Genomic DNA, 72,089 nt, shown 5'->3' on the forward strand with positions numbered 1-72,089 from the left:
TCGTTTGAAAGAGGAGCAGGGGGAGGACCAGAGGAAGAGGGAGAAGCAGACTTCCCACTGAGCAGGGAGCCCAACATGGGTAGCCCTCTCCCCAGAATTTTTAACCTTGCTGGTCTCTGTGCCTTGGCTCCATTTTTTCACACACTCTTCATGATAAACCTCTCCAACTCATTTCCTGTGTACTCAACACTTTATACCCGTTTCCTATCCTCTCACCACTCTGAAGCTGCCATCTTCCTCATTTTCCATGCCGCACGAGTACTACTTCCTTTCTGAAACTTTATTCCTGGCTTCGTTGCTCCTTTGTCCTGCACCACGACTGACAGAAGACTGCTCGGGCATTTACCTCATGGGAGGTAGTGTCCTACTAGTTGGGTGTTTCACCTAGGCTACAACACTCTCCTAGTGATGGGTTCTTCCTGTGCAGAGCTTTTCCCCTCCCAAATTCTTAGAGCCATGGCTCGCCAAAAACACAGGTTGGTGTCCTATTGCCTGAAATCACAACTCTTAGCACAGCTTTTAAAGCCCTGTTAGGGGATCCCTGGGTGGCGCAGCGGTTTGGCGCCTGCCTTTGGCCCAGGGCGCGATCCTGGAGACCCAGGATCGAATCCCACATCGGGGTCCCGGTGCATGGAGCCTGCTTCTCCCTCTGCCTAGGTCTCTGCGCCTCTCTCTCTCTATCATAAATAAATAAAAATTAAAAAAAAAAATAAAGCCCTCAGTTAGGGGATCCCTGGGTGGCTCAGCAGTTTAGCGCTGCCTTTGGCCCAGGGTGTGATCCTAGAGTCCTGGGATCAAGTCCCAGGTCAGGCTCCCTGCATGGAGCCTGCTTCTCTCTCTGCCTGTGTCCCTCATGAATAAATAAAATCTTAAAAAAGAAAAAAAGCTCTCAGTTAAAAAAAATAAAACCCTCAGTTCATGTCACCATATACCTAAGCACCAACTAAAACCATGGGCAGTGGGCAGCCACGGTGGCCCAGCGGTTTAACGCCGCCTTCAGCACAGGGTGTGACCCTGGAGACCCAGGATCGAGTCCCACGTGGGGCTCCCTGCATGGAGCCTGCTTCTCCCTCTGCCTGTGTCTCTGCCTCTCTCTGTGTCTGTCATGAATAAATAAATAAAATCTTCAAAAAATAAAAATAAAACCATTGGGCAGTACTAAGGTCAGTGAGATGGCTTACAAGAAACATATAGTGAGCTTCGGAAGCAGAGGCACTCAGCTCAAAGAATACACAAAAGCATGTGACAGGCAACATGCTATTACTAGTAAATAAAGCAAGGGCTGAACTGTCTTCAGCTCCTCTGTAAAGTTTCCCCTAACTCTTCCAGAGTTAACGTCAGCAACTACTAACCTCACAGAATGTTGTATATAACTTTATTATACAATGTCATTTTACTTTATAATTCTCATTTATATCCCACTCTAAGAGCTTTGTGAAGGCCAAGATAAAATCTTTTTCATTAAAAAGAAAAGAAAAAAATCCACAACCAAAGATGGAGAGCTGTTAGGTTAACATTGACATTACTCTGAACTATAAAAATGGTTAAGTATTACCATAAATAACATGGCAGTTGCAACTGATGTTACTAGAACTGAAAGTAGGATTTTTGCATTGATTTTTTAATTTCTTATTAACTCTGACCAATGGGTGTGCTTTTTCTGGATCCTTACTATCCTAGCCAAATGAAAATTTTAGTACACACATTAACAATGCATAATAATAAAAACCAAAACCAAAACAGAATACAGCTTTTATATTATTGAACTTTATGTACAAAATCATTTGATTTCAAATAAACATTTAATGTAAAAACAAACGTTCTTTTAAACTGAATTTTTTTTTACATCTACTGTACCATTCAAATGCTTTATCATCTTACATGATTTCTTCAAAATCTCTTATCAAGGGTACATATAGAAAAGCATTTTTTTATAAATAGAAACAAAGGGATTTTTTCAGCTTTTATTATAAGATGACATAAAAAGTTTACTCAACAGAAGTAATTTCATTACTATTTGGGGGAGGGAATCACCAACTTTTTGTGCAAACAATGCTAGCCTTCTTTTAAGCATTAAGAGCATAACTGCTTAAGAAATGACATAAGCAATAATTCTACACCTACATCTCCCCTAAAATAATCTATTTTTTTTTTACATATGTGCACAGCTTTAGCAAATTAAAGCCCGAGAGAAATGCTCAAGATTCACTATCCAGAGGCATGATCAGAGTTTACTGTAACTCATCATTTAGAGAGCTTACCAATCAAGGAGTCTGTAATGAAAGCTGCAGTTTCCCTCTTTCCTATTTTTCTTAACACAAAAATCAATGACTAAGAACTTAATACTGGATGACAAATCACATCCACACTATTAGTTAAATAGCCTCACAGTTAAACACATCTTAAAAGACCAATCAAATCAGTATTTACATTTTATAAATTTCTGAAGACACCATTAGAAAGCTTATATATCCCTTCATTAAACAAAATAGGGAACTGCATCTGATGGTGGTGGAATGAAATTAAAAAATTAAAAATACCTGTATTTACAGCAGCATTGATCCTTTATAAATAAAGAATATGAAAATGCAATTATCTTTAAGGATAATAAAAAATTGAGGTGATGTTACTCAACCACAGTGCTTGGAGTTGGAATAAAAATCTATTGGTGCTTGTCAATGTGCCAGTAGTGAAACCACTTTCTGTTGGAGAAAATCCAACTGCAAATATGTGCATAAAACACATATATCACAGGGCAAAATTGCTCACAACAATTCAAGTCAGCTTATCTGTATTGGATATTCTAATCATGAAATACATTACAAAGACATCCTTGCAAGAAAAAAAAAGTTATTAACATTTTCTGGTTCATTTTTATAAAATATTTCCTTCCTCGAAAGTGGCATCTTAAAAATCCCAAACTCATTCTTCCCTTGGTTTATAATGAAAAGATGTGGACAGCTGAAATTTCAATGTGATTACCATACTGAAAAAGGAAAAAAAAAAACCCAAAAAACCAAACAAAACCACCCCAAAACAGCAAATGTTCAAGTTTAAAACAATATACTGGGTGAGCAATGCAGTAAAAGTATCCACTTAAAAACAAAATGGTCAGTAACCTTGTAAGCCAACATGACATTTCACTGTCAACAATATGAAAAACTGACATTTTCTCAAACAGGCATAAGATGAAGAAGTGCTATTTTAAAATTGTAAATGAACCTTTGTAAAGAATTTAATGTTGTAATTGCTCATTCCAAATTGATAAATGATTTCAAACTCAAGGATCAAGGTTTGATTGCAAATAATAATGCAACATAATTTCAAAATATCTTCAATTTCTAAAAAAGGAATCACACTCCAATTTTCCCTCCCCAAGAAAAGGTTCACACTTACAAAGTAGAAAAATGGCCAGTCACAAATGCAAAAAACATTATAATTTAAATATATGAAATAATTTCTAGTTCAATTCAATATATTTCATAAGACAATTGCTGAAGTTAAAAATACTTTCTTTGAAGTATTGCTTTTCATGCTCAGAGTGTGTTGTAATGACATCAATGAAATGGACATACATGTAATGCTGCATGACGAAGTGAAGTCGAGCCCTGACACAAATACCCTTGTTGAAATCATTTACTTCATCTAACAGTGCCTGTTTGAAACCTATGATTACAAACAAAAACAAAACTTTTCCTAGAGGCTGAATTCCCTAGAACGCAATTTCAGTGTTTGTCCATAACATGGGGTTGGGTTTTTTCTTTTCAGAGTTTTTGTTTTTTGCTCTGTTTTGAAACCCCTGAGACACCATCTGCTTCCAAAGCTTTCTCTTTTGAGTTAATTTCACTAAATCCATTTGCTGTCCCATTTTGTTCTTCAGTCACTTCTTCATTTGCAGGGGAAGCAGATTCTCCTTTTTCTAATTTTTGTTGCATTTCACGGAGCTTGGTAACAGCTTTATCTATTGACATTATGCTAATAAGATTAAAGTCATGCATGCTGACTAGATGAAGCATGAAGTTTCGACATAAATTCTTCTTAATTATTTTCTGTCCATAGTTTTCTACAAACAGCATACAGGCATGATTCATTTGATTGTCAGCAATAAACCTATTTAATAAAAATAACACAAACATCAATAGTGATATAAAGCATTATGTCAAATGCAACATGGTAACTATGATAGACCAGTAAGTGATGATTTAGCAATTAGTAAAACTAGTCAATCTGAAATTCCATGACTTGAATGGACTTACCATTTAAAAAACTTAAAGAGATTAACAAAAAAAAAGATTTTATTTATTTGAGAGAGAGCTTGAGACAGAGCACAAGCAGCGGGGAGGGGCAGAGGCAGAAGGAGAAGGAGAAGCAGACTCTATACTGAACAGGGAGCCCAATGTGGGATTTGATCCCAGGATGTTGGGATCATGACCTGAGCCGAAGGTAGACACTCAACTGATTAAGCCACCCAGGCACCTCTAAAGAGATTTAATCAGAACTTAAACAGATGTCATTTCTGTTTGTCCTAATGAAATGGCATATAGCCGTATTAAAAATACAGAGCATTTTCTCCTGCCAGCACCACTCTCATTAACTCTCTACACACACACTTTAGTCTGACATATTTTCCTATTTCAGAAGCAGTGTTCTTTGCATTTTCAGTTCACGGAAAGCCTTTAAAGAAACGAAGATGCCACGATTGTGACAATATGGATGGATCTTAAAAGCATTATACAAATAAATCTGACAGAAGGACACTAAGTCTCACTTATATGCAGAATCTGAAAAAACAGGTGACTTGGTTGAAGTGTGCCACTCTTGATCTCTGGGTCATGAGTTTGAGCCCCATGCTGGGTGTAGAGATTACTTTTTTTTTTTTTAAAGATTTTATTTATTTATTCATAGAGACAGAGAGAGAGTGAGAGAGAGGCAGAGACACAGGCAGAGGGAGAAGCAGGCTCCATGCAGAGAGCCCGACATGGGACTCAATCCGGGGTCTCCAGGATCATGCCCTGGGCTGCAGGCGGCACTAAACCTCTGTGCCACAGGGGCTACCCGGGTGTAGAGATTACTTAAAAAAAAATAAAAATAACAAAACTCATAGAAAAAGAGATTTGTGGGTACCAGAGGCAGAAAGTGGGGAAAGGGCAGATTGGAGGAAGGTGTTCTAAAGGTACAAACTTCCAGTTATAAGATAAATAAGTACTAGGGATATAATGGACAGAAAACATGAGGATAATAGCTAACACTGTTCTGTATGATATACAGGAAAGTTGTAAAGAAAGTAAATACTAAGAGTTCTCAATGAAAGGAGAAAATAAGTTTTTTCTTTATTTTTTTATTTTATCTGTATGAGAAAATGTTAGCTGAATCTATTGTAATCATTTCACACAATGGATGTAAATCAAACCATCATATGGCATGCCTTAAACTTACACAGTGATGTGTGATGTATGCCAATGATTTTCCAATGAAAAAAAAGCTACATTAAAAAAAAAATTGAACATATTACAACAAATGTGGTACAGTGTGGTTGTGTTGCTAGAAATCAAGTTAGTGTACCCACAATGAATAAAAGTTGAAAAAATCAAATTAAACCAAACAGAATGGCTGCTCAGTTACCTACTGAAACTGAGAGTCCAATAAAGTCTTTAAGGCCTGCCTACAGATATTTTCAAATTCAAAGTTTACCCAACTACCTGCCACTTTATAATGCTAATAGTATATCATGAACCCAAAATGATTGTTATGCTAACAGAGTTAGATCAAGGAATGAAAATGGAACTCAATAAATAATAGTAGGACTAAAATTCCATCTAAAGCTGAAATATCAGGACAAAAGAAAAAACAGACTTAACCTGAGCTTCCACATACATACATTACTCAGTTAACTGAGTTTTAATGACTACACCAGGGGTCAGGCAAACATTTTCTGTGAAAGGCTAGATAAGTAACCATTTTAGGCTTTGCAGACCATATACGATCTGTGGTCTTCCTTTTTTCCCTGCCAATCCCCTAAAAATGTGAAGACTATTCTTAGCTTGAGGCAGTATACAAAAAAAGGCGATGGCCCATGCACCTGAGATGGGCTGGAAATTATGCATCAAGAATTGGTGCATACTCCCTAAGAGTAAAGAAACAAAAGTGCTTCTTACCATTTATTTTATTATAAATGAAAAAAACCTTGGCTGCTTGCACTACAAAAGAAAGCCTTAAATGAATATCTAATAATAAGGTATAGAAGAAAAATCTGTGTATTGACAGGCAAATAGTTTACACAGGGAAGGAGGCCGATCTGTAGGAAAAACAATGTTTTGGAAGGTAGACAGCCACAATGGCACAAGAACTTGTTCTACCATGACCTCTATGCAACGGTAGTAACAAATCAGAAGGCACTTATTATATTTTATTCTCCAGAATTATACAATTTTCAAAAATTGTGGTAAAGTGCGATAAAAGTAATTTTCAGGATTTCCAGGCATGAAGCAAGGGACATATTTGTCTAATCTTTGGCAATAAAAGAAATGAAAATTAGGTGATTAAAAAAAGGGTTAGGTTATTTAAAAAATTTTCATTTTTCCTATTAAAAATGGAAACTATTGTTAGAGCTGACAGTTTTTTTTTTTTTTAACCTTTTTTCTTTATGCAGTTACAATACTGTGGATTAGGGTAATATTTAGAGCACACTGTATCTAAGCTAATGGAATTTTATTTTATTATTATTTTTTAGGGGTGGGAGAGGGAGAATCTTAAGCAAGCTTCACACTGAGTGCAGAGCCCCACAAATGGGCTCAGTATCATTATCCTGAGATGATGACCTAAGCTGAAATCAAGAGTTGGACACTTAACCGACTGAGCCACCCAGGCAGCCCTAAACCAATGAAATTTTAAATAAGATTCAAACATAGATTTATAGAATGTGAAGTGGCAACAAGAGCATAAAGGAAATGGAGTATTTAAATTTAGAAATACCCTACCCATGTTTCATGACATGGAGATTCCACAGTTTCATCACTTCTTTCTCCCCTTCATTAACATCAGAAAACTCCTCAATTTGCTTAAAAAAAAAAAACACAAAAAACTATTAGTATAAACAAAATTGGTATTTCTAAGAAAATTATCAGAATGTCAAAAACAAAATTTTTGTAAATAACATTACAACTTATTTATACAACAAAGTGGCAAAATCAAATGACTTTTATTATTTATTTTTTTTAAGATTTTATTTATTTATTTATGCATGAGAGACAGGCAGAGGGAGAAGCAGGCCCCAAGCAGGGAGCCTAACATGGGACTCAATCCCAGGTCTCCAGGATCACTCTCTGGGCTGAAGGTGGCACTAAACCACTGAGCCACCAGGGCTGCCCTCAAACGACTTTTAAACAGTAATTTTCTTTTTATTTTTTTAAGATTTTAATTATTTGGGCAGCCCGGGTGCCTCAGTGGTTTAGCGCCGCCTTCAGCCCAGGGCCTGATCCTGGAGACCCAGGATCGAGTCCCACATCGGGCTCCCTGCACAGAGCCTGCTTCCCTCTCTGCCTGTGTCTCTGCCTCTCTCTGTCTCTCATGAATACAAATAATAATAATAATAATAATAATAATAATAATAATAATAATAAAAGATTTTAATTATTTACTTGACACAGAGAGAGAGAGCACAAGCAAGAGGAGTGGGGGAGAGAAAAGCAAGCTCCCTGCCAAGGGAGCCAGCTCCAAGCTCCCTGCCAGGGAGCCTGATGAAAGGCCCAATCCCAGGACCCCAAGATTAGGACGCGAGACAAAGGCAGACGTTTAACCGACTGAGATACCCAGGTGCCCCTTAAGTAGTAATCTTTTTTTTTTTAAATTTTTTTTAAATTTATGATAGTCACAGAGAGAGAGAGAGAGGCAGAGACACAGGCAGAGGGAGAAGCAGGCTCCATGCACCGGGAGCCCGACGTGGGATTCGATCCTGGGTCTCCAGGATCGCGCCCTGGGCCAAAGGCAGGTGCCAAACTGGTGCGCCACCCAGGGATCCCTTAAGTAGTAATCTTAAAGGGAATCTCTAAGTTATGAAGTAGTTACCTACTTCCAAAAAAACAAAAAACATGATATAAAATCACAAGAAGAAAATATTTATGTCCTTCCGCTGTTTAAATAACACAACTACAAACATTGTGGATTCCTGAATTCCTTCATTTAGAACAGGCTCCTTTACACTAAGAGTTTAATTTGTATTAAACTAATAGTTTAAAAAAAAAAACTAATAGTTTTTAAACATGAATCACTTCATTTTAAGATTCTAAAATCACAGTCAATGGTGATAATAGTAATACTCACTGTAATGGTTTTTTCTCTTAGCCATTCAGGATCTTTTTCATCTTCACTATCTACTTCCATTTCTTGTGGACGGAGAGGTAAACAAGTATCACTATGGAAATATAGACGATTGTGTCCACTACTGTATGTTCGCTGCTGTTCTACTTCTCCATCTTCAGATTCAAGAAATTCAGACATGCTTGCTTTTGTTCGTTTTGGTCTGATGAAAAGAAAGGCTGATGTAACATTAAGTGACAGGGATAGGGTTCTTTTTTCACACCTCTCAGAGTATATTCCTCTTCTGGCACAGGTTCCTACCTAGGAATGCACACAGTAACTTCCACTGGGAGAATTCTTTAATCCTTCTAGCCACTGTAGCAGTGGTGACATTAATATTTAAAACATGAAAAAGTTCTAAAGAAGAAGTGAGAAAATCACTACAGAGACTGCGGAGGGTTATAAAGCAGTAATACCATCCCAGACAGTTAGCTAAATAATAATTTGAAGTAATGATTCCCACCCTAAACAGTAGCTCTGTCTAGCCCTCCTTTGTGCCTCCAGCATCATTAATAAAAGTCAGATAATACGGTTTTTTTTCTATGACCTTTTAACCTACCTGCACACAAGAATGTGTGTAATAGGTGTTCTTTTTACTGGTCCATTACGACTAAAAGCAAATCCAGGTTGGCGATGAATATCCTGAGGATTTCCTGCATAGGAGCCATCATAACACTCATTGATAGAAACATCTATCCTAGCACCTTTTGGATGATACTGAAACAAAAATGGCAAGATGCTTAGAATAAGGAAATATTAATTATCCCTACCCTAAATACCTATCACTCTAATTAATTAATTAAAAAGTATTTGTGGCTCTTAATGTTTTGAAAACTAAAAAGAGCCACACACACCGGAATGGTGAAAGGTAAGTCAGAAGATCTGGAGTCAAGAATATTTGTGTTAAAATCCTGGCTATGACATTTATTGGCTTGGTGACTTTATACAAATTATTCTTGTTTTGAGTAAGAAGAAACTACTACTTAATTCAAAGAGCTGGCGTGAGGATTATGTAAGTCAGTACAGGTGCACTATGCAAATATGTGTAAAATATATCACTATAATTCATGCATTTAGCAATCTATCAAATGCAAATAGCAATCTATCAAATGCAAATATTTTGGCATTTTGTGCAGAAGCACAGTTTATTTTGTTATTTTTAAATTCCAGTATAGTTAACATACAGAAATTCCAGTATAGTTAACATACCGTACTGTATTAGTTTCAGGTGTACAACACAGTGATTCAACACTTCTATACATTACTTGATGCTCATCATAGTAAGCGTACTCTTAGGGCAGCATAGGTTTTTTTTTTTAATGATTTTTTTTAACATTTTATTTATTTGAGAGCTAGAGACAGAGAGAGCAAGAGTGAGGGGAAGGGGCAGAGGGGGAGTGAGAAGCAGACTCCCCACTGAGCAAGGAAACCAACTTGGGGCTCAGTCTCATAACCTTGAGCCAAAGGCAGATGCTTAACTAACTGAGCCACCCAGGCGCCCCAAGAAGCAGTTTCTGAAATTCAGATTGTCATATATTATTAGTAAGAAATATAAGAAAGGTTACTCACAACATAATTGAAGATAAATCTGCTGTGGCAGAGTTTAAGATGCTTGAGTAAACTATAAAGTTTGCGGCAGTTCAGAGTACACCACGGGCAATGTAGGTCATCTCTTGCTTCAGTTTGCTGTCTTGTATTGTTGTTATAAAGGAACTTTAAAATAACAAAAAACAGAAAACAGCAAATATCCAATTTAAACATCTCAAGATATTTTATTTTAGTATCACCTTTAGAAATAATTAAAACAATTTAAGAAGAGAAAACCAAATTAGAGACATTCTTTTCATTTAAGTATGCCAAAGTATTTCAGATGCAACATGCAAAAACAAAGGTATTTCATGATTACTTAAAAAAGAAGGGCCAGCTATATTACCTGATAAAATATTCTTAATTTTTGCCGGTTTTCATTTGAAGTATCTTTTTCTTTTCTTGTTTGCAGGTCTGTATTCAATGATTCTTTAACAGCTGAAAATATATACTTTTATATTTAATGCACATACCTGCTTATAAAAAGTGAAATAATATATCTTATAAAACTAATTAAACATTAAAGCTTTTAAAGAATTCTATTTATGGTACTTAACACAATTTTTTAAATTTAATTTTTTAAAGATTTATTTATTTGAGAGAGAAAATCAGAGAGCACGGGCACACATGTGCCACAAGTTGGAGGGGGAGAGAATCCAAAAGCAGATTTCACATTCAGTGTGGAGGCCTATGCAGGTCTCAGTCTCATGACTCTAATCATGACCAGACCTCAAACCAAGAGTCAGACACTTCACTTTCTGAGCCACCCAGGTGCCCCACTTAACACAATTTTTGTTCTCATCCTCAAGTCATTAAGGTCTTACTGGCAGGAGCCATGTTTTCTTTTTAAGAAACCATCTCTGGGCAGCCCGGGCGGCTCAGTGGTTTAGCACTGCCTTCAGCCCAGGGTGTGATCCTGGGGTCCCGGGATCAAGTCCCACATTGGGCTCCCTGCATGAGCCTGCTTCTCCCTCTGCCTGTGTCTCTCTCTCTCTGTGTGTCTCTCATAAATAAATAAATAAATAAATAAATAAATAAATAAATAAATAAATAAATAAAATCTTAAAAAAGTATCACTCCAAATCCAAAAGATGGCTATTAATAATTTTGGTATATTTCTTTACAGACTTAAAAATAAAATGTTTATATTTTCCCTGACATAAGTAACCATTTCAATATGTACAGTTTTGTATAAAATTTCTTTCTCAGTTTCAAAACACTTACCTATTTGGCCACAGAGTATTTTAAGAAGTACCCAGACCACAATTTACTTGGGAATCTTTGCCCATTTTTTTTTTAAAGATTTTATTTATTTATTCATGAGAGACACACAGAGAGAGGCAGAAACACAGGCAGAGGGAGAAGCAGACTCCTTGAGGGGAACCCGATGTGGGACTTGATCCTGGGACTGTGGGATCATGCCCTGAGCTGAAGGCAGCTGCTTAACCACGGAGGCACTCAGGTGTGCCTCTTTGCTCATTTCTTAAGTCTCTCTGACGTAACAGAAAATTGCACACAATGAATGGACATGAGTGGTCAATGTCAAAGACAGTTGTCTTTTTTTTTAAGGATTTTATTTATTTATTTATTTATTTATTTATTTATTTATTTATTTATTTATTTATTAGATGAGAGAGAGAGAGAGAGAGAGAGAGAGAGAGGAAGAGACACAGGCAGAGGAAGAAGCAGGTTCCATGCAGGAAGCACAATGTAGGGCTCAATCCTGGGACTCCGGGATCATGCCCTGAGCCAAAGGCAGATGCTCAACCGCTGAGCCACCCAGGAATCCCTTTTTTTAAAAATAATTTTTATTTATTTATTCATGAAAGAGAGAGACAGAGAGGCAGAGACACAGGCAGAGGGAGAAGCAGGCTCCATGCAGGGAGCCCAATGTGGGACTTGATCCCAGGACACTAGGATAATCCCTGAGCCAAAGGCAGACGCCCAACTGCTAAGCCACCCATGCATCCCGAAATCAGTTTTCTCACTAAAATATGAAGCTTGTTAAACACATACGTATTACCCCCACCAACTAGGGCCCCTTGGAATATGTGCTCAGGGAAGAGAGTGTGAAAACAATAAATATGACTACTTTCATTAAAAACAAATAGGGGAGCCTGGGAGGCTCAGGTCATGATTTCAGGGCCCTGGGATCAAGCCCCAAGTCAGGCTCCCTGCTCAGCAGAGTCTGCTTCTCTCTCTCTTTCTGCCCCTCCCCTCATGCATGCTAACACTCACTCTATCTCTCCCTGTCTCTCAAATAAATAAAATCTTTAAAGAAATGGCACCCCAGAGGCAATGAGTATACTCAGCACCCACATCTTGGGTGTTTTTTGTTTTTGTTTTTTTTAAGATTTTATTTATTTATTCATGAGAGACACACAGAGAGAGGCAGAACACAGGCAAAGGGAGAAGCAGGCTCCTTGAGGGGAGCCCGATGTGGGACTTGATCCTGGGACTGCGGGATCACACCCTGAGCCAAAGGCAGACACTCAACCGCTGACCCACCCAGGCCAAGACAGTGGTCTTTTTTTTTTTTTTTAATTTTTATTTATTTATGATAGAGAGAGAGAGAGAGAGAGGCAGAGACACAGGCAGAGGGAGAAGCAGGCTCCATGCACCGGGAGCCCGATGTGGGATTCGATCCTGGGTCTCCAGGATCGCGCCCTGGGCCAAAGGCAGGCGCCAAACCGCTGCGCCACCCAGGGATCCCCAAGACAGTGGTCTTAAACTTTGTCTTCTTTAAATAGAGTTGGATAAAAACATACAGATGCTCTCACTTGAAGGCAGTGTTCTTATGAGGCAGATACAACATGACAAACAGAACACTACAGTTCACCTGGGCCTTTTTTTTTTTAATATTTTTTTAAATTTTTATTTATTTATGATAGCCACACAGAGAGAGAGAGAGGCAGAGACACAGGCAGAGGGAGAAGCAGCCTCCATGCACCGGGAGCCCAATGTGGGATTCGATCCTGGGTCTCCAGAATCGCGCCCTGGGCCAAAGGCAGGCGCCAAACCGCGGCGCCACCCAGGGATCCCTCACCTGGGCCTTAACTCAGCAGAATTATCTCCATTTAAAAGTGTTTTTCCTCTAAAAATTTACTGCAAAATTTAACCTGGTAAAATTCAAGTTATGATGATACTTTTCTAGCCCTAAAACTGTAAAAAACACTCTGAAATACTTAATTCAGTTCTAAAACATATACAAATCTTTATATGAATTATAAAAAAGCATACAGTTCTAAAACTCTTTATATATCTGCAGTTCCAAAATCTAAAAAGGTATGAAAACCAACTGTTTTTCTCATGAGCTTAAGAGAAATTTGGTGGAAAAAAACTTGTCCTAAATTGACATGAAGCTATCTATAGACTTTGTTTGGAGGGGTTATATAACACATGACACGTAACATACTATATATATACACTATGCATTTCATCATGGTTTTAAAGTTAAAAAAATTCCCAGACACATCTGCACAAAACATAAAGAACTGCTTATATTTCCCTAAGAATAATTATTAGGACAAAAGGAAAACAAATGAGTCTGAAGCCAAGTCCTAATTCTGCAAAGCACTATTATTATTATTATCATCATAAAGTTTGTTTATTTTTTTGGTAGCCTCTACACCCAATGTGGGGCTGAAACTCACAATCTCAAGATCAAGAGTCTCGTGCTCTTTCAACTGAGCCAGCTGGTGCCCCTACAAAGCATTATTTTGATACCAATGTTTTCTTACCTATAGTCTGAGTAGGTTTAACTGAACCAGGCTTGTTTTCTTGATGAAGACTCTCTGAATTTCTAGTGGCAAGAGGCTTGGCAATAGGAGCTGTAGATTTATCATTGGTCTCTCCTGTCCAACGAAGAGTGAACTGCAATGTAGGTCCCTGAGAAAATGTTTCAAATGGAGGCAGCCTCTAAAAAAGAAAACATGAAAAGAGTGAAGGTTTCACATAATGAATTGAAAGGAATTACAGAACAAAAGAAACCTCCTGATATCTATTACGATAAATTAATGTGGATTTGAAAGCCTACAATGCCTACAGATATGGCCAGGGAAGGAAAGCACATATATGGGCTCAAGACAGACTGAAGTACTGGAGAGCTCAGGTTGCCTAAAATGGCAGCCACTTAACAGCAGGGATGAATTGTCGCCATGTGCAAACAGTGCCAGCATAGCCAGATTTTCAGATTTTTTTTTCAAAAGAAGTCAGGAATCCAAGTTCACATGGGAGACCTTCCTATTCTTACATGTTGGTAATCAATGAGAAATGGCTTTAAAAAAAAAAAAAAAACAAACCTGTGGTAACCAAAGCCTGCCAGTTGGCAACCAGTTAGATGACCAACTACTTTGTTTTTGTAAATTAAACACTAAGAGCAATTAGTAATTTTCCCTGACTTCTTCAGCTTCAATGACAACTTCCTCTGTTCTTCCTGTTTGGGTTCTGGGACTCTGAGCTATTTTGGCTTTCCACCACAACCTCTAATCACTTATGAGAAGACTCTACTCATGGTCTCCTTAATTCCTACCTAACATTTAGCCATCTACCCTAATTGGTCACCTATCTATGGATGTACTTTATTAGGCTGATGATTCCAAACTGATCCTCCATTCTTTTATACTTAAGCTATAAAACTTTTTTTTCTTAAGCTATAAAACTTTGTACCTCAACTACCTCTTGGACATTGCCACTTGAGTGACATTAATGTTGCCTTGAACTAAAATATGTTTAGACATGAATCTATTTTCTTTCCTTCCGAGGTATAATTAATTTTGTTCATATTATCATTCCTATTATTGACTCTAACCTAAAAACTTCAGAATTACATCTGGCCCCTATTTTTCTTTTTGTTTCTCTTATATAATTACTAAGTATAGATCTCTACTACCTTATTACTAAAGTATCTCAGCAGCTCTCCTCCTTCTATTTTTACTTCTCAATTCATCAGAATAAATCTTCAATAATCCAATAATCTTCTGAAAGACTGCATTCATGCTATTCCACAGAAACCTGTTTATTTTACTGCCATACAAGCCTAAATTCCTACAACTTTATTACAAACATTCTTTTTAAACTATAATTTTGGACAGGAATGAAATAAAAGTGTGTTTTTATAAATTAGTTTTGAAAAAAGTCTCTCCATATATGTAAGTATTTATCTCATAAAATTACAATGCATAAAGATACATGTACTAGTGTATTTACATTTGTGAAAATGTAAAAAAATTGATATAATTGAATTATCCATTAAAATAGCATTAGTTACTTAGTAAATTATGGGACATTTATTTAGAAGAATACCACAAAGCTTCTTAAAAAAAATCTAAATGCTCTAACTTTAAAAGGATATCCACTTCATATTCCTTCAATTTCTTGGGAAAAACCAGTAACTCACATTATAGAATACCTATTTTCTTTAGGGCAGCCCGGGTGGCTCAGCGGTTTAGTGCTGCCTTCAGCCCAGAGCGTGATCCTGGAGTCCCGGGATCAAGTCCCATGTCGGGCTCCCTGCATGGAGCCCACTTCTCCCTCTGCCTGTATCTCTGCCTCTCTCTCTCTCTGTGTCTCTCATGAATAAATAAAATCTTTAAAAAACAACAGCAAAAAGCAAAACAAAACAAAACAAAAAAACCACACACCTTAAACGTTATATAACAAATTTAAGGGCAGACCGGGTGGCTCATCAGTTTGGTGCTGCCTTCAGCCCAGGGCCTGATCCTGGGGACCCAGGATCGAGTCCCATGTCGGGCTCCCCGATGGGAGCCTGCTTCTCCCTCTGCCTGTGTCTCTGCCTCTCTCTCTCTCTGTGTCTCTCATGAATAAATAAATAAAATCTTAAAAAAAAAATTTAACATAATGAACACCCGCATGAAATTCAAACACTATTGATAAGTATATAAAATAATAAATTTAAAATTCCACCACCTAGAGGAAACCCATTAATTTTAGAAAAGTAGAAATATGTATATTAAAGTAAAACTAATTGTTTTAGTTTTTTTTACTAATTTATTTTACTAAAAACTAAATACCATGGAAATCTTCGTGTCAAAGTATTGTTCTTTTTAATGACTATTTTTTAGATTTAAGGTATTTCCGGTTTCTCACTATTTTTGACAAGACCTGTTACCCACATCTTTTCAGTTACTACACCTCATGACAACACTGAGGAAATGGGCTTAACTGCTAATGCCTATACACACAATTTAAAATGTCATCCATGTTGCCAGTCTGCCCTCCAGTAAGGCTGTCCCCAGTTACTCTCACATTGAAGCATTATGTGAGACTGTGTCCTCACATCTCCAACTAGAAACTGCCAAACTTTTTGTCAAACCAGTAAAGTACTATCTTTGATTTTGTTTACACATCTTTGAATACTAATAAGGTTGAATATCTTTTTAAAAGCTTGCTAGTAATCTACAATTATTGCCTCAAGAATTGTCTGATTGCTCTTTAACCATTTTTCTCTTAGATTATTTTTCTTGTTGGTTTATAAAATGATACATTGTATTAGCTTTTTGTATGTTAATTTTTCCCCAGCTTATCATTTGCTTTTTTTTATCATTTGCTTTTAATTTTAGATTTTTGTAGTAGAGAAATGACTCACTTTCGTAAGTTATTTTACACTTTCTTGTTTTGCATTATACTTATAAGGGCTTTCTGCACACTAAGATTGTATTAATATTCATCTACATTTTTTTCTGAAGTTATGTAATGTTAATGTTTACATTTCATGTATGAGCCTTTTGGGATTTATGAGGTCTAAGTTTATTTCCAGATGGCTAGAGACCAGTTCTTTCACAATGAATGAGAAGTCTTTCCTACACAGATCTAATACCAATTTTATCACAGACTAAAATCCAAATGTACATGAAACTATTTTAAAAACAATGCTTCCTCTATTCCTATGTTTATTATACCATACAATTTAAGTTCTATTTATCTTTACAGTATCGTTACTGTTAAGTAAACATTCTTAGAAAACTTCTACAATAAAAAAAAAAAAAGAAAACTTCTACAATATTCTTTACTATTAATTACATACTATTATATGCCTACATGAACTTGAGACTAATTTTAAGGCTTAAAAAACTCCTAGGATTTTGCTTGTGATGGCGCATATTTGGAAATAAATGACATGATTCTGCTGAGTCGGCCTACTTAAGATAAGAAATGTATTTATTCTTTACCAAGTCTCTTTAAAAAGTTACTTTAATTATGATTCATCCAAGTTCTGAAGATTTCTTGACAAATGTATTACTAGTCATCGCATGTTGCCTGCTATTACCATCAACAGGATTTACAGTTTGTTGTTGTTTTTTAATTCAAGTTAGTTAATACACAGTGTAGTACTGGTTTCAGGTACAATAGTAGTTAACATTTATTGAGCACTTATTTTATGCCAGGCACGGTGGTAAGCATATTTCATTATTTCATTTAATCCATCAATTCTATGCCTCGTTTTCCAGATGAGAAAACTGACAAAAGCTTAAAAAACTTGCCAGAATGCCACATAGCTAGGAGTGGAGATTTGAACCTGGCAGTCGGGATCCAAGGACAGTGCTTTCCATTGAATACTCTGACTAGGTAATTTTTACTTGTGTATTTCAAAGTATAAAAACAAAGGACTCTTTTACTTGCAACATAAATTTGCATTTGGGAAAGAAAACATCAATCAAAAATGGGAGTTCATGACTATAACGTGCTCCACCTTCTAAGTAGTCCATACCTTCCCATCAAGAATAGTCTCCCATGTTGCTCTTTTCTTGCTTATTGGACATTCTTCCATTTCCTGCATGGCTACTTCATATTCCCCATCTAAAAGCTGTAAGCGCCTGTTAGACAAACACATACACTTTAAAGTAACCTGTGTATTACTGTAAGTACATTAAATTCTACATCTTTAGATTTATACTAAAAAGCAGTTAATTAAATTTATAAACTAGCTTACATACCCAACAGAATTTTGAAATATACCTACTCTCCATTCCTGACAAAAGCAATTTTAATGATCTGCACTAAGAACTATTATTACTAAATAATTATTTCATTATTGTAGATACTCAGACGTAATTTATCATACTAAAGTATAATAGATGCCTAAATTCTCAAAACTTGGTAAATTTTAAACATTAAGTATAAAGCACAAGTGTAAACTTTATACTTTAAAATAATGGGATAAAAAGTGTTCGAATACTTGGCTTAGGTAACCACTAAGAATTATGTCTCTGTTATTTCTAACTATTGAAAATACTGGAACTAGAATTCTTGAGTTTCATTCATGACCAGTAAACTTGATTATGATTCTGGTAACTATAAGATCCCAGGGGCACCTGGCACATATAGGTGCTCAATAAACATTTCATGGATGAATAAATGAATGAAATACCAGTTGAATCAAAGAATTATGCCCATACTCACAATATAGTTTTTTTTTCACAATATAGTTTTCATGTATGTGTACATATATGTGTGTGTACATACAGCTTTATTATTTTTTTCATTCCTTTAAGCACTGGTAACACTACTACTACCCTAAACACCATTCTTCAACCATGCTCAACAATTAATTGTATGTTGCAAGAATATGGCTTCTCTCCATCAGTCTTGGAACAGTTCTGTTTGGTGATAACAGCTAACATTTATTGAGTGCTTACTATGTGCCAGGCATTATTTGAAAGACTTCACTTTTCATTTAATCTTCCCAACCTATGAAATAGATTATTCTACTTTTCAGAAGAAGAAACTGAGGCAGAGAGATTAAGCAGCTTGCCTTAAGATGACATAGTAAATAGTGCTAGCAACTGAATCTGGGTAGTATGTCTCTGAGTCTGATTGTAACACCAAATGATTTTAAGACTTAAGAATTTTTGTCTCTATGCTGTGCACCTTCAATTTATTCTACTTCAACAGTACAGCAGTAAAGCTATTCAACTTAACATTTTAAAAAGCTATTTTTATGTATTTGTATAGGTAATAACACATCCATATACTTCTAACTGAAACGATGCTTCCCTCATGCATTTACATGGCTACGTAATATTCTATTTTATAGTCGTACATTTGATAGCTACAATCCAATTTACTCTCCTACCTGTAATGCATGAGGAGGCCCTTTTTTCCCCACAGCCTCATCAACAGTGCTTTATCAGTTTTTTGATCTCTGCCAAACTGGTAAGTGAAAAAATGACATCTCAGTGTACTTTTAAATGTTTTAGATGTCTTATCTTTTAAATGTTTAAAAATCACATATATTTTCCTTTTTTGTAACCATTTTTATCTCTTGCTCATTCTTCTATTGGGCTATGGTAGTTTTCTTAATGAGGATGATCTTATTATATTAAAGAAATGAGACATCAATCTATAGTATGAATTGAAGTTAGTTCTCCCTTGTCATTTTATTTTTTACTTAGCTTATGAGGACTTCCATTGTTTTCAGAATACGTTTTTAATTTTGCTCTTTTCATACTTTTTCTATATGGCTTTTGAATTGTGGTCATTCTTTAAGGAGACTTTAACTTCTCTGAGATTATAAAAAGAACTTTTTACACATCTAACTCCTCAGATCTTGGGTTGTAAATACTTTTCCTCCATTAAAAGGAATCCACGGAGGGGGACACTTGACGCGATGAGCACTGGGTGTTATTCTGTATGTTGGTAAATTGAACACCAATAAAAATTAATTTATAGGGATCCCTGGGTGGCGCAGCGGTTTGGTGCCTGCCTTTGGCCCAGGGCGCGATCCTGGAGACCCGGGATCGAATCCCACGTCGGGCTCCCAGTGCATGAAGCCTGCTTCTCCCTCTGCCTATGTCTCTGCCTCCCTCTCTCATTCTGTGTGACTATCATAAATAAATAAAAAATTAAAAAAAAAATTAATTTATAAAAAAAAAAAAAAAAGGAATCAAGCTAGGAGCACCTCACTGGCTCAGACAGAAGAGCATGTGACTCTTGATTGTGGGGTTGTGAGTTCAAGCCCCATGCTGGGTATAGAGATTACTTAAAAAAATAAATCCACACTAGGTATAGAGCCTACCTTAAAAAAAAAAAAAAAAAGGATGGGGGTTGGGGGGCTGTGGTGCCTGGGTAGTTCAGTTAGGCATCTGACTGTTGGTTTTGGCTCAGGTCATGATTTGAGTTCAGAGATCAAGCCCAACCCCCATGTCAGGGACCACATTGAACAAAGCCTGCTTGAGATTCTCTCCCCCTCTCCCCCTTTGGCTCTTCCCTCAATGCACTCACAAGCTCTCAAGTAAGTAAAATCTTAGGAAAAAAAAAAAAAGAAAAAGGAAATCAAGACTAAAGAAATGGCCAATTCTAGAGGAGAAGTAGGAAAGAGAGAATGTAAGCCTGGAATATCTTACTATTCAGAAAATAAGGAAAAACAAAAAATAAATAAAAGTAAAAAAAAAAGACATAAAGGACCCTGTTTAGAGGGGCTTCTTCTGATTAAATTTGGGACAATTTGAACATTAAAATGAGTAACACCATGAGCAGATTACATTCTGGCAATTGCCATACGAATAATTTTTTCAAGCAAGAGTCACTGATGGATGCTAAACTACCGGGTGAAAGGTTGTTGGGGATAAAATGGACCCAGTTGAAACTGAGATTACCACAGAGATTATGTATTAATTAAAGGGAAAAGATACTGTTACAGTAGAGAAATATGACCACCACCTTAACCAAGTAAGTGATCAAACCCAATTTTACCTGTGTCTGTGATGTACACAAAGAACACATCACCCTTCAGTGTATCCTGCCCAAAATATTTAACCTAAATCTACTCCTTAACTAAGAGACATTTTGTAAAACTATAGGCCTGTACTTTAAAAAAGTGCCACAAATAACAAAAAGAGAAAGATACACACTCATACATACAGAAAACAAACAAGTGGTTGCCAGAGGAGAGTGTGGGGGGTTAAACATAATAGATGAAAGAGGGGGGTACGTGGGTGGCTCAGTCAATTTAACAGTCTGCCTTCGGCTCAGGTCATGACCCTAGGGTCCTGGGATGGAGCCCCGGGTCAGGATCCCTGCTCAACGGAGAGCTTACTTCTCCCTCTCCCTCTGTGCTCTCCCTCCTTGTGCTCTCACACGCTCTGTGTCAAATAAATAAATAAAATCCTAAAAAAACAAACAAACAAAAACAACAACAACAAAACACACCACAGGTATTAAGAGGTAAAAACTTATAAAATAAATAAATCACAGGGGTGAGAAGTACAAACATCGAGAACATAGTCAATAATATTGTAATAAGTTTCTATGGTGACAGATGGTGACTACACTTATCCTGGTGAGCAATGCACAACATATGGAATGTTTGAAATTACTATGTTGTACACCTGAAAGTAATATTGTGTCAACTATACTTCAATGTAAAAAAAAATAAAGGCAATGTATGAATTAACAACAATAAAAAAGCGTCACAAAAGGCAGAGAAACAAAAGAATGGAGAACTATCCCAATTTTGGAGAACTGAAGAAGACTGAATAGATAGGGCAACTTGCTACAGATCATAACCTTTGGGGGGGGGTGGAGAGGAGCATCTGTAAGGGGCATTACTGTGGTCAACTGGGGATAGTCTTTGTTGCATTACATTCAAGTTCACGAGTATGACAGGTGTATTGTGGTTATGAAGGAAATTCCTAGTTTTTAGGAGACACATACTGAAGTGTTTAGGAGGAATGAAGTAGACCGTCACAATGAAACAGTTAAGCACAAAAATAAAATACATACAAATAAAGCAAATGTGGTAAAATGTTAATGACTGATGAATCTAGGTGAAGGGCATGTGGGTATTAATGATGTATATACTGTTTGACTTTTTCATAGTTTAGAAATTTTCAAAATCATTGGAGAAAAATTCTACTACGGTTTCTTCTTGGCACTTTTATTCATTAATTAGAAAGCAATATTTTATAGGTATAAGGAATATGCTAATACATGTAAGGTAGAAAGAATTTTAAAAAGAATACAACACGCAGATCCCTGGGTGGCTCAGCGGTTTAGTGCCTGCCTTCAGCCAGGGGCGTGGTCTTGGGAGTCCCACATCAGACTCTCTACATGGAGCCTGCTTCTCCCTCTGCCTATGTCTCTCATGAATGAATAAATAAAAATCTTAAAAAAAAAAAAAAAAAGAACACAACACTACCCCTCATGCTGCCTAAAACAGAACACTGATGAACACAATGAAGCCCACTGTGTCACATCCTAGTTGCTTCTCCCATAGACATTAACTACGATCTCCTAGAACATGTCTCCGTTGTTCTCCATTTAAACCTCTGACCTGGGGCACCTGGGTGGCTCAGGTGGTTAAGCATCTGCCTTTGGCTCAGGTCATGATCCCAGGGTCCTGGTATCAAGCCCCGCATCAGCTCCCTGCTCAGAGGGGAGTCTGCTTCTCCCTCTCCCTCTGCCTATCCGCTCAACACCTTGTTCATGCTTGCTCTGTCACTCTCTCAAATAAATTAAATTAAAAAATCTTAAAAAAAAAAAAAATAAATCTCTGACCTATAAATTTCTGACTTTAAAAGACACTATACTGGTTCAATATTAAGTCAGATATTCTAACAGTAATGTTAAAGGATTTATTCTAAGACAATAGAGCAATACGTAGCCAGAATTTATGGCATTATTCCTAACCATCTTTGCTTTCCTATTAAAAGCCTTGTAACTTTATCTAGTAGCTAATAAGCAACATCTCATACTTTTTAAAAAGTAGGAGGAATGTACTAATTGCTTTACTTGCCTCTTTCTCCTATACCTATCAGTGAACTGTGTTAACTACCAGCAAGTAGCCTGAAACAAGAACTCATGGCACATTACAGGATCCATTCTCTGATCTCCTCAAAAAAGAATGCTGCCTTTGCCTCCTAGACCTTTTACTGTCACTAAGATGCTTCACTCCCAGTGAAACCTGGGATGTGGGAGAGATGAGAACAAATTCAGGTGTTCTTTGCTCCTCTGTGACGACACAGATTTCTACCTTAATTTTATAATACATAACCTCAAGATTTGCACAGGGCCCACTTCATTCAGGTCTCTTTGAAATACTATCTTCTCCTAGACCTTTCTATACAACAACCATTTGTTCTCTTTATTTTTCTTCATAGCATTCACCAATGAGTGACATTAGCTGATATAACTTTCGGATGGTGGTCTGTTTCTTCCACTAGAAATTAAGCTCCATGAAGGCAGGGATCTTGTTGCCTTATCACTGCCTAGAACAGTGTCTGACAGAGAGTAGACACTGAGAAAATACATGCCTAATAAACAATCTTAACTGAGCCATTCAAATAGGAACTCATCTATGTTTATTGCTTTCTATGTGACAGAAAAATTCAGTATTTACAAACTCGTTTTTTTTAATTTTAAAGCATAAAAAGAAACAAAGGCAAAGAAGTATCACCACTATATTACACATCAGAACAAAAACATTTCTAGAATGTTATGGGAACCTCACTTGTCCAACATTACCTGTTTTTATCAAATACTGTCATTTGTGCAACAAATGTCTTCTCCCCATCTTCACGATTTCGTTTTCTTCTAGCTGGAAGTTCTTCATTGACATCTGAATTTCACAAACATTTCTCATCAGTCAAATATTCAGACAAAAAGGTCTTATTTATGACATGGTCTCTTATCCCAAATTAGGCACAAAATACAATTAAGTTGTGATACAATGTCCAGACTTACACTCTTCAATTTTATGTTTTATCATAAGTGTATGTCCTTACTAGGCAAAGAAGAAAAAAAAATCCATATTTATAGTTACTTTTCAAGAACTTCAATGGATACTTTAAGGCTCAAACGTTATTTCCCCCACGTGCCTCTCCACTGAATTTCACATATACCTCTATTATACTACTCATCATTTTTCTTTATTTATATTTATCTCTACACTCTAGGTCGGCTTTGTGAGCTTCTGGAGGATAGGACTGGATGTATTAATGATCTTTGTATTCCTAGCACTTATATGCTAGTTGAATGATTATGTCAAAGGCCGATTCAGAACTGCTGGGAAGATAGAGGGATAGATATATGACATGTAAATATAATAAAATCTTAATTACTGAATCTAAGTGGTAGGGTAGACAGATGTTCACTATATAAAACTCTTCTGACAGCCATATACACACAAATTTTTTCACAATAAATGTTGTGTGTGTGGGGAAATGAATTCATTGTTTTTTTTGCTGAGAGACTAATTTGAAATACTAGTCTTCTCCATCCAGTGTTCAAGATATTTTTTTTACCACATGAAATAGGTTTCATCACGTAACAATGAGAACTTTACAGATTAAATACCTAGTACAGCACAATAGCCAACTGTTTAAGATTCAGAGTAATCTACCCTAAAATTAATTAACTCATCAGACTTTAAAAGATTTGCAAATAAAGGTCATTTCATGATTTTTGAATGCATGCAATTTACTTCTAGCTCTGCACCAATTTCTTCCTTAGAAAAGCAAAATTTAAAATAAAACTATTAAAATAAAAATTACCAATATTTTCATTGGTTTCTCCATTAATCATTCCATTAAACTCTCTTCTTCCCGGACGAGTCACTCTAAATAGCAATGAGTAAGACTTCACCATATGGCTGTTACTAGGTTCAAATTCATTACTGGAAACTGCAAGGGACGGGAAATTTCCAGGTTTTGTTTGATTGAGATCAGGATTCAAAGGCACCTGCTTTTTACCTGTAGGAACTTGCCTTATTGGACAACTTACATCCTGCAAAGTAAAGATTATGAAATTATATTTGTGCATATGCAATTATTATAAGAATTATAATAAAACTTCTAATCACAGATATAGGAAACATCATTAACCAAATAGCATGCTAAAATCCTAACCATAGGGCAGCCCAGGTGGCTCAGCAGTTTAGCGTCTGCCTTCGGCCCAGGGCCTGATCCTGGAGACCTGAGATCAAGTCCCACGTCGGGCTCCCTGCATGGAGCCTGCTTCTCCCTCTGCCTGTGACTCTGCCTCTCTCTCTCTCTCTCATGAATAAATAAAATCTTTAAAAAATAAAATAAAACTTAAAAAATAAAATAAAATCCTAACCATAGTTCTGAAAGTTGTGACAAAGCAAAAAGAAAATTTGGAATAGCTATATACCAAATATTAACAATTGAAGATTTCTCCAACATAATGAAAATAATGAAAATAATGAAAATAAAAATTAGTGTATCTAATATTTAGCTGATGGTCATTTGAAGTATTTTAAATTAGAAATATGGAATTAACACCAAGCTTAAAATGTTAAGATCATATAAATTAATAATATTTTGCCTTAAATTTTCTATTTTAACAAAATAACTGATGACCATTAGAAATGAAAAGCATGGGGATCCCTGGGTGGCGCAGCGGTTTGGCGCCTGCCTTTGGCCCAGGGCGCGATCCTGGAGACCCGGGATCGAATCCCAAGTCAGGCTCCCGGTGCATGGAGCCTGCTTCTCCCTCTGCCTGTGTCTCTGCCCCTCTCTCTCTCACTGTGTGCCTATCATAAATTAAAAAAAAAAAAAAAAAGAAATGAAAAGCATTATAGTAATACTACTATCAATGTTATAAAACGGTAAATCCATATATTTAAATGTTTAACAGAAGCAATTATTTTCATCTTATGAATGTTTTGTAATTATAGAACTAGTTATGCTTAAAGAGCTGAAAAACTGGAAGATGTGAAGACCTTTATAACAAATGGTAGCTTCTTTTTGAAAACAGAATACATTCTTATTATCTTAAAAAAAAAATCTACTCTACAAAAGAGTATAAAATGAGAAATATTTAAAGTTTCCCCCAGTTCCCCTAGGTCCTATACTCCAAAGATGACTAATATTAGCAGCTGGTTGTATATATCCTTCCAAGCAAATGTTTACACCTATTTTTTGAAACACAAAAAGGACATTATAGTTTTATTCACTTATTTTGCCTGAATCTTCAAGAATGTTCACATCACTGCTTATCATCTGTATGGGGATTGCATGGGAGTCGGGAATGGTATTTCTTAACTTTGAAATTTTAAATATATACTTACGCTGTTGTCTATCATCACCTTAGTCTACTCTATACCAGTGCTCTAAAAGTGCTCAAGCCCTGTGCTACTTTACTATGATTTTGGAAGAACATCAGCAACAGGAACCTCTATACAGGTCATTCCTTTTCTTTTTTAAAAAGATTTTACTTATTTTTTCATAAGAAACATAGAAAGGCAGACACATAAGGCAGAAGGAGAAGCAGACTCCCCACTGAGCAGGGAGCCTGATGCAGGACTCAATCCCAGGACCCGGGGATCATGACTTGAGCCAAAGGCAGACGCTTAACCAACTGACCCATCCAAGTGCCCCTATACAGATCATTCCTAATCTTAAAATACCCAAGATCATGAGGCTACTAAAAGTGTATCTGTGGGGTTTAGTGGATTGGTGAGGAAATTTAACTACCCTAACATGTGTTTCTATGGTGAAATGATTTCACCTTATAAGTAAAAATCTGAGGCAATGTATTAATAAGTCAATGGCTGATAATAATGGCAACAGAATTTCTCTGCCTGAAAGTAATGTTACAAAAAGTAATCCTTTTGGGAAAAACTCTCAGCCCTTATTTACATTTTAATTGGTACAAATTTCTAAAACATAAGCTAAGAGATTGAAGTGACAGGGATGCAACTGAATTTATGTTAAGATGCTAAAAGATACCTTCTTCCCTTCATCATCAAACTCCTTAGGACAAAGTTTTATGCAGATACCTCAGCCAGTCCAGAAAAAACACGAAGATCTGGGAGGTTGACAAAAAAGACTATCAGTTTTATAATTTCAGCCATCAACATATTTAAAAGCTTTCAAGGTTTGGAGCACCCAGGTGCACAGCTGGTTGGTTGGGTGTCCAACTCTTTGTTTCAGTTCAGGTTGTGATCTCAGGGCTGTGCCATCAAGCCCCGCCTTGGGCTCCGTGCTCGTTTCAGAGTCTGCTTGGGACTCTTTCTCACCCTCTCCCTCTGTCCTCACCCCCAAAATGCTCTCTCTAATAAATACATAAATTGGGGCAGCCCCGGTGGCTCAGCGGTTTAGTGCAGCCTGCAGCCCAGGGTGTGATCCTGGAGACCCGGGATCGAGTCCCGCATCGCATTCCCTGCATGGAGCCTGCTTCTCCCTCTGCCTGTGTCTCTGCCTCTCTCTCTCTCTCTCTCTCTCTCTCATGAATAAATAAAATCTTAAAAAAAAAAAAAAACATAAATTGTTTTTTAAAAAAAGGCTTTCAAGATTTAAAATCACGATATATATGCATGAACATACTCAATTAAAAAATTATTCCACATAATCTACCAATATTGTATATGTTACCTTTCTTTTTTTGTGGCAAACTTTCACAAGCAGGACTTCCAGGGTAACAGAATTTTGTTCATTTTCTGAGTTTTGTGATGGCTTATCTAAATAGAAAATCAATACTTTAAAATGTTTTTGTTTAAAAATATAAACGTTGTATTCATTTTCCTAAGAAGTCTGGGAAAACAAAAAGACTTCCTATTCCTATGGTGACTTCTCAGAAGTTTACTCATTTCCCCCCCCAAATCAGTTCCAAATTTGCAGCAAACTCTTTAAGTCCTTATATATAAAGTCATTTAAATAAACCTTTCACAATACAACTATAATTACCTTCCTACAATACTGTGATTTTCTTTTGATCAAATAAGATGTCCAATTATTTTAATTAACACTAAAAACATTTACTGATTACATGGCTATAAAGATTTAACATTTATGATAATAAGACTATAATAAACTGCCAGTCAAAAGTATTTTTGACAAATACAGTTAAAGCTTCTTGGCAGAAAACACAAATGAAATATTCAAGAAAGACAACCATACACAAAATAAACATTTATATTTTTTTCCTTGTCCCAAAATCTATTAGAAAAATTACTTAGTTTAAGATACACTTAAATTGAACTAGTTACACTATTATGTATGTTTCATTTTGAATGCACACTGGTATCAAACCAAAAAGTTATTTGTCTAGGACTTGTGATCAAAGGGATTAAAATATGGATTTCATGCAAAAGTTACATAAACAATTATATTATCATTTCATAAGAAAGGTAGCTAATTTTTTATCTTTTCCCTAGAATTTCTCTAAAGCCTAAGCAGGACAGCTAAGCTTAGGATATTATTTACTACACCTAGGGGAATCTCTCGGTTTACAAAGTTTATGGATTTTAATTTTAATTATCAATTTACTGACAAAAGCTTTTGCAAATTAAGTTCTAGAGTACTTCTCTATAACTTGCTTTTAATCCCAAAGGCATTATTAATAGTTCAAACTATTTAATCGATCATCACTAGGTTTCAATAATATATAAAACTACTACAGTAGATAAATCCACTAACATAAAAATAAAATAATTTTTGTTCTGAGATTTTGGATGCTTTTTTCTACTTAAAACCATTCTTTGTATCAAGGTGTGTGCATAAAATACATTTGAATCAGTCTCTTTGAAAGTTGTATTCAGGATTAAAAAAACTTTAATACAGGGGAAAAAAAATTCAGTATTTAAAATGCAGTAACAAAAAAATAAATAAATAAATAAAAATAAAATGCAGTAACAAAAATACTCTCCAAACCATACTCACCACGAAAATAGTACCCTAATAATCTTTGTGTATTATTTCTAAGCAGTTTCAAGTAGTAATAGCTAAACAAAGGTCTTCATTTAAAAACAAAAGGAAAAATAATCAGATTTTAGGAGTCTTGATGTTGGTTTTCTATCTTGATTTCTTAAAAATATTATTTCTTAAAAAAATAACTACAAATATACCTTGATTAGACAAGAGAGTCAATATAGCTGCTTCTTCCCAACTTCCACTAATTTTCAAAGTTATAATGGGAAATTATTTTCTGGAAACAGAAGTATCAACAGAGTTTACTTTCTCATTTACTTCAGTAACATCAAGAAAAAATAAGAACTTCAAGTGAATTTGAGCAATTTTGAACTCTATATTTTGTCATGTAGACGGAAAAAAATTTGATCAGACTACTCTCCAATTAATTTCAACTACTTCAACTAAAATTCAACTTAAATATTAATCAAGTAACAATAAATATTAATTAGTAAATATTCAATAAATATCCATCCTCAATTTCAGTTATGGATAACTTACATATGTTTTATGTATATCCCTGGGAACAAAAGGCTAATGAACCTATAATATTCAAACTGTAAGCTTCAAAGTATTAGAGTCCATGTACTTTAAAAGTACCACAGAAAACCAAGTATAAAAAATGATTAGAAATAAGGACTCTATAAAACGACTGTAATTTAGAAAAAGACATAAAAATGCTGTTCAGTTTATTTCTATATAAAAATGGATCAAATCTAAGGCAAAACTAGAAGTTACATTACATTAGCTGCTAAGAGAGAGATAACCAGATTTCAAACTTCTTACATAAAAACCTGACTAGTTATCAAATTGTTCTAATACAACCATATTATTACTAAACTTTGTTTCTTACTAAATACTAAGGATGATCGATCACCTTGACATGTTTTCTTAAAAGATTTCATTCCATTAAATGATAACTAAAGATGGATTAGGTAGCATTTCTCTCCATTCTGAAACCAACTGATTTTAGCATGGTTTTACCTCTTTTAGTTAAGTATCAACTTTTCTTTGTGAAATATCTAACATGTTGATATATCCCATTAGTAGCAGTGGTTATTTGTATTATTATTGTATTAAAAAATATATATATGACCCAATACCATCAACTAAAAATGTTCATACAGAAAGGATTCTACTCAGCGGAGAATTCACCTATTTCAGGTTCTAAGACAATTAAAGTTAAAAAATATTGGAAATAAAAAATTGCAAAATCTAAGAAATGGTACTGAAAAGATTTTCCCATAGTTTCTAAGTTATAAACGCTGGAAGGATGATGACTTTGAGTTGGGTAACAATGTTATGTAGCTGCCTTTTTTTTTTTTTAGCAACTTAGTGTCCTCAAAAATAAAAAGTATTAGTTTATTTTTTTTTAAAGTATTAGTTTAGAGATAAGAGTTGGAATTTCATTTTAGATATAAGCCACATGCAGGAAACAATTACCTTCAAGTATGATCACACACAATACCGAATAATTTTAACAATTTCAAAATGTACTTAAAATGTAAATAGCAGGAAAGCAATAAGGAGACTGGGCTATATCAAGATTTTATGTATAAGGTCCAGCTACAAAACCTTTAAAGGCAGTTTTTAAAAATTTGTTCCACAGACAACCTACTTCTGAATTATCCTGGTGCTTTATTAAAATGCAGACTCCTAACGTTCACCAAAACCCTACTAGATCCGAATCTTTGTCCAGGTATAATATTTTAAACAAACTGCCAGAATGTTTCTACACACACTAAAATTTAAGAACACTACTTTAAAAGTTTAAAGAGGTGAAAGTTACATCTTCCACATCTCATCGCTGATTACATAAAGCAATAATTGGAATTGTTGAAGTCAACTAAAGAGAAACCGAATTATCAGAATCAGTATTTTTTCCCACTAAGTATAATTTTATAAATATTTACACACAAAAAAATAATTTCCTTTTTTATATTCGCAAAGGCATTTTGCTGTTAAAATGCCAATATATTTACTTTTAAGTACATACCATTTTTGTGGAAGAAACCAGTAAATGTAAGCTGCAGATGGGCTGACAAGCTAAAAAACAAACAAAACAATTATCACTTTAATGTTCTATAATAAAAATAGCCCTAAACTTTAAATCTAAGTTACTTCAGCTAATTTATAAATGCTTCATCTTTTTATTCTTAATTCTGTGCAAGCCTATGACTCCATGTGGTCTACAGACAAAAACAAAAACAAAACATTACAACACACACAAAAAACAAAGAAGTCAGAAAAAAAGAGATCACCAAATGAGAGGCAAGATAATTTACTGTGCTTTAGTACTCTACCTATAAAAAGTGGAAACATTTCCCTTCTCACATCTCAAAAGAAAATTTTGGTAAAGGTAGCTGAATTCAGGCAAAAGTATTTAAATATTTTAAAGCTATGAAAATTCAATCCTTTAGCAAATGATGCAGGAACCAACACTTTCTTCTTTCATTAAGGGTGAAATATACAATTAGAGATCTGCTATAGATTTGTGATCTATTGTTTCAACATGTCATTTTCACTAAGTTTTAGAAGCAATGGAAAATGAAGCATAAATTACATGGATCCTTTTGCTTTGAAAATTATCAACTAACAATGGAAAAACTATTAAGATGAGACAAAATAAGCAGAAACATCCAGGCTTCTGTAGTATCTTTAAACTGCAAAAGAGAGCAATCTATTAGTTGATCAAGAACCATTCATAAATTTCTAGAACATAGTTTTTGCTGTGTGATACAGACAGATGTCAGATTATAGAGATCTAGAGAGCACAGATGTTGGGGAAATGGAAGCAATACTGATTCCTCACTTAAAACATGTACTAGTGTAAAAGGCAGTAAGGATCAATGAGGGTACGGTTCTGTACTTTTTAAAATGATGGTGACAATCTAGTCATTCTTATAATCAGAGAGGAAGAGTTATGTAAAGACATTGAAGCAAGAGAGTTTTAAGGAGCAAGTAATGATTGAAAATAAGAATATATTATAAAGAAGTTAGCTTTCTAACTCTGTCCAAGATCCTTCTCTTTCTTAGAGAAGACAATGATCCTTCAACAGAAGATGTGATGGTGCCTCTATCTTCTTACTCAGGTAAGCTAAGAACTGTACGCTAAAAAAACTACAGGACAGGGGGTCTCAAAGGGCGTTTCCAGAACAGTACTAAGAAAAGCACACTAGAATATTAGCAGAGGACAAAATGACTATGGGAGGGTGGAAATGGAAAGGACTAAGCAGGGTTTTGAAAGCGTAAGTAAGAGGGAAAATGAAGAATAACTGGAACTTAAACATCAACAAAATAAAAATGGTACACAATGGGATTCTTAAAAACAGGAAATTCATATATATTACTTTTTGACATGAATCAGATATATTTTTTAAAAACATAAGGAGTGGGGAAGGGGAGCACCTGGGTAGCTCAGATGGTTAAGGGTTTGCTTTCAGCTAAGGTCAGGATCCACGGGTCCTGGAATCAAGCTCCATTGTCAGCCTCCCTGCTCAGCGGGGAATCTGTTTCTCCTTCTCCTCTCCCTCCTTCTGCCCCTCCTCTTGCTCCTGCTCTGTCTCTGTCTCTCTCTCTCTCAAATGAGTAAGTAAAATCTTAAAAAAAAAAAAAAAAGTGGGGAAGAGGAGAGGTGACCATAAAAGGAGGCATGAGGAAATTTTTAGAAACCTTTATCTTGATTGTGGTGGTTGTTACCTGTGTGCAGTTGTCAAAACTCAGAACCAAAGAGACTGAATCTAAATGCATATAACTCATATCTCAAAAAGTGTATCAAGCGGACAGACTGTAGAGGCCCAAAGGAATTTTTCAAAATGATGGAAACATTTCTATATCTTGATTGAGGTTATGGTTATATAACTGTATACATTTGTCCAAACAGTAACTATAGGGGAATCTGGGTGGCTCAGTGGTTTAGCCCCGCCTTTGGCACGGGACTGTGTCTCAAGTCGGGCTCCCTGCATGGTGCCTGCTTTTCCCTCTGCCTATGTCTATGCCCCTCTCTCTGTGTCTCATGAATAAATAAATAAAATCTTAAAAAAAGAAAAAAAGCCCACTAACTATATACGTAAGTGGGTGTATTTTACTGAATGTTATACCCAAAGCTGCTTTTAAAAAGTGTATCTGCCATCTACAAAATCTAGATGCCATTTACTAAAAGATGACTAGCATTCTCCTATAAAAATAGTTCCATAAATGTCATCTTACAAAGCAGAATTAGCAAAACTCCAAAACATAACTGAAGACAAAGAGGAACATTCTGTATTTTCCACATATTAGAAGACAATCCATTAGTCACAACCAATCTATCCTATTCTTAATTGCTTGAGTTAAACCTATATACCGCAGCCAGGTTTTCTTTTTAAAACCCCATTCTGTAAGTATTACTCCTCTCTTCAAATTTTCCAGTGAGTCCCCAACTGCCAATCTTTTGTTTAATTGGTATCTATAATATGGCTCCTAAAGCCCTACAGAGGAAAACAGGACAGAATGGTAAAACAGAAAAATCCAAGTTTAAGTTCTGGCTCCAGTTAGTAGCTGTGACCTCTATCTATAAAATGAGAAAATGACCTCTTAAGATTATCAGGCTTGCATAAAATAATAAAGTATCCATCAAAGTACTCTCTCCCTCTTCTACAATGGCCCCATCCCCAAACATTTCAGAGCTTAATGATCACAGCTTAATCTCAAGTACTAGTATTTACCACTTTTTTGTCACCTTTTTTACACATATTCCCTTTTGACAATCTTTTTATTACATCAGTGTCCCTATACCTAGCAGTGTCTTACACAAAGGCACTCAACAAATACTTTTCATAAGAATAGCGATGTCCTCCCAGAGTAAGATTTTTTTGTTGTTGTTTTTAAATTAAACTCTTTGTCCAATGTGGGACTCAAACTCATGACCCAGAGATCAAGAGTCATATACTCTACCGACTGTGCCAGGCAGGTGCTCCTAGAGTAACAGATTTTTAAGGTCAGGGATCATGAGCCATTACACTGTAGTGCTTATAGTATTATTTACATTGTTTTTATAGAAAATGTGGTTCTAAGCTCCAACTCTAAAATGCCAGAAGCATTTTAGATTGATCTACCCCAGAAAATAATTTAAATTAGTGCTACTCAATATATGGTCAGCAAACTGAGGTCTCTTGGGGAACTTGTTACCATTCCACAACAAGGTAAGAAGCTAAGAGTAAGACTTAAACAGTTTATAGAAATTTAACATTCCCATAACATCCAAGCTTGTGATCGGTAAGTATACTTACAAAAATACCGATCTATGAAAGACGGAAAATTAAACACAAAGGTCCTTCACCACAGGTGGTTTGAGACACAGTTTTACATGGTATGTTCTAAGTTAAAAGAGATAAAAGCACATTAGGCTATCATTCTAACACTTTCTTTAAGAAAAGGAATTCTTTGGGCAGGCGGGTGGTTCAGCAGTTTGGTGCCGACTTCTGCCCAAGGCATAATCCTGGAGACCCGGGATCGAGTCCCACATCAGGTTCCCTGCATGGAGCCTGCTTCTCTGTCCGCCTGTGTCTCTGTCTCTCTCTGTGTCTCTCATAAATAAATAAATAAAATCAAAAAGAAAGAAAGAAAGAAAGAAAGTAAGAAAGAAAGAAAGAAAGAAGAAAGAAAGAAGAAAGAAAGAAAAGAAAGAAAAGAAAGAAAGAAAAGAAAGAAAAAAGAGAAGAGAAGAGAAGAGAAGAGAAGAGAAGAGAAGAGAAGAAAAAAGGAATTCTAGGGACACCTGGTGGCTCAGTGGTTGAGCGTCTCTCTGCCTTGGTCCCAGGACTGAGTCCTGCATGGGGCTCCCCACCCCTATGTCTCTAGACCTCTTGGTGTGTCTCTCATGTATAAATATATATATATATTTTTAATTCCTATTTCAATTAACTAACTTAAAAAACAACTTTGTGAATGTGATTTACTATGCACAATTTTCCCTCTAACTCCCCTTCCTAAAAGTACCTAGAATAAAATCTAACAATGAGGCCTAGCTGCTCTCTTCCAGGGTGGCTTCATTCAAGAAAAAAGGGCAATTTTCTTTCCCTTTCTGATTTACCATCTTCCCTCTCATGTGGCTACCATATTCACATCTTAATTGTTAAAGCTGAATTAGAATGGAAGGGAAAGAAACATGTAAGACTGGTCAGGCCTATTTGGTTTTAGGCTGCATGTGATGTAACTTCATCAAGATCAGATACCAGATAAGGATTTGGTTCATCTTTGTGATAGATTCCCTATCCATATCTTCTGAGAAAGCAAGCAATGGGGCAACAGGAAACTAGGCAAGGAATCTAAAATTTTGAGGTAAGATTCCAAGCATAAACTTCTAACAACTCTAAAGCTGTCCGCAGAATGAGGTTAAGTAAATTTAAACTCATAAGGGACTAATATTTTGAAATGACATCCATGGAGGAAACTCAAATTTTAAGAAGAGCCAGATCTCACTGAAAGACCAAGTTTTCAGGCTGGAAAGAGACCAAGATTAGTGCCTCTAATTTATACACATTAATCTAAGGCTTCATTTCTAGAGTTATGGCTCTATTACTTCAAAATAGGATAAGCTATTTGGCGTCTACACTCTTAGAAGTTAGTTACCTAACTTTTCTTATACATTTAATGCTATCATGCATAAAACTGAGAAACTGGGATGCCTGGGTGGCTCAGCGGTTTAGCGCCTGCCTTTGGCCCAGGGAGTGGTCCTGGAGTCCCGGGATCGAGTCCCACATTGGGCTCCCTGAGTGGAGCCTGCTTCTCCCTCCGCCTGTGTCTCTGCCTCTCTCTCTCTCATGAATAAATAAAACCTTAAAAAAATAATAAATAAGTAAATAAGTAAATAAATAAATAAATAAACAAACAAACTGAGAAATTGGTGACTACCTCAATCCCATTATTCTGGGAATCCAGCCTCTCTTCCAAGATTCAGACACAAGAATGGGAAACATTTTGTAATGAGAAGATAAAGTTGAATGAGGGGAGGGAGTCCTTTACAAATAAATAAATCCCCTTCTAGAAGTATAATAAACAAAACATAAAGGAATTATTGTAAACCCAAAGATTATATAAACAGAAACATCATAAAAGCCTGTTTTTAAACACTTAAGATTTTAAGAATCAGACATGTTCAGTAGCAACTGATAAGGCACCTTTAGGATTAAGTATGTAAAAAGAATCCATGGCTCAGGTTCTGAAAGAGAAACAACTAAAACTCAAACATGAAAAGATGCTGATTTTTTTTTTTAAAGATTTTATTTATTTATTCATGAGAGACACACAGAGAGAGAGAGAGAGAGAGAGAGAGAGAGAGAAAGAGAGAGGCAGAGATGCAGGCAGAGGGAGGAGCAGGTTCCATGCAGGGAGCCTGAGGTGGGACTTGATCCCGGGTCTCCAGGATCATGGCCTGGACTGAAGGCGGCGCTAAACCACTGAGCCACCAGGGCTGCCCAAAGATGCTGATTTAAAAATAATTTCAAAACCTGTGTCCAATACAAGATTGTTAAAAAAAGAGAAAGGGGAGAAACATCTCAGATCTTATGAACGGTAGAAAAGACATACAATTAAGAAGCAGCCTTAAATTTAAAAAATGCAGCTAAATCTACTAAAGAGAATGGTAGGGAAATCCCATTAATTCAATATATCTATTTAAAGTAATTTATGACTTTCTTGGGATAAAGACGAATATGCTTAAATAGCCTACAAGGCTCTGCATGATCTGGCCATGGCCATCTGCTCTAGCCTTATCTAATGCCACTCTCCTTATTCTTTCTACTCGGCTACTCCGGCCTCAAATGTCGTACCTGAAATATTCTCTTTATTTAGAATCACCTATCTTTTCACCCTCTTGGTCCTATATTTTACTCCTATATTCATCTTCATATCTCAGCTCCTTTTTTTAAGGAAGCCCTCTTGACCATCACTATTCCCAAATCCAACATCTCAAACAAGAGCTGGTGCACCTGCTTCATACATTGTTTCCCTATATTTTTCTTTCCTAGCAATTATTTTACAATTGTACATATTATGAAATTTATCTTTTTCCTCCAGAAAGGCAAGGTCTTCATGAGTTTTGCTATTATATCCCCAGCACTAGAACAGAGTTCTGGACCTGGTACACTAAAAAAAAACTGGACTCTTAGGGGGGAAAAGAAAAAAAAAAAGATCTGGACTTCTTTATACAAAAGATGCTTAGAAAATAAAGATTATTAATTCAAAAGCTTTGGTGGTAACAACAATAAGAAGTGATGAAAGGCAATTTATGTTATCTACTAAAATACTGGCTTGAAAATGTCCCTAGTAAAAGCTCTAGTGCTGGTATCTTTTGAGGGGATTTTTCTAGCTGCTAACAGAGGACCAGGAATGGATGATGATTAAGGGGAAGAGAGAAAAGACATTTTGCTTCTCACTTGGCCCCAGGAAATACTTTCTGGAAGCAACTCCAATTTGGAAATCTCTTCATGCTACCTTTCAGCCAGTGCTCATGCACTTTGAAATTAAAGGAGTTATGACTACAGAATTCTAAAACTGGTAGTACTAATAGCACAAAAGACTCCTGGGATCCTGCTAGGATAAAAAATTACAGACAGACCAGTGATTTATTCCAGCAAGCCATAGTACTTGGTCAAGACCCACAAAAAATTTGAAACCCACAATAAATTGGAATGCCAGAAATAAGAACTGAAGAGGAATTACATCAAACATTCTAAAAAGAAAATAAAGACATTTGAAATATACCCTATCACACCAAAAAGCAAGAAACAGCAGGAAAAATTTGAGACTAAAGGTACAACCACTATGAATTTCTAAAATCTAACTGGTATGAAGTTTTCAGAAAGCCATTCTTCAAGAAACGAAATAATCTTCATAGATGGTAGGGTTACAAATGTCAAATATGGCTTATTGCCACAAATTGACTGACATCTTAAGGAAATAAAAACTATGAAATGTCCTTTTTTTCCCCTTCAGTTGCTTCTCCTAATAAGTTCTGTCCATTTCTGTGATGAGTAAAGACAATAGTAGCTCTAGAATATAAAATAATAAAAGATCCTTGAACACCAACTTCATTTTGCACAGATAATGCTGGGAATTTGATCTGGTTTTTAAGTTACTACAAATGACATAAATAGGTCAGGCTGGTGATTGTTCTAACTTTGGGGCTATAGTACTACATTTGTGTATCTTGATACTCCCCTGAACTCTAGAGAATGAAATACATGGGATCTAGGAGTAAAGATATTACAAATTTGGAAGTGTTCAAACAACATGAGTTCCAATGGAAGACTCCCAGACTATTGCTGCTGAACAAATCTAGGATCCAACTAAATTGAATTAAGATCGGAGACGGTACAGAATAAAAAATATACATGGAAGATAGATATGTTTTGTGCATGATTTAACTTCTACTAATTGATGTCAGGAAAAACAAAGATTAATTTTGTCCTCTTTTAAGAGAATTTGACCACAGTTTTTTTTAAAGTTTTATAGTGCCAGAATGACACATTGGGTGTCTAGGAAATTTCTTATAATCCTATGTGATAAGTTTAATGGAACAACAGGATTATGCCTAATTGGAGATGAAAAATACATTGAAGTAATTTAATAATACACAGCCTTAGGGGTAAACTTAAAACGAAGCAATCTCCCAATTCATTTTAGTGACTCTGGGAGTGACACTGAGAAATTCATAAAGATCTTGTGGGGGGGGATGCTGAAGCACTTAGCACAATAACTCAACACCTCTGGAGCCTAAAGTGCCTTCTTCGGCATTAAGCATGATCAGCTCCAACATAGTTAGGGCTGTTATTTTATTTTATTTTTTTAAGAGAAAGAGACAGAGAGAAAGAGATCAATCTTAGGGGGTTGAAATGGCCAATTCACTAGTCTCAACTGGATCCTGAAGACTGAAAAAGTTGTTTTTCAAAATTATAGGAAAGAATTCTTGCAACCCTCTGAAACTTCTGAGTTAAAAATACCTGTTACAATACTGGCCTAGCTGTTGAACGCACCGGGTCAAAAGGAACAAAATTATTGAGTGAGTGATTATTCACAGAGAACTGACCAGTATTACGTGTTTCCCTCACAACACACATTCTAAGGAAAGCAAAGTAGTATTTATTAAAGCAAACGTCCCAATGAGATAGTAGTAGATTTAGCGGTGATAACAATAAAATCTTGATGAGGAAGATCAAGAAAAGGGCTAAGTTTTCTTCTTGGTTTATTTTTCCTTCCTACACAAACCCTGAAAGACCTGCAGGTCAAACTATTAAAATGTTCAGGAGAAAAGAATTAGGAAAGCTCAGGGATCAGATTCTGACTACAGCTTATACTTCAGTAAAAAAAGGCCCTGAGGATCCCAAGAGATCTGTCTAGGATAGGTGATCAGACAAGGAATCTGGAACAGAAATTCAAGCAACAGAGTGTACACATACTGACAACATTCTCAGCCCTATGTTGTAAGGTACTCCTTGAGCAGTAATAGATTAGGTAAAGATTTGGGATCTCAACTTCTAGAATGGACCATCATAGCTTATTTACAAGTCAAGACTGCCTAGACATGGAAATATAAATTACAGTTCAGTCCTACAAGAATGCAAGACACGTAATTAAAAATGCGATTTTTCAATTCAAGTAACAAAATAACTGAATTCAAAAGCCAAACTTAAAATATAAGCAACTGCAAAAATGACATCTTACACCAGTTACTAAAATAAGAAACCATAAATGAAGTATCAAGTCAGCGTACATCCTATCTAAATTGGTAAGGTATGATTTAAATTTTCAAGAGACAAAAATCTATTATGGCAATTTTCCCAGCTTCATTTTTAAAAAATCTAGTACTTTTAGTTTTGTATTCTCCCTGAAAGTAGTCAATGAATAAACAAATACCACCCAAGTTCCTGTATCTCTTTAGAATGATACTCAACTTTCTTTAGTTTACTTATCAACTTTCTTTAGTTTACTTATCTAGCTTAGGCAGATAGTAGGCTAGTCAGAACTTTTAGGGATTAGTTCTGAGTTATTACATTTGAAAACATACAATAAACAGATTCTGTCCAAAGGGTCAAGTTTCTGAAACTTATGTGATTCTGTCCAAAGGGTCAAGTTTCTGAAACTTATGCGATGAACATATTTCAAATATTAAGTTAGGAATATTTTTACTGAAAGGTATAAATATGGGGAAGGACAAGATGGAATGAGAGGCTCTTTCAGATTTGAAGACAATTATTTAGAAGAAATGTCATGTTGTGAAGCATCTGGCATACCATCTAGCATAGAGTAAGTATACCATAAATACAAGTCTCCATCCCTCCTTACATGAGGTAGTAGGATTAATACCAACTGCATAAGTTATAGAAATTTTGAGTCAAAATGCAAGAATCTGGTAATAGAGATAAACAATAATGAACACAACTGCCTAAGAAAAGTGAGTCCCCAGAGCTGGAGGTATTCAAGATGAGGCTTAAGGGATCTCCGCAATATATATGCTAGAGAACTATTAATTCCTGATTTATGTATGAGTTTGGACCAACTGACCTCTAAGGTTTCTTCTAACTCCTTACAATATTGGGGTGATCACTAGAGAAATGATCACTATAATTTTTTCCTCTTTCCTCAAGTATGTCACTTAAATGTAAACTGATAGGTTATCTTACCTATGAGATTCTTGCTCTCCTTTCATTTTCTCTACTTTTGATAACATATCATCAACTTTAAATGTTTTCCTGAAAGAAACAGATAAACAAAATAATCACTTCTCAACTGGGAAAAAAAAAAAAAAAGATTACACTTTATTGTCACCATAATAGGCAAGTTGGAAATCTGATTTTGATTATTTTTAATAAGATAAATTGTGGATGATTAGCCATAACAATGAATACTACATTGAGACAGTATATGTTATAATACAGTAGACAAGCCTTCAAGTCCCATCTCAAATGCTATCTTTTCCATAAAACCTTTTGTAATTATTCCCAAACCAGAGTGATTTCCCCTTACCTATGACACCTGGCTTATATTTATTTTGACATTTAGTCTCATAAATGTTAATTTGCATAAATATAGTATTTCTCCTCCTAGACCCTCAGTTCCTGAAGGGCAGAGATTGCTTTTCTTCAAGGAAAGCCACATAGTGCTTGCATCAGTACCTTACATTTGAACAGTATTCAAGCATCTGTTGGACTGAACCAAACAAATGCAAACCATGTATCTTTTGAAACATTCATCTATTTCTATTAAGTAAGCTGACAAATATTTGGTTGCATGATTACATAAAAAAAGATATTTTATTAAAAATATCTGAAGTTAACAGAAATCGCCAAAGATTACTAGCAATGGCTAAAATTAAATGATATGTCATATTAAAGAGATGGCTATATCAACAACCATCATGGAAAAATTTTGAAGTTTAGGGGATAGTACCCATCAAATCATAAGATTATTGGCTTTTAACTTTACAAGTTTAAGAGGAAAAAAGTACATTTTCCACAAAATAGAAACTTAAATTAATAACCTCCACATGCTCCCAAGCAATTTCAGAATGAATTGACTCTAAAACAAGCCTTCTTACGGTGGTCTATTATACTTGTCCTATAGACAGAGGCTAGAAATCTAGACCCGCATTTGTTAATTGGAAACGAGTATTTTTTTATACTTATTTTCTTCAAACTTAAGACATGAAAAGCTTAATGTATTCCACATAAATTACTCTGTAAAGCTTGAATTCAGATACTAGAAATTACTAATATGCTCATTCCTCAATAACAACTATTGTACTCAACTACTATTATAAAAAATTATCAGTAGAGAAATGTTCTTTTGAAGTTTATTTAAAATCAATTAATTAAAGATAATGTATTATTGGTTTCAGAGGTAGAGGTCAGCGAGTCACCAGTCTTATAGAATACCCAGTGCTCATTACATCACATGCCCTCCTTATGTTCATCACCCACAGAGAAATGTTAATGTAAATAAATTACAGTAGAATACTAATAGGAAGAGCAGAATAGATGCAATCTACAGTTCAGATGAAAAAACAGCCTTCCATTAACAAAGGATCTTTTTTAAAAAAAGCTTCTCTCTTTACCTTTAGAGTTACTGAAAACTTCAATATTAAAGTTTCATTCAATAGAGCATAGTAAGTAGTACTTTTTAGGAAGGATGGCAATACATTTTTCATTCTCCACAGATAAGAGAGAAGAAAGAAGAAAAATGTAGAATTATTTTAGGCTAGTTGCAAAGAACGTTCCATTATAAATACTGAAAATGTACTATTAAGGAAGGTTGTGAAGTTACTGGAAACTTTTAAGAATAATATGTTTATGTTTATGTAATGATTAAGAAGAAATCCTGCCTGTAGAAAGAAAAGTTAAGACTCTAAGTCACAAGGTTCATCTCTTCCAAAATTATGGAGGTGTGCATAGGAGAAGTTCATAGGAAAGTTGAATATTAACAACCATGTGAAATAGGTAAGATCATAAAGGCAATCCAGTCTTCCTTAGGAAAAAACCAAAACCACATAAGCAACTATACAAAAGCAGCCTCACTCTCAGCACCAAGTATGTCTGTTCTTTAGAAAGGTATTGCAACAGTCCCAGATTTAATAAGGGAAATGATTATTAAAAGATAATCAAAAAGGAGAATATGTTTAAAATCCAAGAAATTCCAGGAAATTTTCTTCGGAGGATTCAGGAACAGTTTACATGAAATCTAGTAAAATGGATTCAATAAAAGATGGCCTTCTCCTCACAAATATTTCCACTGTATCAATATTGTGTTAGTCTATAGAATTTGAATACCTCCATAAAGTGAAACTAAAGTACAAGGAGAGTTTAATAAACATACCAGAATTAATATCACAACTGAGTGGATGATTTCAAAGGGAATGCTATATTTATTCCAACAACGGGTATTATGCTGTTATAACAGTAAAAACGGAGTTCCAAAAATCATTTTGAGCAAAAGGATCATATTAAAAGCAACTTTATAAAAGGAGTCCCAAAAACATGTTTAACGAAGACCACAATCACTAGGCTAAATTCACCACCTTCCGAAGTCACCAACTACTTTGAAAAGAACAGCATTCATTTGAGGATGCAAGCTGTATAATTGTTAAAAATTAGTTCTAATGTCTTTTATAAGCCCAATATATAACAAAAGTATTAAGTGACTCCTAATGCATTTTTGCATGGAAATAAACTATGGGATTCACATGTTTCTTGGCTGGTAAACTGCTGCAAAATTTCTGCAAAAGACAATTTTTTCCCTAAGGAGCAATAAATTAAGAAAAGTAATTTCTGCTACCAAGCTTTTAAAACTGTCTCCACCTATATTAGCAGACAACAGAAATGTATCCAATGAGACAAATAGCCCCATAAACAAACACGACAGGAGAATAATGAACTTATGTTAACTTAATACATTAAATGTATTTTTTTAATTTATGGATTAACTCAAACTTACTTTGAAAAAAACTTAATCATTAAAAAAAAAAAGTTTAATCTCTACACCCAATATAGAGCTTGAATTTAAAACTCTGAGATAAAAAATCGCATGCTCTACGGACAGCCAGCCACCCCCCAAAAAACTTAGTCACTTTTAAATTGAAATCAGGCGGCATCCTAAATAACAGATCTTCCCTATTAAAAATACTAGAGAAAAGAGTTAACTACCTCTTAATAAAATTCTCCTAGTTTTATAGAATAAATCAGCACACTATGGACCATAGGCCAAATCTGGCCTACTGTCTGTTTCTGCATAGCCGTGAACCAAGAATCATTTTTATGGATAAATATTTGCAATTGATTTGATAAAGAACACTAACTCTAAACCCCAAGTAAGGTAAATGTCATTTCCTCCCATTCTACAAAAATAAGAATCTCACACTTCTCACTAGTAGGCAGATCTTACAAAATACTGTACTCAATTATTGTATTTTAAACTTCATCAACAAAAAATTTGTAGACACTTGTTTTCTCTTTCTTTGCATAAGTACCTACCTACATTCTAATTAATAAACTGAATTCTGCCTCCTGGATCACAAGGTCCTTTACTATCTGGTCCTTCACAGAAAAAGTCTGTTAAACCCTGGCATTGATCAAATAATGGCACAGACAGGCAAAAAGCTGACAAATTTAATTCTTTTGCCTAATCCATCACCTTCTTCCTAGTTATTTAGGCTCTTGGCAAGCTTCATCTATTAAATGTAATGCACACAAGCACGCAATCGCTCGCACACACTCTCCCTGTTCAGAAAGATTACCAGGAGACAAATGGTTTTAACATTTTAATCCTTCAAAATACACCTAGGTATATTTATAAAGCTAAACCAAGTCTTGCTATGGAAACATGATGCTTAGTAATCAGTAGGAGTCTCCAAAGGAGTTTGGTTTCAAAGTCTATCAGGATAGCTTAATGGTTTTAGTGAATTAAGACTAACAATACCAGATGCTTAATACAAGTTCTCTCCTTTAAACTTAAAATTGTTCATTTGATATACTCAATAATCTTTCATGTAGGGTAAGAAACCAGCATTCCATAATTATATATGGTTACATATTACATGTACAAATAAAAATAAGCTCTGATCGACACCTCCAGACTCCACTTGAAGACTAGATAATTAAGACTATCTTGTTTTTTAAGGACACTCACAACCTACTAACTTCAGAAATATTTCCTTTTCTAGAAAGATCACCACCGAAGACATAAAATGAAACTTTCTGAACCTATCATTATGGAAGCAAATTCTTTATTGTTAGAACATATAGGAAATGTTTAAAAATTAACCTAAATTTACTTATTCAAGATATTTCCCTGAGCCCTTCGATATTTAAACCCCCAACTTCTACCAAACTTGAAAGTAACTCATAGCACAAAGTAAAAATATTATTCAGTAAAATTACTTCATTCACTCCACTACTAAATCATTCCTATTAGGAAAAAAAAAATGGTAATAAACTAGGATTTATAAAAATGATACTATTAGAAAAAAATCACCTGGCAACCAATTCAACCACTTTTTCACCTCAGTCTTCATATTTAATCTTTAATTAGAAATAGTACTTTAAAACACAACTTTAATATCGTGTGATCAACTCAAAATAAGATTCACAAAATGTACCTTTTGATGTTTGTTCTGGAGTTTCGATGAGACATGTAAGTAAGAGTCCTGTGCAAAAATATTGGCTATAAAAAAAGTTTTAGAAATGTTAAAATTAAATGCATGAAATTTTATGAAAAAAATATTCATTAATTTTATTGACTACTTACAGCTATAAGATTTCGAGTTCGAAGAAATCTATAGATCTGCGTTGGTTCTAGGTAACAGGAAACAAAAGGATTACTTAAGTTCTCAAGAAAATAACCAGTCCAGTCAGTGTTATAACCAATGTAAACCAATCACCTGTATGAAAATCATGTACTAAATATTGACATCAAGAAAATTGGTACGCACAGTAAGATCAAAAAACATTCAATCTATGTCTTATATTCACAAAACTCATCTACATTTATTTTAAATGAAAGGTTTCCCTCAATCTTGTGCTTAGGCCTTGCATTTCTAAGGTAGCTAACTTTTTAAACTAGTCTGTATGCAGAACTGAAGAGTAATTACACTGATTATTTAGCTAATTTAAACTGTTACTCATCTCCTCCCAAAAAGTAGCCGAAACAAGGTAGCCAGATTCAGCAAAAGAACTTATTGATGCTCAACAACAAAATGAAATTTTCGATTTTTAACTGGTCTTTTAAAAAATTTGTAGGGATCCCTGAGTGGTGCAGCGGTTTGGCGCCTGCCTTTGGCCCAGGGCGCTATCCTGGAGACCCGAGATCGAGTCCCACATCGGGCTCCCGATGCATGGAGCCTGCTTCTCCCTCTGCCTGTGTCTCTGCCCCTCTCTCTCTCTCTCCCTCTCTCTCTGTGACTATCATAAATAAATAAAAAATTTTAAAAAAGATATTAAAAAATTTGTAGTAAGCCAAAACAGAATAAAAGTTTCCTAGATGTCCTAATGCAGATATGATTGTGAATCCATACTGAAAGAACTCAGATGCAAACTGTAGCTTAAATTTCCAATGAATATTTAGTTATACTTGAAGTTTTTATCTATTTTGCTCAATACTTATATTGAATGTATTACATATATTCCAATACGTAAACACTACCTGAACATGTATTTTTTAATTAATTGACAGATTCCTAGGCTTTTTAATGTTGTTTAAAGTTCCTTTGCCTTTATACATAAAAAATATATTTTATATACAAATACAATACCAGTTCCCTTAATGATTTAGCAGTATTACATTTCTCTAAATAAAGAAGTATCAAAATGAACTAAAGATAACTGACTATATCAGTAAAAGCATTTTAATTTCCCAGAAATTAAGATTAATATTAGAGAAGAAACAAGGTGTTTTGTTGACAAAATCTAGCACTTAAGGACAGCTTACTCCTCTAAGGTAGACTCATCAGAAAGCAAAATAGCTTAAACTTTCTTGGCAGATTTGTCTTCTCATAACAGAAAGAAATGTTTAAATTTCCACTTAATCTTCAGTTAGTTTTTACTGTCAAACGAAAAGGAGAAGATAACTTAGAAGGGGTACAAACATGTATGTTTATTGTCATCACTGCCTTCAGTTCTCCACCATTTTTCCAATTTAAAGCACTCCAGATTTTTCAAAGTAGATTAAGCAAAAGAAAGACTGTGAATCTCTCTCAAGCAGGTTCAATATTCGTTTCAATAAAAACTGAAATTCCTTGTATTGAATTCCAATTAGAATTTCATGAAGCACTAATCAGAGAGAATGAAAGAAGGGTATTAAACAATGTAATACGTCTTTTCAAGCACAGCTGATACCATGCCTTAAACATATGCCACAATAAAATTGTAAATAAAGACATTCGGCGGTAAAGCCGAGTTTCTCCAAGTTTGTTACTTAGCTATTAGCGATCATTCAAATTATAAAACGTACACAAAAGCAAAAAGGAAAACAATCAGGGTATAATACTCATTAAAGGACAGTTGAGATTATTTACAGTCATGCTGATTTTAATAAATTCTATTGTTTGTTTCCAGACACCTTGGCTTCCTTTCCAAATCAAGTCATAGTTTCGCCCCTTAAACAAGACCTTAAAAGCCAAAACTGACATAAGAAAACGTCCCGTAATTAAAACAAGTACAGCGGGCAGATTTCCGAGGTCGTCTCAAGATAAGGTGCTTAAGCACAACCGGACTCAGTTTATGTACTCGTGGAATGGGCGGATAGATCTGAAAGGTTCTGAAGCATCAAAAGGTGCCATATTAACATGCAGCACCAAGTTAGTGCGAAAGCATTTCAGACAAATGACAATTTGGTCGATTTTACTGCACTCATCACTTCACAGGCTTAATTCTGCTCCTCGAAACCTACAACCGAAACACTTGTACTTCTAGAGTAAGAAGAGACATGAAAGAAATCAAGAACTAGTCTTGGGATCTGACGGCATCCTCAGTCCAACTGTAACCTTCTCATCTAAAAGGAGGCTGCTCTTAACGTGGGGCCCCACTGCCCAAGCTCGTGCGCTAATCTTCGGGGGGTCAAGAACCTCACCTGCACCCCAGAGGCCCTACCTCGACTTCGGGCCCCCCTGACCGTAATCCCTCGAGTGGGACCGGCACCCTCAATTCCTCCCTCCACTCCCCAATCAAGTCGGGTCCCGGCGAGGAAGGGGGCCCAGTACGAGTGTCCCAGCCCCCTAAGGCTGGAAGACGGGGTATTCCTGCCCTCGAAGCCTCAAACACACTCACTCTCAAAGGCCTGGAGGAAAAGCTCGTGGTCAGCCTGGACGTGCTCCATTTTCGGCTTCTTCACCGGTAACACCGCGGCCCCAGCCGCTGCCGCCGCGGAGGAGGAGGAGGAGGCCGAGTAACTGCCGCCGCCTCCACAGCCCCCGCCGCCGGATTTGCCGCCCGACGCCGTAGCCGCCGCCACAGCCGCCGAACCCCCGAAGCCGCCTCCCCCGGACCCCGCGCTGGGCCCCGAGCCGCCCCCTCCCCCACCGCCGTGCTTCTGAGGCGCCATCGCGGTTCCTGCCTCCTCCCCCCGCCAGCTACCCGCCGGGCGGCCCCGGAGAGTAAGCGCCTGCAATACCAACCGCTCGCCCCAGCAGGCTCCGGCGGACCGAGGGGGGAAGGAGGAGAGAGGGGAGGAGAGGGGAAGGGAAGGGAGGAGGAGAGGAGGGAAGGAGGGAGGAAAAAAAAGTGTCTCCTCCTGAGAGCCCCGCTCCGCTCCGGAGGCCGCTCACCCTAGCCTGGCCTCGCTCCGCCCACTTCCCCCGCCCGGCGTCCTGATTGGCCGGCGGGAGCGCGCGCCGCCCGGCCGCCCAGCCCGTTGGCCCGCGGATTCTCCCGTCAGTCACGCGGAGGCGCTTCTCGCGGAGGCGCGGCTTGGTTGGCCCGTGCGCGCTGCCGATCGCGGGCCCGGCCGCCTCTTTGAACTGAATTCGCGGGAAAATTAGGGGTCGGAGCGGCCTTCCTGCTGGCCCCGGTGCATTGTGGGGATAGAGGGACCCAGCGAGCGGCTTGGAGAGCCGTTTCTCGCCTTCTGAGCGTCGTCAGTCGCCGCCCCCAAGGGGGTACAGGACCTCTGAAGAGAGGCGGGCCTCGGAGGAACTGGGGGCGCGGGGCCTGTTCAATGAACTCAGATCCATTACGGATCATCGAGTCTCTAACTTCGCAGGAAGGGGCCAGGCCGGGAGTTGGATGGGTCGATTCTTGTCAGAGGGGATCCCGGGGCGGGGACCGCATCTCCGGTCCCCTCGCCACCACGTGCCCCAAGCCACCCCTGGCCCGATCCCAGCCCGCAAAGCCCCTGAGAGGACAGGGCGGCAGCCGGGAAGCTGCGGCTGCTGCTCTCGGACGCCACCGGGCTCCCCCAAGGGGAGCGATTTCCATGTCACAGGAATCGCCTGTAAAACGAGGAAGACTAACTTTGGTGGGTGATTTGAAGCTTCAGGATCGTTACTGAGAAAGTCGTGGCTTCTCAACGTGCTGGAAGCAAAACCTAGATACCTGACCCCCACCCCCTTCAGCCCGCCGGGCACCGTAGGAGTGGTCAGAGGGGTAAAGTGAACGATTTCTTTAAAGTACGTATAACCTTGACAACCTATTCATTTTGCGCTCCGAAAGTTAAGAGGGAATCCGTTGTTTTGCCGGTCCTGCTTAATAAGATAGATGCCTAGGCCCGGTTTTGTCTCCTCGTAACAGACAGGTTTGGAGTTGAGCTAACACTCCTACTAAAGATTTGAATTTCAGGTTGGACGAGGTGATCTCTAAGATGTTCTTACAGTTCAAATACTGTGATCTTATATTACATTAAAATGAAACATTATCTTCAAAAATCCCAATCTATAAACACAACCATTTCATACTTTAACATGTTTCTAACGTCTGCTTTGGGACCTTTATAAAAGTGAACTGCAAACGCTGTTTACAAAACCAGTGATTTGGGGACAGTTAGTCAAACATCTGAGGTACTGCTTTTAATCCAGGCATTTGCTACTTAAGAAAATGAGCTCTACAAATAATGGGTTTAAGATAAAATTTGCCATTTCAGGAATACCGAAATAAGGTATACCTGTTGCTGATTTTAAAGTATAATCTATATTTTCAGTCAGATTAAAAAGTCCAGAATGCTCTCATTTGTTGTACTATTCTGTACTCTCCACTTTAAAAAAAAAAGATTGCTTCCCCCAAAAAAGTGTTTTTTTTTGTTTTTTTTTTTTTCTCTTTTAGATTTCTGAAGTAAGCCTTTTCTGATTAATGCCACCCCACAGAGGTTTGTGGAGTTTTAGATCTTGGTAAACTCATCTAAGCACTGCAGGATTAGAAAATGAGGTTTCATCATTTGGTTCTGGAGAATTAAATCACACTAGACAAATCACAAAGAATCAAGTTATAAAGCAGAATGCTAAGTTATTAACAAAAAATATACCCAGCCAATGATCCATCACTTATACAGGGTTTTTTCCCTTTGGAGGAGAGTGGGGGGGACAGGTACAGTTCAAGAAAAAGCAAGTCACAGGTTATCATTGGCCTTTGATAAACAGAGAAATGGAGCTAAGGGAGTTGGGTTGTTCTTAAAGGGTATTTCACATAAGAACTGCATGTTAGCATTCTTGGTTTCGGCATGGGCACAGTTTGGGTGTACAGTAGTTAACCAGTACTGGTCATGAGAATCCAAGCCAACCATCTGTGGAAGAGGCATAGTAACAAATTCTAATTTTTGGTTTTCTTTGTCTTGAATATATGTAGGATACTGAAAATATCCTATTACCTCAGACAAGGTAGAGTTAATTGATGAGTTATCTTTTATAGCCCGCTTACTCACATTTTGTTCCATAGGTAAAATGTTTAGAGGTCATCACACAGTTGTTTTTGTGGCCAGCTAATTTGTTTTGTGGTGTTATATAAATGACATATATAAAAACACATGTGTATGTATATATATATCTGTACCTCCCTCTATATATATGTATATATGTAATATATATATATATAGTCTCCTGCCTCATACTGAACTTGCTTTCCATGGTTTTCTTTTTTGCCTTCATGCCATATCTGGAATTGAACTGTAAAATCCTAAAAAGCAAAGGCCATCGTCTTTTATATATGTGATATATATATTTTATATATATGTCTATATATTTTCTAGCACAGGATTAGATACGTGGGCAAGGAAAGAATAGCAAGTGTTTTAACCTTTATAGTTTTCTATATGCTTTTATATGTATTTTTAAAAGATTTTTATTTATTTATTCAGGAGAGATATGGACTGAGAGAGAGAGAGAGAGAGGCAGAGACAGGCAGAGGGAGAAGCAGGCTCCTTGCAGGGAGCCTGATACGAGACTTGATCCCAGATCCCAGGATCATGGCCTGAGCGGAAGGCAGGTGCCCAACTGCTGAGCCACCATGGAAACTCCATGCTTTTATATATATTATCTCATTTTTTTCATAACAATCCTATGAAGCTGGCATTATTTTCATTTTACAGATGAGAAAATAGGCTCAGAGAAATAACATGTTCATTTAGTGGCAGGGCTGTGACTTGAATGCAGGTTTTTAAACTCTAATTTCTATGTACCTTTGAAATCAAAAGAAAGTTATTCTTAGTACCTCAAAAGTTGACTGGGTTTTGTTGAAGTTTGTTTTCAAAATGGGGGCCACCTAGCTTCTCTTACAAAACAGAATTGGTGGGATGCCTGGTTGGCTCAGTGGTTTGTCGCCTGCCTTCGGCCCATAGTGTGATCTTGAAGACACAGGATCGAGTCCCACATCAGGCTCCCTACATGGAGCCTGCTTCTCCCTCTGCCTTTGTTTCTGCCTCTCTGTGTCTCTCATGAATAAGTAAATAAAATCTTAAAAAAAATTGTTTTGTATTCCTCCCTATTGTGTACTCTTTCAATAGTGCCCTCACTTTCTCAGTACACAGACTTCTGTGCTGGGATTTTTAACCTTTCTTTTGCCATGAACCCTTTGGCAGTCTGATGAAGCCTATGGACCTCTTTTTTTAAGTATGTACAAATATGGGGTGCCTGGGTGGCTCAGTAGGTTAAGTGTCTGCCTTTGGCTCAGGTCATGATCTTGGGGTCCTGGGATTGAGCCCTGAATCAAGCCCCGCATTAGGCTTCTGCCCCTCCCCCCCACTCTTGTGCTCTCTCTAATATAAATAAAACCTTTAAAAAATAAAAATGCAAAAAATAAAAATGCACAAATATCTATCAGATTATAAAGAAGGTCAATTACAAACACCATTACCAAAATAGTAATAAAGTTGTGATGTAGGTGCTTTTTTTTTTTTTTCTTTTAAGTAAGCATTATGGTCAATGTGGGGCTCAAACCCACAACCTGGAGATCAAAAATCTCATGTTCCACCAGCTGAGCCAGCCAGGTGCCCCTGTAGGTGCTTCTTTTTGAAGGCACTAGCTAAAATATAGCAGCAGATAAATCTAATAACTGCCATTATTCAAAGTAATGAGGGCAAATAATATTTTGAGATACCTGCAAGAACTGTAAGTTGATATGGAAATATCTGTAATTTCCTTGGAAACAAAGCCACAGGCACTGCTAACACTGCTGCAATTTGTCATTGATATTAGTAGTTGAAGGAAATACTATCTTCAGTTAGAGACTCCTTGAAATCTGATTCAAGTTAACCCCTGTGTTTAAGCACCAAGTCTTTTTCTTTCTGCTTTGCTGTGAGCTCTCAGGTGTAGGGATGATGATTTGTCTTAATAACTGAAGTGTCTATCACTGTGCCTGGCATTAAATAGAGGTTCATCCAATGAGTTTTGATGAATGAAGATAGACAAATGCACAAATATAGATAGTGCACAATATAAATAACTAATACTTATTGAGTGCTTACCATGTGTGAGGCAATATTTTAAGTTTTTTTCTTTTTAAGATTTTATTTTTAAGTAATCTCTACATCCAGCATGGAGCCTGAACCTACAACTCCAAGATCAAGAGTTACAGGCACTTCTGACTGAATCAGCCAGGAGCCCCAGTATTTTAAGTCTTTAACATTTTTTTAATAAAGATTTTATTTATTCATTCATGAGAGACACAGAGAGAAAGAGAGGCAGAGACACAGGCAGAGGGAGAAGCAGGCTCCATGCAGAGAGCCCAACATGGGACTCGATACAGGGTCTCCAGGATCATGCCCTGGGCGGAAGGCGGCACTAAACCGCTGAGCCACCCGGGCTGCCCGTCTTTAACATTTTTAACACATTCAATCCTCACACAACTCTCTGAGGTAGGCAATTATTATTATCTCCATTTTATAGATGGGGAAGAGGGCAAGATTTGTTAAATAACTTGCCCAAAGTAAGTAATGGAGCTAGTATTCTAACCCAGAATCTCCAGAGCCTATCTCCAGAGCCCTCCCTCTTGACCATCATGCCATGAAACTAGAGTTTTAGAGATATACTGCACATGTCATTTCTAGGTCAAGAAAGATCAGTAAATATTACCTCTGATCTGCTGAGATAATCATCAGTATTGAATGCATTTGCTGAAAAATAACCTAGATATCAGCTTTCCTTTTTAAATTGTACAGTATCTTTCTATCCTCAATCCATTCCCATCATCTTAAGATTGAGTGTTGAGACTATTAAAATAAGCCAATAAATACTGTATCAGAAAAAAGTGTTTAAATCCTGCTTTAAGGAAACTAAAAAGTTGTATTTGCTGATAAGTTCTTAGAGAAAGGGGTGCCTTGGTGGCTCAGATGGTTAAGCATCTGCCTTTGCTCAGATCATAATCTCAGAGTTCTGGGATCCAGCCTCTTGTAGGGCTCCATGCTCAGTGGGGGTCTGCTTTTCCCTCTCCCTCTGCCCCTCCCCCTGCTCATACTCTCTCTTTCTGTCTCTCAAATAAATAAAATCTTTTTTAAAAAAGAAAAAATTAAATTCAAGTTAGTTAACACGTAGTGTATTGGTTTCAGGAGTAGAATTTAGTGATTCATCACTTACATGTAATAGCCAGTGCTCATCCCAAAGAGTGTCCTCAATCCCCATCACTCATTTACCTCCACCGACCTCCCCTCCAGCAACACTGTTTGTTCTCTATGTTTAAGAGTCTTATGGTTTACCTCCCTCTCCACTTTTATTTTTCCTTCCCTTACCTCTATATTCATCTGTTTTATTTCTTAAATTCCACATATGAGTGAAATCATGTGTTTGTCTTTCTCTAACTTATTTTGCTTAGCATAACACATTCAGGTTCCATCCATGTTGTTGCAAATGGGGCAATAGCCTTCCTAATAAAAGTTAGTGTAAAGGAATAATTTTAACAGTTCTACTTGAAATTTAAAATCAAAAATCAAAAGTTAATTTTTGTTTCCTTTGTGTAGAAAAGGAAAACATGAGAACCATGGAGTGCTCACTGTGTACTATTGAGTTTTTGTAGCAAACTGCTGATTTGAATGTGTGTGTTTATCTGGGAGTTAACTAGGTACAATAAGGATGGTAGTAGGCCATAGTTAGAACCCCTGGGACAAGAAGAAACCTGACACTAATAACCCGAGGGAGGAAAATCCGCCTGAGACAAATTGTAAATATCTAAATCTGAATTTTGGGATAGCTGAATCTGGAGACAGCTATTTCCATTTTTTTAAAATGGTGGAATAAGTTGTTGTTTGTTTAATTTCAGACAAAAGCAGAAGTGAACTGATATTTATTGAGCATCTTATCCTTATAGCACTCATAAGCAGTAACGTTAGTTGCTATCTTCGACCTCACATACAAGTAACTGAATCTCAAAAAGATTAACTCATCATCCCACAGTTTGTAAGGCAGTCAGCTGATATTTGAACGCAGTTACAGGGGACTCAAAACCCCATGTGTTTTCTAGTACAATAAAACCCCAGAGTTTCAAGATGCTACCCCAGGGAAAAGACAAGACTGCAGCATCGCAGGCTCTGCACCCAAGCCAGCTATTCTGCTTTTATCTGTTTTATAATTTAATTGAAAAAAATGGTTGCGGTTGTTTAAAAAAAATTTTTTTTTAAAACATCACATTATACCATGCTGTCTTTCCAAGTCTGGTAAAAAGAAATAATAAGTTAAAGTGGCACTGATAATGTATTTTTGGGCTATATTCACTTCAAAAATTAACAGCATTAAAACAAACCTATGATAAGAGTAATGGTGATCACTTCATTTCATAGTAATTAAATATAGATGAAAAAAATCAGTCTGTGAATATCTTATGCATGCTCTGCCCAGAAAAAAAAAATGTCTTGCTATTATTACCTCTAATCTTTGTATAAGCTTATTGTTTCCAAAATAAATGGTTTTTTAAAAATTTTTCTGAGGAAAAAAGCATTACTATATAGGTGTTCTCCATAAATCATGTCAGTATAACTCAGTCTTATGATCACTTCTATAATACTGCTGGAGTCTGCATTTCCATTTAAAGTATAAATTCATTTTCATTTCACTGTTATAATTACTACTGCTAGTCAGAACAACTTCAGAGATGAGAGGGACCTTTATTTTTAGCTAGTTATTACTACAAATATGTTCTTATTTCCATGATGTGATTTTTGTTTGAAGGATATATTTAGCAATTACTGTTTAAAAATTAATTTCTTATATTTGAAATGCTTCTGGCTAGATAGTATCTAGTTTAAGCCTCCATACACTTGAAGAAAGAAATCCCAGAATTTAAAGTAATTTGCCAAGATCATACCAGAGGTTAAGTACATGTTGAAAGAGGGGTGCCTGGGTGGCTCAGGGGTTGAGCGTCTGCCTTTGGCCCAGGGCATGATCCACATCAGGCTCCTTGCAGGGAGTCCGCTTCTCCCTCGGCCTGTGTCTCTGCCTCTCTCTCTCTCTCTGTCTCTCTCTGCCTCTCGTGAATAAATAAATAAAATCTTTTTTTTTTAATTTTTATTTATTTATGATAGTCACAGAGAGAGAGAGAGAGAGGCAGAGACACAGGCAGAGGGAGAAGCAGGCTCCATGCACCGGAAGCCCGACGTGGGATTCGATCTCGGGTCTCCAGGATCGCGCCCTGGGCCAAAGGCAGGCGCCAAACCGCTGCGCCACCCAGGGATCCCTAAATAAAATCTTAAAAAAAAAAAAAAGTACATGTTGAAAGAGAATCTGTTTGTGGAAGAGTTGTGTCTTAGCTTAGAAATCCAATGTTCTTTGAGATCTTTCATGTGCTTCATACAAAAAACACCTTCAGGCACCTTACTCTATTCAGGACTTTATTACTGCTTACACGCTATTCAGTGGAACTAGTTCTGGGGAAATGTTGGCTGTTATTACTGGTAAACTATTTTTTCTTTATACTTATGGCTTCCTATCTCTTAATTGTAATCTGTAGGAAGATTTTTCCTTAGACCCTGTAGCAATTTGAAATTTGCTGTGAATCCTTTATTTATTTTATTTTTTATTTTTATTTTTTTTACTGTGGATCCTTAAAACGCATTGTCATTCCATATTGCCTGAGCTTATTAGCACTTGAACCTAATTTTTAGCATGGGAGGTTCTAACAACTTATTCATGTAACTAGTTTTAGAAAGTTTCCACCTTCATGACTGAGCTGAATAAGAGGTGTACAGAAAAGACCGCAGAATGATTTACTAACTATTTTTGATAGAAGGACAAGGGGTTATATGTTGTCACTAGGATAGTTTGTACTCTATGTGCCTGGAAGAAATTCCTTGAGATTATAAAATCATTCAACAATAGAACTCAGAATTCTGTAACCATTTTCTATCACTGAGGCACTGTAAAGAGAAAGAAGGACTGGAGGAGTAGAACTTCTACTTTCTATCAAGATAAATTAATTTTCTTTTCTTTTCTTTTTTTTAAGATAAATTAATTTTCTAAATTAACTTGCAGAGTCAGGATCAAATTAACACAGAGAAACCAAAGGAATTTTTATTTGGTTGGGTTTTCTTTGAAGAGATTTCTCTTAGTACGAGAAAAATTAGTCTGCCTCTATTTCTATTTTTAAAATCAAGTTTTTCCTCAAGTTCCACTTTGCAACAAACTTAGGAGAAAGAACATTATATTGTATTACAAATCAAGAGTTGACTTAATCACTAATTCATAGTGAGTTTGAGAAAGTTATTTAACTTCTCTGACCTCAGTTTTCTCAAATCTAAAATGAAGGTTTGATTTAGATCACTGATTTTGCCCATATTAGAATCCCTGGAAGTTGAGGATGGGTCATGTATAATTTGGAAAATCATATCCAACATTATAATTTTATTTTTGGGAAGCAAAAACAAAATCATCTATTGTTTTTACACTATAATCACTGAAAACAAAGTTCTTCATTAGTGGATGTTCGGATAGACAGTGTTCTTAAGACACATCCTTCTAGAGAGATAGACATAAATTTCAGAGGTAGGGGAATAAGAACTTTTTAAAAATCAAATTAGGGGTGCCCGGGGGGCTCAGTAGTTTGAGCATCTGACTTGATTTCAGCTCAGGTCTTGATCTTAGGGTTTTGAGTGCAAGTCCTGCATTTTAAGTAGGCTCCCAGCATGGAGCCTACTTAAATACATACATACATACATAATCAAATTAGACATTGAGAAAAAAATCAAGAAACAATTATATAGCTTATGGTTAAGTTATCACAGTTCTTTAATTCTAAGAAAGTCACAGAAATCTCGTGCTGTACCAAAGTTAAATTTATACTAATTTTTAAAAATGTATACTAATATTCCTTTTCTGTAAAAGTATATAGCTTGGGTTCCATTTTTGGTTCCTGAATGATGAATAAACAAAAGGCAAATAGCATTACCTCTCCTCCAATAGAACAGAAAGGGATTACAAATTTAGTTCAAAACATGTCAAATGATGTCAGAATACCCAGTGAGAAGGTGAACTGCACAATGTTTAGAAATGAGAAATAAGAAGGAAAGCTAATATTGCACTTATGCAAGAATTTAAAAATCATCTTTCACAAATTAAGACAAAAATATCTGAAAAATACTGAGAATACAAAAAGATATGAGCTTTCTGCTACCCAGATGCATCAAAAAATTAGGCCTCTTTTTCTTGTTTCCTTTTTTTGTGTTCCATAATTTCCTCAACCAATCTCTTCTTTTTTTTTTTTTCAATCTCTTCTTAATCTCATGTTCTGCTCTCATAGGGGAAAAAAGGCCTGTATAATTTCTGTTTTTGAGAATTCGTTGAATTTTTTTCAGGGCCTAAAATGGTAGATTACTTTAAATGTTTAGTGAATGTTTATTTTTTTAAGAGAAAAAATTTTATTTATTTATTCATGACAGACACAGAGAGGCAGAGACACAGGCAGAGGGAGAAGCAGGCTCCATGCAGGGAGCCCGATGTGGGACTCGATCCCAGGTCTCCAGGATCACGCCCTGGGCCAAAGGCGGCACTAAACCACTGGGCCACGGGGGCTGCCCTGAATGTTTTAATAATATGTATATTATCTGCTGGGTAAAAGGTTACCATTTATGTCTATCTACCTATATCTCCATCTATCATCCAGGATACCACATTACTTTTAGTCCTCATGTCTCCTTGGTCTCCTGTGGTGTGACCTGAGATAGTTTCTCATACTTACCTTGTTTTTGGTGACCTTGACAGCTTTAAAGAGTCCTGGTCAGGTATCTTGTAGAATGTTCGTCAATTTAGGTTTGTCTGATGTTTTTCTTTCCTTTTTTTTTTTAAACATTTTATTTACTTATGTATTTATTTAACCGAGAAAGAGCGAGAGAGAGAGAGAGAGAGAGAGAGAGAGCACAAACAGAGGGGAGTGGTAGAGGGAGAGAGAGAAGGCTCCTCGCTGAGCAGGGAGCCCAATTCAGGGTTAGATTCCAGGACACTGGGATCATGATCTGAGCCGAAGGTAGATACTTAACCGACTGAGCCACCCAGGAACCCCTTTCTGATGTTTTTTCTCATAGTTAGAGTTGGGTTATAGATTTTGGGGCAAAAGATCAGAGATGTAAAGTTCTGATCCATTCCCATCACATCATATCTAGGGCACATCCTATCGACATGATTGTCATTAATGCTATTAATCTTAATCACTAGACCAACTTAGTATTTGACAGGCTCCTCCACTGTAAAGTTACTTTTTCTCCCCTTACTGTATTGTATTCTAGAAGCAAGTCCCCAAGTTGTAGCCCATATTCAAGTGTGGTGATAGTGATTGTGGTGGTGAATTAAGCTCCACCTTCCTAATTGGGGAGTATCTGTAAATTATTTCCAATTCTTTCATACAGAAGATTTTTCTCTTTTCCCTCATTTTTGTTTTATAATTCAATAATTTATCTGTATCAGTATGAATTATTGGATGTTTATTTGACACTTTGGGCTATATCTAATACTACATTATTTTGTTCAAATTATTCCTTCTTCGGCCTTCAAGAGATCTTTTAAATGGTTCCTCTGTCCCTTTGCATAGCCCCATCATTGTTTTTTTTTTTCTTTTAGCAATTCCTTACTTTTTTGTACTGAGAAGTACCAGTCTCATCTTAATATATTCTTTACCCCAGTTCTACATCACCCATTTCTCTAAGTAGTCCTGGTTCCTTTTGTTATGATAAAATGCTAAAGAAACCAAGATGTGGGGACACCTGGTTGGCTCAGCGGTTGAGGTCGGCCTTTGGCTCAGGGCATCATCCTGGGATCTGGGATCGAATCCCACATCAGGCTCCCTGCATGGAGCCTGCTTCTCCCTCTGCCTGTGTCGCTGCCTCTCTCTCTCTCTCTGTCTCTCATGCATAAATAAATAAAATCTTAAAAGAGAGAGAGAGAGAGAGGAGAGAGAGATGCCTTAGTGGCTTAGCAGTTCAGCATCTGCCTTTGGCTCAGGGCATGATTCCAGAGAGTCCCAGGATCGAGTCCCACATCGTGCTTCCTGCATGGAACCTGTCTCTGTCTCTGCCTCTCTCTCTCTGTGTGTGTCTCTCATGAATAAATAAATAAAATCTTAAAAAACAATAAAAAGAGAAAGAGCTGATTTCATTTTCCCAGAAACTTTGAAATGTCAGAGAGGAGGTATATGACAACCAAATTTCTTAAGTTAAAGCATACACAGCACTGCTTCTGGCCCTTCCCAGCAATCACTGGTGAGGGAGAAGCAATGGGGGTAGCAAATGAGTTGAAGTTCATTTTTTTTAAAGATTTATTTATTTATTATTATTTATTTATTTATTTATTTATGATAGACCTAGAAAGAGAGAGAGAGAGAGAGAGAGGCAGAGACACAGGAGGAGAGAGAAGCAGGCTCCATGCCAGGAGCCCGACATGGGACTCGATCCTGGGACTCCAGGATCACGCCCTGGGCCAAAGGCAGGCGCTAAACCGCTGAGCCACCCAGGGATCCCCCAGTTGAAGTTCATTTAACAGTGATGCCTCCTCCTTACTGGCAGACCTCACTCTCTAGACTGGGAACTTCTTTTTTAGTTATACATAAGTCCCCACCATAAGGGGCATGTTTCAGGTTTCTCACTTTACTGGCCCCTAGAAAATTGTATTATCAACTATATTTGTATGGTTGTAATTATGTTGCGTATATACTCCATTAAGGCAGAGTTCCTTTTTTTTCTCATTAGAAGAGAAATTTTAATTGCTTAGAAATCTTAAAATTTTACTGAAGTGTCTGAGCAGAAGAAGGAATAACAATATAACATGAACAGAGAGAATGAGTTCACCATAAAACTCCCAAACAGGATTGGGGAATTTGTTTTATACTGGGCTAAATGTTTCCTGGCACTGTGAATTCAGAAGTATTTCAGAGGGAGGTATAGCATATAACAAGTGGTTTAGAAAGCCATAAGTTTGAACACTTTTTTAAATGCCTAAGCTACTGATTCCTGACTCAAACAAAACTGAGATAGAGCCTTTTGCAAAGTTAATCAATACCCTTAATTTCTCAGGGAAAAGCCTTGCAAATCAGAGTCCTTCCTATCCTCTTATTTCTTTCTCTTCCTGGCCATACTGCTTACTCTCTGTCATCCTAGGTTCAGCATTATTCCATAACATTTATTTCTACACCTTCTTAATATGCTTGGAATGTCTTCCCCCATTCCCTTGCCAAAATTATACACATTTATCACTTTAATTCAGATGTTATTTCTGGCATAAAAACATCCCCCAATATTCTTTGATAGAATAAATTACCCACACTGCATATGTGCTTGTCTACCCTATTAGTTAATGTCTAATTCATCTATGCATCTATCTATGGCTTATTGTAGGACCAGCACCCAATAAATGTTTGTTGAACTACTCAATAAAAAAAAGAACATAAAGTTGTTTCTCTACTGCTTGGCGGACATCAGAGCTTGTCTGTAGGTAAATATAGAAGGTATTGTGAGGAAAGACACACTGAAGTGTGAGTCAGGACACCTCGGTCCTCTAATCCTAGCTCAGCCAATATCTATGTAGCCTTAGAAAAATCACTTCAGGGGCACCTGGGTGGCTCAGCGGTTGAGCATCTGCCTTTGGCTCAGGGCATGATCCCCATGTCCTGGGATCAAGTCCCACATTAGGCTCCCAGTGGGGAGCCTGCTTCTTTTTTGTTTGTTTGTTTGTTTTAAAGATTTTATTTATTTATTCATAGAGACACACAGAGAGAGAGAGGGTCAGAGGAAGAGGCAGAGGGAAAAGCAGGCTCCTTGTAGGGAGCCTGACGTGGGACTCAATCCAGGGTCCCCAGGATCACACCCCAGGCTGCAAGCGGCGTTAGACTGCTGCGCCACCAGAGCTGCCCCGGGAACCTGCTTCTTCCTCTGCCTCTGTCTCTCCCTCTCTCTCTCTGTGTCCCTCACAAATAAATAAAAATCTTTTAAAAAAAAAAAAGAAAAACTTTTTGGGGCTATTTTCTCTACACAATTAAAAACTTCTGCTAGATCATGTATTCTCACTCTGGAATGGGATCATAACCTAAAATATTTTGGGTCAGAAAAATCGTTGTGATCTTCTGCTAATTACCAATCTTATGATATCATATATACATATATGATATATATATATATATATGATTTCTGGGAAGCTTATAGTTCACTTACATCTTTTTTTTTTAAAGATTTTTATTTATTTATTTGAGAGAGACAGAGCATAAGCAAGGGGTAGGGGCAGAAGGAAAAGGAGAAGACTCCCCACTGAGCAGGAAGCCTGATGAGATGTGGGGCTCCATTACAGGATCCTAGGATCATGGCCCAAGCTGTAGGCAGACGATTAACTGACTGAGCCACCCACCGAGGCAACCCTCAGTTAAATTTTTTTTTTAAAGATTTTATTTATCTACTCATGAAAGACACAGAGAGTTTGGCAGAGACATAGGAAGAGGGAGAAGCAGGCTCCCTGCAGGACTCCATCCCTGGACCCTGGACCCAAAGGCAGACCCTCAACCGTTGAGCCACCCAGGTGTCCCCTCCGTTACATCTTTAATGTATATTTTTTCACTGCCATATACTCTTAATATTTCTAGTTATTTTTCACATGATTTCCATGACATTTCTTCTATTCATACTTGTAAATACTCCAGAAACTTGGCATACATACTTTAATATTCCTTTCTCATACATTGATAGCTTAAAGAATTCTTTTGTTAGTTCATTCTAAAATTTTTGTGCTTAACTGAAAGCAGTTTATTCTGAGGACATTCTTGTCACTTAAAAAAAAAAGAGGGAGAGATAGCAGTCTTCAAAATGAAAACTACACTTTACCATTAGGGCTTGTGGTGAGAAAGTATATAAAGCTTAATGAAACAAAAATCCCAATCCACTATTAGACCTAAAAGACAAGGAAAGACAAGCTGAATTTTTCCTTGGCTGATCCCCCAGGCTGAATTAATCATTTGCTAGGCATTCCTATAGTACTTGTGCATACTGTTTTTTATACTTATCACATTCAATAGTATGTATTTAAGTTTTTCTTCTCTTACACTGGGAGTATCTCAAAGAAAGGAAATGTATAATATTCATCTTTGTATCCTCAGTCTCTTGCTTAAGATCTTGCTCATAGCAGATGCCTGATCAATATTTGTTCAAGAGGGGGTGCCTTGGTGGCTAAATTGGTGAAGCGTCTGCTTTTGTCTCAGGTCATGAGCCCAGAGTCCTGGGATGGAGCCCTGAGCCCTATGCCAGGTTCCCTGCTCAGTGGGGAGCCCGCTTATTCCTCTCCTCCCTGCTTGTGCTCTCTTCCGCTATGTTGACACGATCTCGGTCTCTCAAATATAAATAAATAAAATCTTTATTTAAAAAATTTTTAAAAGATTTTATTTGTTTATTCATGAGAGACATAGAGAGAGGCAGAGACACAGACAGAGGGAGAAGCAGGCTCCATGTAGGGAGCCCGATGCGGAACTCGATCCCGGGACTCCAGGATCATGCCCTGAGCTGAAGCAGATGCTTAACCGCTGAGCCACCCAGGCGTCCCATGTTATCTATATTCTTGAGATTATTTATCTATTGTATCTATATGGTAGAAACACTAGTAGTGGGACACCTAGGTGGCTCAGTGGTTAAGCATCTGCTTCAGCCCAGGGCATGATCCTGGAGTCCCGGGATCGAGTTCCGCATTGGGCTCCCTACATGGAGCCTGCTTCTCCCTCTGTCTGTGTCTCTGCCTCTCTATGTCTCTCATGAATAAATAAAATATTTAAAAAAAATAAACACTAATAGAATAATATACTATTGTGCATCTCTTCCAACTCTGCTTTCAGTGATGTCATTTGGTAGCTTGAAATCAGCCATGGTAGAAATATTTACATTATGGAAATAGGCAAACACTACCAATCAAGGCTTTTCCCTCCTCGTCAAAGAGTTGGTTGTTAGACACTTACTAGCACACCATTATGTAGAAGGCAAAGTGGAAAATGGAAAATGAAAAGTTTGGAAAAAAGACTTGAGGAAATTTGAAGGCAGTAAGAAAAAAGAAAGAAATGGAAGAAAAAAGATGAGAGGATTAGAATTATTTGCAAATGCCAACATACAAATAATAGGAATTTGAGAAAGTAAGAATAGAGATGGATGGGGGACAGAACGGGGCAAAGTATAAGTATGTAGAGGGGAGAGATCTAATGAACAATGCAAAGGAAAAATAATGGAAGAAAATTTCCAGAACTGAAGGGCAAGAGTCTCTAAATTAAAAGAGCCCTTGAATATCTAGCACAAAGAATGAAAATATGCATATCAAGGCATATCATTGTGTATTTTCAAAATATCAAACATAGTAGATTATCAAAGCTTCCAAAAATAGTAATAACAATAGGGTAATACACATAGCCTTATGGGTCATGTATAGAAGAATTTCACCAAAAAAAAAAAAAAAAAAAGGAAGAATTTCACCAGTAAAATTGGAAGGTAGACAATTCACAGTCCTAAGAAAAAATGAATTCCATCCTAGTATTATATACTCAAACAAATGATCACATCAGTTAAGTGAGGAGGTGAAAAATATTTTCAGGGCCGCTTGGTTGGTTCAATCAGAAGAGCACATAACTCTTGATCTCAGGGTTGTGAGTTCGAGCCCCACCATTGGTGTAGAGATTACTAAAAAATAAACTTAAAAAAAAAGATATTTTCAGACTTGCAAAGTCTCAAAAAAACAAAAACAAAAAACCCCAAACCCCCAACCTCTTTGATATCTTTTCTCAGGAAGCTACTGGTAGATGTGCTGTATCAAAATGACGGAGAAAAGCAAGATACAGAATCCAAGGACACAGGGACTCCCAAAATGAAGCAAAGAATATTCCCAGGATGATGGTGAAGGGAAATCCCGAACAACAGCTGTGCAGTTGGCCTACTGAGCAACACGTGATTGGAACGGGAGGCATAGTTCCAAGAAAACAACAGACATATTACCTGATGAGATTGAATGAATGGCAATTTACAGTTTGGGTAGCCCACTGGGAAAATTTAATGATAGATACATAGAAAACAAAGAATCGAGACAATGATTAACAGCACGGAAAAGAATTTTTAAAAGCCTGATGGGAAAGGAGATATAATCGTAATATATTACTCAGACTCACTGTGAAAACTATTTTCAGATTCGTAACGTAAATTAAAAATTTGACTCCCATTCGTGATGACGGTTTGGGGAGGATGGAGGAGGATGAGTGTGTGGGGTGGGGGGGCACCGTCGACGAAAGGCCAGTGAAAATGAACCATACGCTCCAAACAGACACCTCTCCACCCCCCATAAAGGAAATTTCCCTCCGAAACTGCTCCAGCCTTGGACCCCCTGGGCCCGATAAAGGACTTAAAGGGGGGGAATCCGAGGGAAAGTTGGAGGGGTTTCTTCGGACCCCGCCCCCAGCCTGCAGGAACGGGCAGGGGGTGCTCCCTGGGCGCTCGGGCCTGGGAGGGGCCTCGGCCGAGCAGCGGAGGCCGCGGGGCCGCGAAGCCTGAGGCCGCCGCGCCTCCCCACGCCGAAGGCCGAAGGCCGCAGGCGCCCGGGACCTGCCCGCCTCCCCCGGGGACTGGGTGGCCGGGAAGGGCCCACTGCTCTCCTCCGGCGGCTGTCGAGGTGGGCTGCGGCCGCAGGCGCCGAGGGGCTGCGGGGACGAGGCCGGAGCGGGGGTGGGCGCGCTCGCCCGCGAGCGCGGCCGCCCTGTCGGGGCCCCGGCGAGCCTCAAAGGGCCGCGGCTGGGGAGCGCCGCCGCCCGTCCGCTGCCCGCCCCCCCAGCGCCCGGCGGTCCGCTAAGCCCGGACGGCCCGACGCCCCCCAGCCCCCGCCAGCCGCCCGCCGCCGCCCCCGGACCCTGTTCCTCGCGGGGACCCCGCTTCCCGCCGCATGACGCCGCCCCTCGCCCCTCGCCCCTCGCCGCACCGCCTCGACCTTCGCCTCAGGCCCTGGCCCCCGCCCGCAAGTCCGACCATCGCCGTCCTGACCCCGGCCCTCAGCCCTGACCCCCCTCGGCCCTCGCTCCCCAGCTCTGACCTTCATCCCCTCTCCCCGGGCGCGCCACCATTCTGACCCCTGACCTCGAACGCGGAGCCCGCCCCCCGGCCTGCCCTCCCCCTCAGACCCAAGCCCTGGCCTGCCACGAGGACCCTCGCCCCAGACCCTCCTCACGCCCGGAGCCCCGCGGGTCACCCCCTGGACTCCGACCCTGGCGTGCGGCCCGGCCCTCGCCCCGCAGCCAGAGGAGGGTGGGAGGGGAGGCCGGGGAACCGGGCCCGGGGGCCGGTGGCTTCTCAGCCCGGGCCAGGCTAGCTACCGCGGCGGCGGCGGTGCTGGCCCGACCGAGGAGGGGTCCCGAGAGTGAAGTACACAGCACCGAGGGGTTGACGGCGGATGACGGCGGAGCGCTGTCTGGGTGATAGCGGGGCTAAGTCTGTGCAACTTTAGGAGTGCAGGGCGGTGGGCAGGGAGACCGGGCTCGGAGCGCTCCCGGTGGGTGCCCCGGACACCTGAGGGTCCCAACAGGAGGGAGAGCACGAGCGGGGTGGCGGGAGCGAGCGCTGTTTCTCTTGACGAGTTTTAGAGCACTGGTTTTTGTTTGTTTGTTTTACTTGTTAACTAAAAAAAGTAAAAAAAAAAAAAAAAAAAAAAAAAAGAACCGTTGGTGTCCTTTAGTAACCTCAAAGCCCGGATTTCCCAGCAGGCTCCCCCTGGGACTAGCTGTGTGATCCTGCGCGAGTCACTTTACCTTTGGAACTCTGGTTTGCTCCCCTGGTAAGTGACACTTCACCCACCCACAGAGCTGCGGTGAAGATTAGTGACAAGGTAGGCAAAGTGCTTTGTCAGAGCCCGTGGTGGGCACAAACTACTTGTTCGATGAACCTTATGAATGAAGTTATTTTAGAATGAATAAAGGAGTTTGTAGCCAAAAGCGGCCTCTCGCCCACAATACCTGGGTGCTGGCTGGAGTGGATGTGATCCAATTTGAGTGTGGGTTTTTGAGCAGACCAAGGCTGTAAAAAGAGAAAGCAATAATAGAGCTGCTTGTGTGAACAACTTGAAGTCTTTTTAAATGTTAATTTGTACCTGGACAGCTCCCAGGTTGTGGAGGCTTGGGGTGAAATGGGGAGAAAAGGGAGCAGGATTTGCAAAAGAGACAGAATATGCCCTATTTATTATGGGTATCTTATTAGCAAACACATAAGTGAGGGAGTGAAATCACTCACCTTACAAAAAGTGTTCCTGACACGTAAAACAGATCACAGGTTCCTTAAGGCAGAATCTTCTCTGGTATTTAAAAGCTATAATGTATAAACAAAAGCTGAGGTATTTCAAGCAATTGCTGTGAAGTGTCAATCTGAAGTTAAGATAAAGCAAATTTTCATTTTAATATCCAAAATAACTCTAAAAAGACGATGGAGCTGGAATTTGAAACAATTTGATTCTGAATCCTCTTTCATTTACTTTTCCTGTTAAAATATTTTATTTAAATAGAAATTTTACAATGATATGCCTTTGTTATATTACTCACTAATATACCAAGGTAGACATTTCCTATTCCACTGCTCAAAGGTAACCAATGTGTGAATGATTTAGCAGGCAATCCTCCAATTTTTTTTTCTCACAATACACCTACACATTTAAAATGAATTTTACGATAACTACTGTCTTGCAACTTGCCATTTCAGATTTAATAACATATAACTTATTGTATTTCATACACACATACTCCTCATTCTCTTTAATAGTTGCATAGTGTACCTGTGTGTGGATGTACTATAATTTGTTGAACCATGTGCCTGATGGACAATTTAGGATCTTTCCAATGTTTTGCTGTTTTCAAATATTGCTTCAGTTGCCTTCTTTATATGTATGTTTGTGCACTTTTGTTAGTATTTCTGTAGCATAGATTTGTAGACGTCGGAAATGCTGAGCCTTAAGACATGTATGTGTAAAATGTTGGTAGAACTTGCCAAAATGTACTCCAAATAAAGCTGGTGGTCTTAACTGTTATGCCCCACTGCCCTTGGAGCAAAGTAGCAACTACATTTTGAAATAGCTGGCTTTCTCTGTGGTAGTGGCAGCTGTGTGGACCCATAGGGGAGGGCTACTAATGGAGAAGGAAAGAGAGAAAGATTGTGACCAAGTCTTTGAAGCAGAAAGCCTTTTCCTTAGGTGCTTTGTGTTTTCCCAAGCCAGTGGTATTCACTGAAACGTAGCAGGGGAACTTGAGGTTTGTAGCTCTCTTTTGGTTCATAAATCCTCACCATTTAAAAGAAAGTGGCATTTGAATTTCTAAAGTATATTACTTTTGTAATAAAACTGACAAATAAAAGATTGTTAAAAGTGATCAAATAATAATCTGTTGCTGTAAATCCAGAGTTTCAAATTTGTTTAAAGCAAAGTACATTCACACTGTAAGTGGATGCTAGCTTGCCGATAGAGAGTATGACCCCCTCCCCCCCGCCCCGTGCTTCTTAATAAATGCTCAAAGCTTCAAGGGTCGATTGCCAAAGGCTTTGAAGAACATCTCAAATCTATCTGTCATTTGGTAGAAATGTCGGTTAAATGACAATCCCCTCATACTTCTACACATGCCAGCAACTGTATGAACTGAGTATTGGTATCTAGTGGGGTTAAGGGTTGTAAAGAACAGACAATCATCCCTTAAGGCACCTCAAGCAATTGGGTTTTATTGTAAGCTGACACAGAGAGCAAGAAGGAGCTCTGAAAGAACTATATTCAAAACATCTCAAAATAGTACCTCAATTACATGAGTAATTTGTCTTTCCAGGGTGCTCTTGTTCATATATATTTATATATTATATATATTTTTAAGATTTTATTTATTTGTGAGAGACACAGGGAGAGAGAGATAGAGACACAGGCAGAGGGAAAAGCAGGCTCCATGCAAGGAGCCCTATGTGGAACTTGAACCTGGGTCCCCAGGATCACGCCCTGGGCTGAAGGCAGCGCTAAACCGCTGAGCCACCCAGGCGTCCCATGCTCTTGTTAATATAATTAATATAATTCAGTGACTCTCCATTTTCTTTTAGGTACCATGCTCCTGTCTCACTCCCCTCTTCATTCTGTATACCTTTTCCATATTTCCTAGTTCTACTTACTCATAGTTTCTGCTTCCTTACAGCTTTGCCTCCTCAAACTCCTCAAGCTTCTATCTCTAACTCCTATGTTTTAACTCCTATGTTCCCATCATGTAATTCTCTTTTTTCTTCTAATTCAGAGTCCAGAGAGGGAGAGTTAAGTTAGTCCAGTTCATCTTTTCATGCCAGGTTTGTGGCCAGTCAATAGACTAATAGACTGGTTGTCTTGAGTCAGGAGCTTCCTTGTGGTCTGATCAGTAGTGACAAATTGCCCAGAGTCAGATGGTAAGAAAAAAGTAGCTGTGGGTAGCTCAGTGTCCTTTAGGAACGGTTTTGGGCAAATTAAACACTGTGAGTGACTTGTATAACAGGTATTATGCATAATGTAGAGTTGTTTCCTTTCAGTGAATGTTTATTGAGTAAGGTTTTCCATTGTTAGGTTCTAGGGACTTCAATCATAAATCAAATACTAGTTCTCTCCCATGGAAGTCACAGTATTATGAAGGGTAGGCAAATGAAAACATAAGTTACAACACAAACTAAGTAATGGCACTATACAAATACTCATTTATTTATTCAATGAATATGTAATGAGCACATAACTACATGCCTAACTCTGGAGATTGAGCAGCAGACAATTTCAGCTCCAGAGAGTTTATGTTTCAGTGTATGTGAGGAGAGATAAATAATAAACACCATATTTTATTTTATTTTTTATTTTATTTTAAATATTTTATTTATTTATTCATGAGAGACACAGAGAGAGGCAGAGACATAGGTAAAGGGAGAAGCAGGCTCCCTACGGGGGGCCCAATGCAGGACCCCATCCCAGGACCTCAGGATCACAACCTGAGCCAAAGGTAGATGCTAAACCACTGAGCCACCCAGGTGCCCCTAAACACCATATTTTAGATGGTGATCAGTGATGCAGAGGAGGAAAAAGCATGTAGAGTAAGAGTCGTTGAAGGTAGGAAGTACAATTTTCTAAGAAGATTTTATTTATTTCGAGAGAGTTAGTGCAGTGGGGAGGGGCAGAGGGAGAGGGGGTGAATCTCCAGCAGACTCCATGCTCAGCATGAAGCCTACATGAGGCTCGATTCCAGGACTCTGAGATCATCCCCTGAACCGAAATCAAGAATCTGATGTGTTCAACTAACTGAGCCACCCAGCTGCCCCAGGAAGTGCAATTTAAAATATGAATGGCATCCTTGGGGCCTCTGGGTGGCTCAGTTGGTTAAATGTTAAACATCTGCCTCCTGGGTCATGATCCCAGGGTGCTGAGATCAAGCCCCACATGGTAGACTCTCTGCTCAGCAGAGAGTCAACCTCTCCCTCTGCCTCTGCCCCTCCCCCTGCTCGTGCTTTCTCTTTCTCTCTCTAATAAATGAAATCTTAAAAAAATAAAAAACAAAATATGAATGGCTTCCTTGAGAGAGTGACACATTTGAGAAAGATCTGAAGGAGGTGAGGGAATGAGCCATGAATTTATTTGGGGACGAGGATTGCAGGCTGAGGGAATTCTAGCCAGTGCAAAGGCCCTGTATTGCCATGTTGTGGAGATACCAAGCAGGCTAATGTATCTGGAGTGGAAGAGTGGAGGAGACCAGAGAAGAGTAGGAAATAAGGTCAGAGAGGAAAGGAAAGGGCAGAGAACCAAACCACATGACACTTTGTAGGCAACTGCAAGGATTTTAGTTTTGATTCTGAGTCAAGAAGCCATGTAGGGCTTTGAGCAGAACAGTGACATGGTCTGACTTATATTTTAAGTTTGGCTGCTGTCAAGAATAGATTACTATTAAGAATGGACTCAAGAGTGCAGGGAGGCCGGTTGGAGGCTACCACAATAATCTGGGTGAAAAGTAATGGTGACTTGCACTCGGATGACAGTGGTAGCAATGACGGGTAGAAGTCCTAGTCTGGCTATATTTTATACAACAGAGAGGATTGCTGACAAATTTAGATGTGAAGTCAGGGACAGCTCCCAGGCTTTGGTCTGAGAAACCAGAAGAATGGAATTGCCATTAACCAAGATGGAGAAGATGGTAGTAAGAGCAGGTTTTGGGGAACAACATAAGAGCTTGGTGTTGGACATACTAACTTTGGAATGCCTGTAAGATCTCCAAGTGGAGGTGCTGAGTAGGCAGTTGGATATACTGGCATGGGTCTGGAGTTCAGGGGACAGTTACGTTATTTTTATTTATTTTTTAAAGATTATTTATTTGAGAGAAAGTACACGCGTTAAAGGGGAGGGGTAGAGGGAGAAAACCTTTATTCTGAATTGGGGCTCGATCCATGTCCCATGAGATCATGACCTGAGCTGAAACCAAGAGTTAGACACTAAACTGGTTGAGCCATCCAGGCACCCCCAGGAGACAGTTATGATTGGTGCTATAAAATTGGCTGTCCAGGGTGCCTGGGTGGCTGAATAGTTGAATGTCTGCATTTGGCTCAGCCTGATCCCAGGGGTCCTGGGATTGAGTCCCATATTGGGCTCCCTGTGGGGATCCTGCTTCTCTCTCTGCCTGTCTCTGTCTCTCTTTGTGTCTCTCATGAATAAATAAATTCTTTAAAAAATAAAAATAAAAATAAAATTGGCTGTCCAATGTGGCAGCCACTAGCTACATGTGGCAATTTAAATTTTTATTAATTAAATGAGATAAAAAGTCCAGTTTCTCAGTTGCTCTAGCCACATTTCAAGTACTCAGTAGCTACATGGGGCTCATGGCTACTGTTGGATGGTTGGATAGTGACGATAAAGAATATTTCCATCATTCCAGAAAGTTCTATTGGACTGCACTGAAGATGATATTTAGTATAATGGGCCTGGATGAAATCTCCTAGAGAATCAGTGAGAGGGAGAAAAAAGATTCAAAGTCTGAGCCCTTTATATATATGTATGTAAGTACACTAATTGGTGGTGATAGTGGGATGGTGGGATGTTAAGGATAAGCGTCCCCTTTTTTTTTCCCCATGACTAAATGGATACTAGGACACAAGATATTCCAGGCATAAGGGAATAGTGTGTGTTAATAGAAGTATAAAATAACATGCATGGTATGGTGGGGGAACTATAAGAAAGCTGACATTTCTGGAGCAAGGCCATTTTATTTTAGTATAGTTAAATACATACACACAAACTCTAAACCTTAAAACAGTTTGGGATTGAGCAAGCATGTGGTGCTGAGACTAATCAGTCCAGGTCTAATTGGAGGGCAAAATAAGAAGGGAAAAAAATTTTCCTCATCAACTTGTAAATTGTGAATAAAAATGGATGTAAGAATTAAATTTAGAGAAATGGATATTTACCACATAGCAGATCCCTCCTGTTTTGTTCAGTGATAAAAATTAAATGTGATATTTACTTTCAATTTTTTGAAGCTTTGTTTGATAAAGACCTGAAATTTGCTTCAGCAGGAACTGGGTTTCTATCTGAAATAGGGACAAACTGAAACAAAGTTGATGTACCTAATCAGCTACAGCTTTGAAGAAATATATTCATACACAATCGCCAAGCCCCATTCTGGAAGCCAATCATTTCAGAACATGTTTTTTCAGGATGTCAGTTTGTTTTAATAGTAGGTTGCTACCCCCAAACTACCATATTCTTGGTTTTCTTTTTGTTTTTCTTTTTTTCAAATTTGCAAAAAGCAATAACTTAAGCCACAAGAAAAAAACCACAAAAATGCTTTTCACCAATTAAAAGAAACTCTTTCCATTTACATGTGTTTTGAAGTAGAATAACCTAAAATTTTTTAAAAAAGATTTCGTTAGAATAAAAAAACTTTTAAAAGTAGAATCTATTAGAATCTCACGTTGTCATTCTATGCTCCTGCAGTTAAAGACTATGTCATTATTTCCATTATACTTACCTCCTAATTTTCAGGGCTTATTAGCCCTGCTGTAAAAACTTGCTCCAGTTGAAATTTGGCAAGCTGACAAGGCTGCGTGCCAGAAGTAATTTACTATCCA

General features: G+C 37.6%; 1 protein-coding gene across 2 annotated transcripts; it reads right to left on the minus strand.

Annotated features, from left to right (window-relative positions):
- Window positions 1-1,383: 1,383 nt before the first annotated feature.
- Window positions 1,384-47,911, minus strand: SUZ12 (SUZ12 polycomb repressive complex 2 subunit). Of its 2 annotated transcripts, XM_055332324.1 has the most exons (16): window positions 47,405-47,911; window positions 44,889-44,935; window positions 44,740-44,804; window positions 40,274-40,342; window positions 30,607-30,656; window positions 27,297-27,382; window positions 24,453-24,684; window positions 23,425-23,518; window positions 17,672-17,777; window positions 13,683-13,860; window positions 10,289-10,380; window positions 9,925-10,068; window positions 8,915-9,072; window positions 8,320-8,518; window positions 6,978-7,057; window positions 1,384-4,110 (listed from the first exon to the last, which is right to left on the minus strand). In XM_055332324.1, the coding sequence occupies exons 1-16, from the start codon at window positions 47,676-47,678 to the stop codon at window positions 3,765-3,767; spliced, it is 2,220 nt and encodes a 739-aa protein (XP_055188299.1). In that variant the 5' UTR covers window positions 47,679-47,911; the 3' UTR covers window positions 1,384-3,764. The 2 variants fall into 2 exon arrangements, with proteins under 2 accessions (XP_055188299.1, XP_055188307.1); XM_055332332.1 differs by lacking the exon at window positions 40,274-40,342.
- Between the last annotated feature and the right edge of the window lie 24,178 nt (window positions 47,912-72,089).

This window comes from Nyctereutes procyonoides, unplaced genomic scaffold (assembly GCF_905146905.1).
Source record: "Nyctereutes procyonoides isolate TBG_1078 unplaced genomic scaffold, NYPRO_anot_genome, whole genome shotgun sequence".
In the NCBI taxonomy this organism is placed as follows: Eukaryota; Metazoa; Chordata; class Mammalia; order Carnivora; family Canidae; genus Nyctereutes; species Nyctereutes procyonoides.

Excerpts from the sequence above, each read along its gene's own strand:
- SUZ12 (XM_055332324.1), bottom strand. The coding sequence starts at position 47,678 with ATGGCGCCTCAGAAGCACGGCGGTGGGGGAGGGGGCGGCTCGGGGCCC. Across the intron at positions 44,805-44,888 it reads GAACTCGAAATCTTATAGCT|CCAATATTTTTGCACAGGAC; the intron begins GTAAGTAGTCAA and ends CTTTTTTTATAG. Across the intron at positions 7,058-8,319 it reads TAAGAGAAAAAACCATTACA|CAAATTGAGGAGTTTTCTGA; the intron begins GTGAGTATTACT and ends TTTTTTTTTAAG.